The sequence below is a fragment of the Magnolia sinica genome, chromosome 9 (genome assembly GCF_029962835.1).
Source record: "Magnolia sinica isolate HGM2019 chromosome 9, MsV1, whole genome shotgun sequence".
NCBI classification, from domain to species: domain Eukaryota; kingdom Viridiplantae; phylum Streptophyta; class Magnoliopsida; order Magnoliales; family Magnoliaceae; genus Magnolia; species Magnolia sinica.
The window spans coordinates 67,969,332-68,038,356 of NC_080581.1; the positions used below are offsets into that span (position 1 = coordinate 67,969,332).

The window sequence follows — 69,025 nt, forward strand, 5'->3', positions numbered from 1 at the left end:
ATCCTGCGACTAAACTAGCTGATTTGGGCAGATGCGAATGGGCGACAGTAGTTAGACTACATGGGTCGCTTGTACTCGATGTCGTCCGTCACGTATTTGCCTGCATTCGCACAGTATAGTTCACTCACTAACCAACTATGTATGTTAACCTTGTCTGCTCATGCCTGTATGGAACCTGGAACACCCTTCAACCACTGAAGCCCATTGATAACGACCTGAAACCGATCCACTGACTCGAGAGCCGGGCATGGTGGAATGGGACAGTGTCCGAGTTGTCGGCCTACGTTGGGGTGACGAGCCTCCCCATAGTGACCGCGAGCGATCCCTCCTCTCAGCACTCCCCATGTGCTTGAATTGGGGATGGGAAATCGGATAAGATTAAGGATCGCGGAGTCCTGGCCTTGCGCATTGAGGGGCTTTGGCCTCGCAACCAGTTGAGAGCAATGATAAGAGGGGTGTACCAATTTTTCCAATCTGCTGGATAAACAGAATTAACTAAATACCCGGCTAACATTATTCACGCATCACATTAGCTAAGATTTGGTACTCGGTAGTTGAGGTCGCAATGAGAGAGTGTTCGTCATGCGCGATCGTTAGACGAACTCACTCGAGGGAGTGTTGTTGTGAGGTCATGCATCATATCATAATACATGCACATGCATTAACAAGACTAGTTTGAGATCTGTGAATGTATGCCTTTCATTAATTCATTATATAATTACTGCTTGTTATAACTTAAGGCTAATAATAACTACTGATTTAGCTACTTACTCCCACTCTAGGACGGTGTTTTAAAACACCAACCAGACCCTTTACTAGATGCCGGTGAGGCGGAGCTCGACGAGCCGAACGAGGTGAGCATGGATGAGGTTGAGGAGCTTCCTTGCTTCAAGACTTTCCGTGGATCCTTTTAGTTTGAGTTCCGGCTACGGCAGGGTATGAGTCAAGGCTCTAGTCGCTTTGGGTCATGTATGAGTGGGACTAGTTCCCTATTTAGATGACTTGATATTTATGGTTTAGATACTTTTATATTTAGTGGCACTCGATACTGCTTTATCATTTACTTACGTTGCATGCCTTGTTAAACTTTCCATTGTTTATGAGATTATCCAAATGTAATTAAATTTTGAAGCCCATTAGGGCACCCATTGTAAGACCCGTATCCTAGCTGTACCGTTCCTTAAGCCTCCGCGGTCCTCCCGGTCGAATTTTGGCGACCTGCAATCTGTTATTGGTGTTTGCGCTCGATCCTAAGTCATATCCTGTAGATCTAAGTTAGTTTAATTCGAGACTTATACTATTGCGACCGCACCGTCGCCGCGTCCTACGCACCAATCTGATACCCTGGCCAGGAGATGTGGGCCCATGTTTATTTCGAAGAAACACCGCTCGTTTGTAATTTCAAGAGAATCTCTACAACATGTCCTATCAATTAATCACTCAATCAATCAATCAATTAATTACCTCATGTCAAGTACAAGAGCAACCCCAAAGTCAACTCTTTCTCACTCTCTCTCTTACACACCCATACATGTCAAGTACAACTATTACCTCACATCCATCACTCATATCCATCACCTCTCTTACAACCACCCATTCTCTCTCTCTCTTTCTCAACACATTTTCCAAGCAAAAGAAGTGGTGGACATCCATGGTTTTCCAAGAGAGAAAGTGAGATGAGTGTGGCCCACTTCCTACCCCAAATCCTTTATCCTAGCTCTTCATCTCTCATCATCTTCCATCAAAGTGAGGCACAAGGAGATCGGTATTCCATCGGACCAAGAAGATCGAACGGTGGGTGCTTCTATAGGCTAGTTTTCATATTTTTATAATGGGTCAAGTGAGGCCTACCGATTGATAGTATGGATCTTACTTTGGACCCTAGATGTGGCCGATGGCCCACCTTAATGCTCATGATCATTCCATGATGGGGCCATTCTCCATGGCCCCATTATGATGTTTATTTTCCTTGCATGGATAGGGTCATCTAGACCTTCCATTTCGGTGGAGAAGGGATCTCCCCATTGATTTTGATCGGTGGGCCCATACAAAATGGGACGCACTTGATGTATGTTGAGAATCATGCAAGGGAGGGCCTATAGTGCCGAGGTCCCTCCATCATCACGTCTCTGTCTCTGTCTCTGTCTGTCTCTCTCTCTCTCCTTCCTTTATTTATTTTGTGGCCCACATGATGAGTGTATCTAGTGTCCAATCCGTCCATCAAGTGGACCCCATAGCCGTCCAAACCATGTGGGCCCTACCCTCTAGATGATGGGAAAACACAAATATCTGATTGATACAAATCAGGTGGGCCACGTCCATGTGGGACCCACCTGGATGAATCATACTCACACCGTCCAACGTCCCTGGACGTTGGACGTGTGAATAGACAGTGGGTGTATATATATATATATATATATATACACACACGAAAACGCTCACCTGCGAACCAGTTCGTACCGGTTACATACGAACTTTTTTGAGAACCCATCATACGTGATGTGGATCCAAAATCTAAACCGTTCATGTGAAGAAGAACCTCGTGAAACCTCCCAGGACCAAGTTTTACTTTGATCTAGAACTTTGATAGGCATGAAAAATTAAAACAGTTTCCTCCCTTGATTTGCATTTCTCTTTGCTATGGCCCACCAGAATTTTAAATTAGGGTGAAAATTTCACGTGTGAGGTTTCATGGGATTCCGCATCACATGGACCGTCCAGATTAGACACCCATGACACGTGTGCAAAGGTGCGCATGTGCGTAGGTGCGCAGGGGAGCATGACTCTATATATATATATACATATATATATATATATATATATTTATATATATATATATATATATATATATATATATATATATATTTGGTTTAAGGTTTTTAGGTGGGCCATTCATACAGGCCCCACCTTAATATATGTATTTAATCTAAGCCGTCCATTCTATTCCTTAGATCATTTTAGGCGTTGAGCCAAAAAATGAAGCCAATTCAACTTTCTGGCAGGCCATAACATAGAAAATAATATTTTTCTACCATTAAAATGCACTCTCATGTTTCTGTACCCAAAAATATATCAAATATTGGGCTTGTTTGGCTTGTCTTGAGCCATAGGAGCCATTGGGGGAGGTGGATCCTCATGATGTGGGCCCCACCTAGGAAAAACCCCCGGAAAAATGATAAACAAAAAAAAAACCAAGCAGCTGACGCTACTGCTGCTGACATTGCAGCAACGTCCTGTTGCGTGATGGGTGAGAGAGGCCAGGGCCATGGGCCCCACTACAGGCCCCACCATGATGTGTGTTGAACATCCACACCGTGCATTTGAAGGCCCTTTAGGGCAGTGGGCCCCCTCCCAAAAATCAGCCGTTCACGGCACTAAGGTGGCCCACACTATCTTAAATCATGCAAAGACATGCTTAACATACAAACGTACTTGTTGTGAGGGCCATTGTGATGTTTGGGTCTTATCCACATTGTCCAGATGGCTGGATGGTGGGACCCACCATTGATGTATTTATTCTATATCCACACTGTTTATCAGGTGGACCACTGCAGAAATCAGTGGAGATTGAACGTCCACCATTGAAACCATTTTTCTTGGGCCATAGAAGTTTTGGATCTTTATGAAATTTGTTTTTCCTCTCATTACAGGACATTATGGTCAGGTTGGGTGGAAAATAACGTTATGGTGGGCCCCACGTGGGACACATCTTTGTGGAAACGAATGGCTAGTGTACCTTGCACTAGCTATATAGCTGCTGTGCTCAACAGTTCTGTGGGCGTCATCATGAGGTCTGTGTTTCATCTAGACCATTCGTCCATTTTTTTAGATGAGGTGGGGTCCACCTTGATTTATTTATCCACACCACGTGGACCCACCGTGATGTTTATGTCATCCACACCGTCCAGATCTCTGGACGGTGGGCCCCTTGTAATGTGTCTTACCGTCTAGACTGTCCATATGAACACGGGACTATATCTAATATCATATATTACATACAATATATATAATGTAATATATATATATATATATATATATATATATATATATATATATATATATATATATATAAAATGTAATATAACATATATTAATTAAATATTATAGCTGGTGGGCCCCATGTGGGACCCACCTTGATGTATGGAATTATCCACTCCGTACATTCACCTAGCCGGGACGGGCAGGAGCTTTGAGTAACCACCCTAATGTAAGTGTTTTTAATCCACACCGTTCGTACTTGGATGGTGGAGTAGCCCACCATGATATGTGTATCTTATCCTTGCTGGACGTGTGGGGACGTGTGGCACACGTGTGGATGGGACCCACCTTGATGATGTGTTGTATATCCGCTCCATCCATGGCAGGTGAGACCCACCTTGATGGACATGCTCTATATTCGCCCGTCCATCTGGACGAGTGGCACAAGGCCACCATGATGTATTGTTATATACAACCGTCCTTCCGCTTGAGGACGTGGACCCCACTTGAATGTATGTGGTTCTCCAACAGTCCATCTGTTCAGGGTGGTGTGGGAACCCACCATGAAGTATGTATTCACCATGCCACCCATCGGCATGTGGGGCACACCATGATGAATATGTTTCAACCACGTTGTCCATCTGGTTTGCTAAACCATGGACTGTCCCATTTGGCCCACTTAATATATATGAGGCCCACCTGTTGTATGAGGCCCATTGTGTAGTATTTCAGGCCCAGAAATCAGACCAATGTGATATATTTATGACCCTTGAATGAGGCTCAATGAGATGTATTTGCAGCCCATTTGATGAGGCCCATGTGATATATTTAAGGCCCATGCAATGGAGCCCACCTGTTTTGTATTTGAGGCCCATGGGTTATGGCCCATTGTGACACATTCGAGGCCTAGGTGGTGCGGCCCATTATGATGTATTCGAGGCCCATGGAACATGGCACATTGTGATATATTTAAGGCCCATAGGATGTGGCCCCTCATGATGTATATTAGGCCCGTGTTAGAGGCCCATTGTGATGTATTTGTGGCCTAAGGGCAGGCCCATTGTGATATGTATTAGGCCCATGATGTGTGGCCCACTTGATGTATTCGAGGGCCAGGTACGTGGCCCATTTGATGTATATGAGACCCATTAATGCAGTCCACTTGATGTATATTGAGGCCCATGGGTCGTAGCCCATTATGATGTATTTGAGGACCATAGGTCGTGGCCCATGGTGATATATATTAAGTTCGAGTATTCGGCCCATTGTGATGTATATTAGACCCTTGTATGAGGCCGTGGGCCCATTGTATGTTCAGCCCTACGTTGGCCACTCCTTGGGAGCAATGTTGGCTGAATGTCAACATTGATGGGCAATGATGGTTGAAAGTCCTCATGTGACCTTCCCTTAAGCCTTTGGTTAGACCGATTATCGATCGAGGTCGATTATCGATTGATCCCGATTGTCGTGGTCGATTGCCGATTAGCGATCGAGGTCGATTATCGTGACCGATTGCCAATTTCGATTGTCAAGGCTAGATATTGAGGCCGATTGTTGAGGCCCAATGTGATGTATATGTGGCCCGTATTAAGGCCCATTGTGATATGTATTCAGCCCGTTTTTAAGGCCCAATGTGATGTATATGAGGCCTACGTGATGAGGCTCATTGTGATGCATTAAGGGCGAGGCGATGAAGCCTATTGTAATGTATGTTAGGCCCATGTGAAAAGCTCATCGTGATGTATATTAAGTTCTTGAGAGAGGCCCATGGTGTTGTATATTTAGCCCTTATGTGGGGCTATGGATCCACTGTATGTTAGGCTCTATGAAGGCCATGCCATGTGACCAATGTTGGTTAAATGTCCACATTGTCGAGGTCGATTGTCGATGCCGGTCATTGATACCGATTATGAGTATGTGACAGCATAACATCATGATACCTACACCTTGAAGCCACCTTGTGTATATATTGGGCCCATAGGAAAGTCTAGTTTATTGCGTGATAGAGAGGGTAAGGAAGCCCACTTATTGCACTTAGACTTGGATCTGCCCTCGATGGGGATATTGTGACGCTCCATCACTGTGATCACATGTGGGCGGGTGCACGTGGGTGGACACTGATGTGGGCGGGGCCTGAGGAGCCTAGGCAAGCTACCAGTGATTGGCAAGCTACTGTGCTGGCACGCTATTATGCACACAGTGAAGGCAGAACTTTGTCTCATATCGGTTGCATCGTCCAATGTTGCGGTGGCTATAAGTTAGATTCTTTCTTTGACTATCGTGACGCATTTTAAATCAATAAGTTTATCTTGATATTTAGACTAGATCTGCCGTTCTTCTGTGGGCCCCTATCATTCTTATGCATGTTATGATGGATGATTGATTAAAGCAGATGCCATTGGGCTGAGATGTTTATGAGACTTCTTGTGAGACGGAGTTACCCCCTCATGATCACGTGATACGCGCAGGTTTGATGTATGGCCTAGATGAGGTTGATGGTATTCGTGACTCGTTAGGATTTGCATATTGCATTGCATCCTTAGCATCTGTTATTGTCTTATTATGTTTTGCATTGCATAGCCTTGATATGGCCGTTAGCATTCATGCCTTGCATCGCATAGCCTTGGTACGGCTGATAGCACTCATGGACTTACCAGTATATTTTCGCTTACTCTGATATTGCTTACTTGGTACTTACCTTATGCACACACTTTCACCACCCGCTAAGCTTTCTATAAGGTTATGCACGATAGATGCATGCAGGTTGCGTTAGGTTGCAGCAGCGTGTAGCTTGGAGCGTGTAGCTGACTTCTGGAGCTTTAATTTTATTCATCATATGTATTTTCTTTTCAGCACTGTATTCAAATGTTTATATTAGTGGATATGTGATGATGATGTTGCTTTTGTAATTTGGGTAAACTTGTGGTTATGCTTATTGCGAGATAAATATATCCTGAAAAATTCTCCTTGTAGGATCCCAGGATCGAAATCTGGCACATGTGCGCTGGGAGCTAAGAATGGGGTACTACGAAGGCTGTCAACACCAGATTCGGCGATCGAAAATTTTGTGAACCCGGTTTCCGAGTTTAGGGCGTAACACCCATAGCACCTGGGAATTTGGGAACCGAGTTCCTACACGGCCCCTGAAAATTTGGGGTGTTACAAGGAAACTTGGGTTGGGCTAGGGTTGAGCACCAACCCTACCCATCACAGAAAAATTTCAACATAAAATCGTTGAGCGCTTTCCTTCTTATGCGTTAACAAACACGACTAAACATGGAATATTTTCCAAATTCTACGTTAAGTACAAAAATTTAAGGTTAACAAACAGGCCCTTAGTATTTTTTTTTTAATTCCAAAATTGTCCTGCACTTTCTCCTTTTGCATAAAACATAATCTAACTTTGAATGTGTTAGATCCACACCACCCATTAACTTTTCCATATCATTCTAGATCATAATCCCAAAAAATGAGGCACATCCAAACCTCAAGTAGACCACACCATAAAAAGCAGTGGGAATGGAATGATCACAGTTCAAACCTTCTTAGGTCCCATTGTGAAGTTTATTTGCCATCTAACCTTTTTATAAGGTCACACAAACCTAGATGAAGGGAAAACACAAAAACCAGCTTGATCATAGGCTTATGTTGCCCCAAATAATAATAATAAACCTCAAATAAATGTTAAAATTTTGATTTTTCCCACTCAAAAAAGTATAAACAATGAGAATTTAATCTTTCAATTTGTCAGATTTATTTTAGTATGCTAGTAATTTTTTTCTTTTTTTAAAAAAATAATAATAATAATGATTACAATTTTATTATCCTATACCTGAAAAAAAATTCTAGTGAGTTTGATATTTAATTTTTTTCTCTTTTTTTAAAGTAATTTTTTAAAGTAATTTTTTATACCAAATATGGACTTATGATCTTATAAGAAGGAATTTTTAAATTTTAGTAGAGATTATGTGTTTTTTTTTATATACTTAATATATATATTTTTCTTTAAATAAAGTACTTCAAATAAAAATATTTATTTAACCAAAGGTAATTATCAAAATGAAAAATTTTGTTAATTTAAATCTATAGAAAGTCAGTATAGGCAAATTGATTTCGGTTTGATGACCGTTGTTTCTATCACATTTTATTATATTGTAAAATATTTTCTGGAGATCGTATTATAAGTTTACTATGTCTTTGTAAAATTTTAGTTAAAAATTTGAACTACAATTTTTTTTTTTTAAAATTCCTACAGTCAGTCCCGTATAGAATTTGATGATTTATGACCAGCCTGTACTAATTCACTGGATCAGTATAGTGACTATGAGATTCGATTTTATTATTATTTTTATCTTAATTTAGACTTCTCTATCTTCGAACAGGCTTTCGAATCGCCTCAATCGGAGTATTACTTTTATAGTCATAAATTTTATAAGTTGGGTAATTCTTGCTGCCCATTACTGTCCAACATAATTTTGTGGATTAAATATATTTAAAATTCATTTTCGTTATATTAATCCATCTTAATCTAAATTATATTCAAATAAGATTATGAGGAATTTAAATTCTTATTTATACGTTCAACAAAAATTAATAGGAATTTAGTTTTGGGTCTCTAAGTTCATCAATCCATACATCAATCAAGAGGGATATCCTAATCAAATGTTTCTAATTTCAAGGATATAAAATTTATGAAATTTAGTGAGGAACATAACCTACAAGTCACTCTAGGTTTTAGAAAAGACCTCGCTCTTATACCATTATGTCACGCCCCAAAATCCGGATACAGATTGTGCACCCTCAGACCCGAGTTTCAGTTCATAACTCGTACACAAAGCATACAAAGCGTACTAATTTAATTCCTTAATCAGTTTAATCAGAGATGATAATTATATTCAGTCTAAGTTCCACCATAATTTCAATCACACATACATAACATTTAGCACCAATCAACCAGACATATATAAATCTTGACAACCCTTAAAATAAAATAAACGTTAAAAATCATTAATTTATTATATCATCATATTACAATTATGTTTATTCCATACTAACATTGTTTCAATGAAATAAATCTAATAATTTCTTAAAATCTCAAAATCGATACCAATATCCATTTTACGTTAATCAAACTATTCTAGCAAGTAATCAGAAATAGTCTAATGCAGCCACTTCATTTTCAGATAAGTACGGCCATGTTTCACATGGTTCGTGTTCAGGTACGGTACATCATTCTGATTCTTGCGCCACATCATCTGCTAATGGCTCCTCTGTATGGTTTTTCCATTAATAAAAAGGTAAGCTAGCCAGGCTTAGTGAAATAACCCAGCATGGTTCATAATCATAGCAATTAAAATAACATAAAATGGATGTACAATGATATGGATGTAAATGATGTATGAATGCATCAGATGGGGTGATCGTCCATCTGCTTGGGTTGGAGGTTGTCAACTTGAATCCACCCATTGGATAAGCTTCCACCTTTCAGTAGGCTTAGGCATAACCCGCATTTAGTAACGCTCTACTAGGATCGACATTTCTTCCAGGGAGGGACCCTAGGATCGACCATACATTATGTAAATGTAATGAATGATGGATGACATGTAAATGCATATTTTTCATATTTGGCAAAGTTGTCCTGATCAGAATATTCACATATGAATTTAGCATACGATTATCATATCAGAATACTCAAATCAGTATATTAATCAATCAAACGATCACAAACGATTTATTTTAATTTTTACGAATTATGAGACAAGTTAATATTATCAATACTAATCTTATAATAAATAATCTACTAACGACCACATAAAGAAAATATTATTAATAATAGTGTGAATATCTAGCACTAACAACCGAGTAGTGGGATTAGTAACGTCCATTGATAATTCCTGATAATAATGATAATTTAACTCTGACAATTCAATTGTACAAAGATGAGAGATGGACATACCTGAGTTGAATGGATAAGGAGGCTCGGTCCCAACCGAGTTAACTTGGCTCAATGACAACCACCCATCAATTCTCTCTTCTTCGCAAACCGACCGGCTACCTAGTTGGCGACCTAAACCCATCTTAGACTCAATGTGTTGAGTCTACGTGACCCTACAACAACCCATGGCCTAAGCTCCCTCTCTTTTCCTCATCTTTTCTCCTCTCTCAACTATTAGGACTCACTAATAGTGACGTCCAGCCACCCTGGATGCCATTGGACTCGACCTAGACTTGACCAAACTCGATTTGAGTTCGAACTGAGTCGACTCAGTCCCTACTCCCACTAGTCTCTCTTCTTTTCTCTCTGTCTTTCTTCTTCTTCCTTTTTCTTTCTTTTCCTATCTTATTTTCTTTCTTTTATTTATTTATTTTTTGTGAGACTCCGGCCCTGCCTGGACCGGCCCAACTTTACCCGACCTAGTCAGACTCGGTTTTAACCGAGTTGACTCAGCCATCAACCCGACCAACCTCTCCTTCTCCTTCCTCTTTTCTTTCCCATTTCCTTCTTCCTGGCTCTTCCCTAACTCCGTGAACCGGCAACAAAATGACCAGCAATTTGCTGGAGTTTGGTCAGTCCTGCGAGCTGGTGCAACCCAAAACTCGGCTTGGTTTTGAGATGGTGCAATATGCATCACCTTTCTCTCTCTCTCTCTCCCACTGTTTCTCTCTTCTTCCTTTCCTTTCCTTTCTCCTCTTCTACTCTCCCTTTCTTCCCACATGCTGGAGGGCCAGAAACGCTAACTCGGACAGGGCCCATCCAACGTGCCCACGTTCCGACCCAGCCCAAGATTCGGTCCAAGCTGGGCTCTATTCGGGCTGCTGTGCAGCCGCTGACGCTCTCCCTATCTCTGATTCTTTCTTCTTTCTTTCTTTCTTTCTCCTTTTCTCTTTCTCTTCTTCTTCATTCTCACCGGACCAGCCCAACAGCATATCGAGTCGAGCCTGCCTCAGTGCAGCAACATGCCGGGGAAGAAGACCCGACTCCAATGGCAGACTCCCAGTCACGGCTTCTCCCTCAAACCCGACAACATGGGACGATTCATACGGACCCTAGGAAGTCTATGGATAAGCTTCTTTGAAGCTTTATGAGAGTTTGGATGGTGGGTTCGCATGGAGAAGCTCTCGGCCGATTTCTCGCGTGCAGCCGCATAAACAGAGAGGAGCCCTAATGAAATCCAGTTCCAAGCTCTCATATAGCGTTTTTCCAGTGAATCCTAGACCGTAGGATTGACAACAAACGGTCCGGATTGCCCTTGTTGAAACCGTCTCCAAATATGGTGGGCGAATACGAAACTGTTTGTGCCTTTCTTTGCAAAGGGAGCCATAAACCGCTCAGCTAGAACGGACGGCTGAGATGCTCCACATCCAACGGTCGAGGCTGCAAGTGTACAGCTTGCCAGCGAGGCAAACAGGAGGAGGAATGGAAACTTTCCATTTCGAGGAGATGCTGCACGCACGCCGGATTTGGCTGGGGGTTCGTGCACACGTGTGTTCTTTCCATCATGTGAAATCAGCTAGGTTATGGTCAGATCCGTTTCCTTGATCAGATGGACGGCTTGGATTTCCCATATCAACAGTGTAGGTGGGCCTTTGATCACAAACACGGACGTACGTCCGTCCCCTGTTTGCAAAACAGAAAGAGAGAGGGAATGTCTCTGTTTAAAGGATTTTCGGTCAGTCCCGTCTGACCTATTCCTCCTGATCCGGCGTTTCGCTAGAGCTCCCGCACCGTGTACATGTGTGCTCATGCGTGGGGTCCACAGCGGTGCCCTGTGCAATCCATACCATTCATTCACCTTGGAGGTCCCAAGAAAGGCCTCTACCAAAAATTTAGGTGGATTCAAAGCTTAGGTGGGCCATGCCAATGCACTATAGTCTATAAACGCTGGTTTCTATCGCTCTGACAGTCAGATCACCATACCATCAAAAACCAACAGTACAAAGGGTCTATAGGACTACTTAAGTGTAATTTGGTGACTGGATAATGGATCAAATGGCCTAATACATTAACAACCATATCACCATACTTCTAATGATAATATTTATTACATATGTGCACGTTTTCTTTGATCATGTTGTGGGTCCCGCTATGTAGGATCTCTTGGTTTTATGTCATTAAATATTTAATTATTATTATTATTATTATTCCTATTATTTTCATTATTATTGTTATCTTTATTATTTTTTCTAAGTTGTTTATCATGGTATGCACCTTGACCAACGCCATTTATTTAATATAAGGTTCGATAAGAAAGATTAGATCAATTTAGGTTTGTAAGTGAGTCACACTTTCTAGATGCATAGGTTATCTTATAATTTATGAAGATCCGACGGTCAGATCATTACAAAATATGATCAATGGTAATCCCTACGGTTCTCGGCCTAGTTTAGGTAAAAATCATCGGAGAGTTTAGTACTCAAGCGGCCTAATCGAAATAATGAAGTGGTGCACATCTGTGGGAATTCCTAAAGTTAAGTGAATGATGGATCTGTCGATCCAGACCTTAGGGCATAGGATAGATGGCTTGATGTATGGATTGAGACTGTTTCCAACGGTTGGATTTAGACTAGAATGAATGTGAACGCTTGTCTAACCTAGGTTTGTATTTATACCAAGTTAGGTTATACGGTAATACTCGAGTACTCCAAGGCACGGGGCATTACAGAACCGTTTTGCTCAGGTCGGCTTCTTCGAGTGGGATGGTCACTAGTCTTTCTTGGAGGAATTTTCTGTAGGAGCTCTGGAGTCAAGGACATTGACAGTAAGGGTCTACTTTACTGACCCCTTTCTCACCGCCACAGCATAGCATTTTCGGGCTTCGCGCTGATCTCTTCGGAGATATTCGGCTCCTCCCTCGGCGGGGAACTTCATCATGAGGTGATAAGTGGACACGACCGCCCTCATTGCGTTAAGGGAAGGTCGGCCCAATATAATATTGTGTACCGATGGCACGTGCACAACGAGGAAGTCAACCAGAAGTGTGACTTGATGCTGCCCTTCCCCTGCTGTCACGGGGAGGGAGATGGCTCCTTCGAAGATCACCTTATCTCCAATAAAGCCATGTAGGGGGGTCTTTACAGGTCGAAGGCGTGACCTGTCAATCCCCATTCTCTTAAATGCCTTGGAGTAGATGATGTTGGTGGAGCTTCTAGTATCAACCAGGATGCGATAAACCTTGTGGTTAACTATAGTCATAGCCACTACCAGGGCATCGTCATGTGGATGCTGGATTCCGAGCACATCATCTTCTGTGAAGGTCAAACTGCAGGGATTCACTCGAAGTTCTTTCCTCGGCTTTTCGGTCAGGTGGACATAATGCTCGGGGTCCGAGCTCCAAGAGTAGGCTTTGTGAGCCCTATTCGAATCACCCCCACTTGATGAACCGCCATAGATGGTGTGGATCTCAGCAGGCTCTTCCATAGTCTTGATCGGCTGCTCTTCTCTCCGAACCGACGTGTCTTCCTTAGTGTATCGTCGCAGATGACCCCTACAGATGAGGGTCTCGATCTCGTCCTTGAGATCCACGCGGTCACTCGTATTATGACAGTTGTCATGATGGAAACAGCAGTACTTGCGCTTGTCTCACTGTTCTACGTTGGTCTTCATACAGACTGGCTACTGCAGGAGTTTCTGATACTTGATTTCCAACAGCATCTATTCCGGAGATGTGTTGAGGGGGGTGTAGGAGCGGAACTTGCTCTCAGGCCTCCTGCTCGGTTGGCGATCGCAAGAGGCTCGATCGTCTAGCTTCTTGCTTGTTGACTGAGGCTCTTTGTTCCTCGGTCTTTTCTCCTTAGACGACTGCTCGGCAACTTGGACATTCTTGTGGGAGTTAGAGAACTCCTTGGCATTGGTGTATTTCTGAGGTTGGCTGATGAGCTCAGCTAAAGTAGTCGGCGTAATCTTCCCAATTGAGAAGATGGACTTTCCCTCCCTGAGTCAATTGAACATGGAAGAAAGTGTCATCTTGTTATCGTAGTCGTCCACCAACAACGTCTCTTCATTGAAGCGGGCAAGGAAGTCTACTTGAGGGTGAACAGATGAGTAGTCAGCTTCTGACTCTTCTTATCAGAGATGAACTGGGTAAGGAATAATCTGCTAAGCTTCACAAAAGAGTCGATCGTCTTTGGCTTAAGCTGCCGATACCAACTCCAAGTAGACCCGGAGAGGGTTATCGAGAATGCCCTGCACATCATTTTGTCTGTGACCGACTGGATCTACATCCACGAACGGTAGGACTTCACATGTTCTGACGGGTCTCCAGATCCGTAGTATTGAATGACTGGAGGCATCTTGAACCTCTATGGCATCACCTCGTCCATGATTTCTGAGGTGAAGGGAGGCTCGATCTCTTTCATCATTACCCAGACTGTAGTCGAGACGGATGTAAACTGTTGATTCTTCTACAATGTCTTGATCTAGTTGTGGAGTTCCTTAAGCTAAGCTTCCCAAGGATTTTGATTTTCAGTTACTGTCTCTTGGGAGGCCTCTGCCACCTCAGGCGTTCTGCCCTGTCTTCTCTTCTCCAACCGATGGTGGAGGTTAGTAGGGGCCAGAGCTGAAGTTGTGAAGACATATGATGGCTCCGCATCCCGAGCAAGTTCCGGGACTCGGGCGGACCGATTCTGGGACACTGCATTGTGCGTAGGGTTGGGAGATCGTGTGGGCTGTGCCTGGGACCCCCTGACCCGAGAACTGACTTGCTGCGGTCGTTCCTAGGGTGCCGGGGTGGCTTCCATCGTGTTAAGAGGTGCCTGCTGGTTTTCTTGCGCCTTCATTCGGCTGATTTCGTCCTTCAGTATCTGGATTTCATTTTGTAACGCTTTGTACTTTCCTTCTCGGTTCCAAGTCCGTTGGGATGACCCTATTGGAGTTGATTAAGTATGTAGCAGCAAAGACAACTGATGTTGTCCGCCAGGTTCGGGTTCCACCACTGTCACCTATTTCTTTCTCTCTCCATTTCTGATAAAACTTTCTAGATTAGGTGAGCAAAGGAGACCCTGGCTTAAACAGGGGACCCTCTGATGCCTAAGTTGAGCTAGGAAATCTGGGTCTAAATCGCGTAATGTAAAGAGAGGGTGTAAGATATTACGTACCTGTTGCAATGGGGTCCCTTGGTATTTATACCTGTGGGACGAGCGAATCGTATTCGTCAATCTCGGCATGATCTACTCTATCAAGCGGATATTGCAATCGTGGAGATACTCCACATTCTTTGGATCGTGTAGCGCATCGTGTCTTAATGGAGCGTATCTCCAGGTGTGACCTTTGGCCACGTCCACATTGAGACTGGTTTCCCGGCTCAGACCTCGTCCCATCTGAGTTCGAGACTAAGTGCTTGTGGCCGAAATTCATAGTCGAGTCGTCGGTGTCGGAGTTTGTTAGGTGTGCCTATTCAGGGCTTAGCCCTCGGCCTCTAAGTCGAGGATGAGGATGAGGACGAGGACGAGCCCCCGGCTCGGCTATCCTTCTTCGGATGAAGATGAGGATAAGTCCTCGGCTCAGCCAACCTTCTTCGGATGAAGACGAGGATGAGGACGAGCCTCCGGCTCGGCCAACCTTTTTCGGATGAAGATGAGGATGAGGACGAGGACGAGCCCAAGCTCGACCATCCTTCTTCGGATGAAGATGAGGATGAGGACGAGGACAAGGATGAAAGCTCGTCTTACTCGGCCTAGGGTCATTGTCTAGAAATCTGTTCCCGCTTGACATGATGTTCTCCTTCCGATGCCCTACTAATTGGGTTGGATGGCGTGGGACCGACCATGTTTGACCCTATCCAGATTTCCCCATAACAGATTGAAATTTGAAAGAGAAGGTCATTTGCCTATGTTTGTGAGAGTAGTTGATTTCTTATAAATTTATTTTGGTTTCATTGTTTGGGGAATGCTTGTTATTATGCGTGGCCATGGTGTGTTTGATGATTGGATTTAGGAATGCTTGTTATTATGCATGCCCATGATGTGTTTGATGATTGATTTTTGAGCTCTATTTATGTTTCTCACATACAGATTGTATGATGGTATTTCTTGTATATAATTGGAGTAAATTTGAATGTATTCTGCTAAAGAAAAAAAGAAAAAGAAAAAAAGAAAGAAGAAAAGTGGCAACTCAATAGGGCCTTAGTTTTCTCGTCAGAATAGAGCACATGAAAACAGAGTTGGTAATCCATAAGCAATCTTTATCACCTGTCTAATTTTCATAACATAACAAATCAATTATCGCCAATACCTTCAATTAAAAAAAAAAGCTCAAAACAATTGAAATGTTAGAAATGTAAATTGCAAATTAGGTAAACCCTCTATCCTCTATAACCAGTTTTAAATACCATCCTCTTGAAAAGATTGGCCAATAATATATATATATATATATATATATATATATATATAAAACTGGTAACCCAATAAGGCCTTGGTTTTGGTTTCATTTTAGTGGAATGCTTGTTATTATGCATGATCATGATGTGTTTGATGATTGGTTTTTCAGCTCTGTTAATGTTTCTCATATAGTGGTTCTATGATAGGATTCCTTGATTATAATTGGAGTAAATTTGAATGTATTATTCTCAAAAAAAAAAAAAAAAAAAAGTGGCAACCCAATGAGGCCTTAGTTTTTTCATCAGAATAGAGTACATGAAAACAGAGTTGGTAATCCAGAAGCATTCTCTTTCACATGTCTAATTTTCATAACACAACAAATCAATAATCGCCAATACCTTCAAGATCGAAAAACTCAAGACAATTTAAATGTTAGAAACATGAATAGTATATTCGGAACACTCTGTCCTCTATAACCATTTTTGAATCCTCTCATCCTGAAAAAAAAAAAACGAAAGGAAAAAAATCTCATTGATCGAAATCATACAAGAACAATACTTCTGCGCGAGTAGAGGCTTTGTCAAAAGCTTGAACTTTTCTCCCCAACTTTGAGAGTGATCTTGACAAGTTTACCTTATCCTCATCACAAGAATCTGATTTATGAGTGATGTGGATAGTCATTTTCTCTAGGACCACAGCATGCTTTAACAAGACTTTCACAAGTTGTATTTTGCCTTTGATATTCTTGAGAACAAACATCCCCTTAGTGAGGCCAGATATCTTGATAGTCTTGAGGCGATGTAGAAGACAAGAGAATCGTGATTCCAAATATCCTTTTTTAACAGACTCATGTCTGTACATTAATGTCTGATCCAACTGAGAACACAGGTGCATTACCTATTAATACTTTACAAAGTAGAGTAACTTGACTATCGAAAGGTAGCATTATTTTATAGTAATAAATGAAAAAAGAAAACAAAATATAGTGTGGTGGAAGTAGAACTCACATATAGGTATCCATGAATTTCCTTAATTACAAGGCTCTGAAGATCAGGTGAACTCTTCAACAAAGAAGCTATACCAGGAAGTTCCCACATTTTCAATGCTGACTCTATCACCAAACACTTATGCATAGAGATAGGAGGTGATACCTGCTTCAATTCCCACATAGAAAACACCTTCAAAGAACCAAAAAAGTTAGGACATAATAATAATAATAAAAATAATAAACCTTAAATAAATATTAAAAATTTGATTTTCCCACTCCAGAAAAAAGTATAAACGATGAGATTTTAATCTTTCAATTCGTCAAATTTATTTTGGTATGCTAGTTTTTTATTATTATTATTATTATTATTATTATTATTATTATTATTATTTAATGATAACTACAATTTTATTAACCGAAAGCTCCCAAAATTTAAAGCAGAAGCCAGAAAAAACAGGCAAATCAAAAAAAGAGAAAAATAATTTAGACCATCGAGTTGCAAGAGCTCATTTTAATTTATTTATTATTATTATTTTTTAAACAACCACCCACACCACATGGGCACTTGATCCCTGGTCTGTGTTGAAACAAAGTCTGTTTAACACTGATCCATGGAGTTGGACCCTGCAAGAAGCCAATTGAGAATCATTTGGAAAATTATTTTGGTTCCAAAGAATTCTGTTGGTCAAGTTGGGATGAAACTAAGATCTCAATAGATTTTTCTTTCTTATTTTTCTTTTAAAAAATTAGGTAAGATCTCAACTTTTATAGACAAGCATCTTTGTAACATATCTCGTTAAGCAAGATGGGAGTTCAAAATGCAAAACTAGAGCTATATGACCTAATTCAAAAGTTAGTAGCCTATTGAACTAGTGTTTTTCCTGGTCATGAGAAACTGAACTTTGGTTTTGTTAAATCTCCTCTATTTGAAGATGCCTTTTGTTCATGGGAGCTTCCCATGAGGCCGAGCTCTGTGGGCCCTTTGATTATCTATATGTTGGACATCCACACCAACAATCATTAAGTGGGCCACACCACAGCTAACAGTTGAGAGTGGATCCCCACCCATTGAAATCTTTTTTATTGTTTATAGGGCCCATGAGATGTACGTAGTTACCTTCTTGACTGTTTATAGGGCCCACTGAGATGCAGTTCAGATATCTGGCTCATCCATTATTTGTGTGGAGGTGACACCAAATTTCATGCCATACCAAAACTTGGGTGGGCCCTATTGAGTGCCTTTATATGTTTTAGACATGATTTGCAAAGGTTTTAGATGGTGTGGCCCACTTGAGTTCTGGATATGGCTGATTTTTGGGACATATTATAACATGTAAATGAACAACAAATGCATAGTGTGGATGTCTGGAACATATAACGGTGGAGCCCACATAGACCTTACATTACATATAAAAATCACTAAATTAATAAAGCATACCTGAATGCAACAACCATGTAGTTTAAGAACTCTAGCACGATGGACATCTTTCAGAATCTCCTGCATCATTCTATCCTCACTTCTTGTGATAAAGCAATTTTGTTTATGAAAAAATTGAAAATCAAGGGACACATCAGTTAGTGAAGATGCACTTTCCGGCGAATATTTAAAATTGTCGATTACCATAGAGATGTCCAATGATAAAAGGTTTGAGGCACAAATATCCAACTCATATTCTCCTTTCAAAGATAAGTGCTTAAGCTGCCCATTCAAAGAAGCAGGAATTCTGATATCATTACCATATTCTATGACTGTCAAAGATTCAAGTATTGGAGAGCAAGCCAAGAGCTCTTCCACATCGCCACCATTAAAATACACATTTGAGAGGGGCAACATCTTAAGGTTTCTGAAGCCTTTGAAAGTTGGAGTAGGGAGTTCGATTGTGCAACGGTGAAGCTTTAAAACCTCTAGTGACCCCATCTCAAGTAGAGAGAGGTTTAGAACGTAGAGGCCGGGTAACTTATCTAGTTTGAGCTCACTGGCTTTTCGCGCAATCGCAAAGTGGATCAACCCATCAATTTCTTTGTCATAGTAATCTTGGTATGTAGAATAGTCGAAGGAGAGCTGGATTCTGTGGATCTTTGGGCATTTGTGGAGAGCAAGCGAACAGCAGACGAAGCGGAAGAAATCCTCAACTGATCTATATCTATTAACAAATCCTATGTCGTGGTCATGCTTGAAGTTGAGAACTGGCGTTTGCGTCCAAACGTGCTTCCAACTAGCAGAAAGTACGCTGGTTTTTACTACGTCCTTCATCTCTAAATGAGAAAGGATTTCATGGATAAGAAAGTCTGGTAAATCACTAATCCGATCCTTCATCATCTTTACACTCTAAAGTAAAAGACCCAAGCTTGGAAAACTAAAACGGAAATGATCTACAGTTTAAAACACCAAAGCTTGGAAAAACGGAATGCTCTACAGGTTTTTTGTAAGTATAAGCTTGGAAAAACGGTGGAAAACGGGAATGCTCTACAGGTTTTGTATAAGTCTAAAGCTTGGAAAACGGGAATCCCCTACAGGTTATATGTAAGTTTACGTGATTGGTATGTTTACGTATCTATAGAATCCACTCCAATCAGGTTTTATACACTCGGATTGCGTAGCGGATAACAAATCACTTACTTAAACGTGGGAAAGCTATGTGGGCCATATGTTCTATCCATGCCATCCATTCATTTTGCCAGTTCATTTTAGGGCATGAGCCGAAAAATGAGGCAGATCCAAAAGTCAAGTGGACCATACCACATGAAGCAGCGATAAATGATTCCCACTACCACTGAAAGCTTCCTATGGCCCACCACGATGTTTATTTGCCATCTGGTAGTAGGTGTTCAATACACCCGGTAAGTTTTTAATGGTAAGTGTTCAATACCCACTGTTTCGTGGTGGTGTGGTCCATTTGAGATTTGGATCTGCCTATTTTTGGGCTAATGTAGGGTATGAAAAAAAAAAAAAAAAAAAAGATGGAAAGCGTGGATAAAACACATATATCAGACGGGTCCACATAGCTTTTACATTTATACATTTATACACGGTAGATAGGTATTCGCCGTATTGGAGCTTAGGTCTTCGCCGTATTGGAGGGAAAAGATTAGAAACGTACCACACCATTAAAACGTTACTAGGTCCCACTGTAATGTTTATTTTCCATCCAACCGGTTGATTAGGTCAAATAGATCTGGATAAAGGGGAAACAAAAAAATCAGCTTGATCCCAACTCTTTTGGCCCCAGGTAGTTGTTAATGGTGGCAATTCAATGGTGGCAATTCAATCACTAATGTGTGGTCCACCTGAGATTTGGATCTGCCTCATTTTTGGAATAATGTCCAAATACAAGATGAAAGAATATTGAACGGCCTGGATAAAATACATACATCATGCTCAGCCAAGAGCTTTTTCAGTACTGACCAGCCCGGATGTCTTGCTGTGCGAATACGGAGTCGGATGCCGAAGGAAGAATGTTTGCGTGGATGTTAATTACGTGTTACCGGTAACACCATAGTGAGTGTTTACCTTCCTGTGGGGTCCACCTTGATGCATGTGCTGTGTATCCATGCCGTCCATCAGTTTTAAAAAATCATTTCAGGGCATGGTATAAAAAATAAGCAAATCCAAAGCTCAAGTGGACCATAGAGCGAGGAATATCCACTGTTAAAAACTTATCGGGGGACACGAAAGTTTTAAATAAAGTTGATATTTGTGTTTTCACTTCATCCACGTCTGTGGCCTTATCAACATGTTAGATGGAAAATAAACATTTTATTGGGCCATGTAAGTTTTTAATGATTGCGTTCGATTACCTATTTCCTTTTTGTCGATTTGGATCTGCTTTATTTGTTGGGACAATGCACTAAAATAAAGTGCAAAAAACTTATAGACGGTGTGGATAGGAAATGTTCTAAAACCATGCTTGAAAACTCTTAAATTCTTGTATTGTTGCTAACATGAGTTTCTGCATCCATGATTATTGGTAAAACTATTCATCCTGGAGTGACATTTAAGATGACTGGATTGGATGACATATGCACACCACGGTGGACCCTACTTACAATTTCGACGGTTTTAATGATGGGACATTCCATTCGAACCGTTCGCATAGTGTAGCAAGTGAATTTTGGGTAATGGCTGATTTTGGACTGTGGACTAAACGCAGGGTGGCACACTGATGAACGGTGTGGATCTCATCAATCTGAAGTCCCCCGTCCTCATCATTGAATAGTCAGCCCCTTCTGACCACACGTAAGAGTTTTCCTTGACACGAGGGAACTCATCTGGTATAGCCGTGTAGCTAGGCCACCGAACCTCAGCTGTGGTAACGTGACGGGAACGCGGATGGCGTCCTACCCCCGCCCCGACGGTAATACGTCTGGGGAGGGTTCTGTGCGGCACACCGTGGTGTTTGTGTTTTATCTACGCGGTTCATCGCTCTTCTAAGATCATTTTAAGGGTTTATCAAAGCAATGAGGCAGGTACACAAGTCCAGTGGACCACCCCAAAACAAGCTGCAGTGATAATGACAGCCACCGTTGAAACTTTTATAAGGGCCACCGTGATGTTTTCTTACCATCCAAACTATTCACCTTATGTGGATGTGGATGAAGTGAAAACACAAATATCATCTTGATCTGAAACTTCTCAAGCTCTCAAGAAGTTTTTAATGGTGGACGTTCAATTCCCACTTTATGGTTTACTAAAGCCTTGGATCTGCCTAATTTTTGTATAATATTTTAAATTGATACGAGAAAAACGCCGAACAGCGTGGATAAAACACTTACATTACAGTGAGACTCACATAACCCTGTCCGACGGATTACAGTCCGGGGGAAGGCAGGACGCAATCCGCGTCCACGTGACCGACGGGAATTACTTTTTCTCCCGCAGCTGCGTTCCTGATACCGCATGTGGTTGGAAACGTAACTGTATTTTAAATCTATGCCGTTTATTTGCTTTTTTCATATCATTTTAGCACATGGCTCCAAAAAACGGCCATCAAAAACTTTTTCCGGGCTAGCTGATATTTGTGTTTTGGTTTGATTCAAGTGGACGTGACATTATCAACATTTAAACATTGATGTGAACTCAAGAAAGGTTCTAGCGGTGGGTGTTTATTATTTCATGTGTTGAGGAATTATATGGAAATAATATCTTCTGTAAACTATAAAAATCAAAAAAACTAAATAAATCTGAAAATAAGAACACGTCCAGTGATGGTACGCATTCATCAAACACGAAGCTGAACACAAAGACCTACTAATGAAAATCTGTTTACATAGTATCTTGCAAAAAAATAAACGAAAAATTCCAGAAAATGAGTAAGAAGAAGAAATGTATAAGACCACATGCAGCAGTTTCTGTATTATCTGCAATAGTCATATTTCTACACTGCCTCACATGCCATCGCGTTGGGCCGTGCCCAAGTTCAATTCTCCTCAGACTAGGTAAGTAAACATTACAATACTTCACTATTCTCATTTAAACCAAAAACTCTTCATTTAAACCAAAAAATCTTCATTTAAACTAAAAAATAATCTTCTCCTTTTTCAATATGAAACTATTCCTAAAACTCATACAAAAAGTATTCTGCAAACATATATATATATATATATATATATATATATATATATTAAAAATTAATACATATTAACATCATGTGGTGTGGTCCATCCGAGATTTTTATATGCTCCATCTTTGTGTCCACATCTTTGTGTCCACGCCCTTAATGATATGAGAAAATAGATGAAGAGCATGGATATATGCATTCATCGTGGTATGCCGACGGTCGGTATCCCACCTCCATCGCTGGATCCGGGTGGCAGATAAGTCGCGCCCTGTTCTGTTGGCAGAAATCTACGGCAACATCAGTGAAAAATCCACTCCATCCAACTCACTTTAGGCACACGTGCGAATCGGACGCGGATTTCGTGCTCAAGGCTTCCGCAGGAAGTTCCTGCTCGGAAACTTAGGTGGGGCCACCATGATGTTTGTTAGAAATCCATCCCGCCCATCCGTTTTTTTTAGATCAACTTAGATCTGAGACCAAACTTTCTCAGGATCCAAGACGCAAGTCGGCCGCACTAAAGGAAACGATATTTAGAAAAATTCTTACCGTTGAAACTTCCCTGAGTCAGCAGTGATGTTTACATGTCATCCATACCGTTCACAACGTCATTCCTGGATGTACCGAAAGCAAAAATATTATCCTGATTCAAAACTTACGTGGCCACACAAATATCTCAACTCAAACCTCACGTTTTTGGCCCATTTGAGCATTTGATCAGCTCATTTTTGGCCTCTCGTCCTAAACTGATCTAAAAATATCGGATGGACATGGTGGATTTCTCACAAACATTAAGGTGTGCCCCACCTTAGTTCCGGGCAGGAACTTCCTGCGAAGGCCTTTTACAGGAAATCCGCGTCCGTGCGAATCGTCTCAGCCACGAGCCGAATTTCTGTGGCGCCTCTTGTTATTGGAAGCGGATTGGCTGGGGTACCTCACCAGTTATACAGCGGCTGTATTAACGTGAGCAAGTTTTGTGAGTTTGATCATGAAGTGTGTTATATCCAAACCGTCTATCCATTTGACAAGCTAATCTTAAGGCTTGAGACAAAAAATAAGACAAATATAACTATCAACTCGACCACACTACACAAAGCAATGGGAGATTGAACATGTACCATCGAAACCCTTTTTGGTGTTACAGAAGTTTTGGATCAATATGAAATTTGTTTTTCCTCTTCATTCATGCCTTTGTGACCCCATGAACAAATTGAATGGAAAATTAATGTTATGGTGGGCTCTACAAATTATTTAATGGTGAAATCATTATCTCTGCCACTAACTGTTTAACGGTGAAAATCATTATCTCTACCATTATCTGTGATAGGGTCCGGAGGATAAATAGATGAACAATGTAGATATAATAAATACATCACTGTAGGGTATGTAACTTTGATCTCCTTTGAACCGTTCGTACAACTCCGAGCTTGAGGAGCGTCCGTGCTCGTCCTCGCACGATACGTACCCACACCCACAGTAGCTATATAGCTGGTGTGCAATGCACCAGCCAATCCGCCTCACCTATTATTAGTACACGTCACCGGTCATGGCGTCATATGAGGTCAGCTGAAAATTATATATATATGGAAAAGGTACTATGCGCTCGGCCTCACGGTAAGCTCCCGTGAGGTCGAGCTGTGTGGGCCCCACTGTGATGTGTGTCAACCATCAACACCGTGCATTTGATGGGTCCCTTTTAAATTATGGTATATCCTAAAAATCAGCCGTATAGGGAACTCAGGTGGGCAATACCATCTAAAATCATGTGAACACATGCCAAAAACATATAAAAGCACTTGGTGGGGCTCACTTGAGTTTTGAATGCTACTGAGACTTGGTTTGAACCCTCATCCAAGTGGGACACACATAATGGATGGGCTGGATTTGCAAATCACATCTCGGTGGGCCCAAAAAATGATTATGAATGTTTAAATGGTGCACGGCCCCTCTCCACTTCTGTACATGGTGTGGCCCACAAAAGTCACAGATTGACTTGATTTTTGAGATCTAGGCCCACGATGGAATGGTGCATCTGACTGATGGGGTAGATGTATGAAACGCATCACGGTGGGGTCCACACAGATCGACCTCATGGTACCTTTTCCCATATATATATATATATATATATATATATATACACACCACTTATTTAGACTGTAATAATGTTTGCATTATGGTAATCAGGTGCTCCACTTTTCTCTCATCGGACTAAGGGACGTGCTGAAGTGGGCGCGGATTAGATATTGACGAGGTCAATAGCCAAATCGCTATTGAAGTGACGTCACCAAGCTCTGTGGACCCTACCATGATGAATGTATTGTATCCATGCCATCCAACCATTTAGAGAGATAATTTTACAGCGTTACAAAAGGAATGAAATAGATCTAAAGTTCAATTGGACCCCACCATAAAAAACAGTGGGGGCAGTGACATCCACCGTTCAAAATTTCGTAGGGCCTGTTTGGCGGGGCAGACCGGATGGGATTAGATTGTATTGGAAGGGTTTGGAAGGAGCAATTCCGGGATTGGCCGGGCCTACCAAACAGGTACGTTGAACTTCTACCTCGATTAGAGCAATCCCAGTAATATACTGACATCACCATCATTACCTTGAAATCCACCCAATCCCTCCTCATGCCACCTATTTTGCCTAAGACATGTTTAGGTGGACGGATTGGAAGGGATTGGTCGGGCGTAATCCCGAGATTGGCCTGGCGGGCCAAACATACTCGTTGGTAGATTTCCTGGATATAGCAATCCCAGCAATTCACTGTCGCAGCCATCATTACCTTCCATCCACCCTAATACAATATAATCCCATGGGAGGGGGCCGTCCAAACACACCCTTAGGGGCCACGGTAGTTTCCAATCAAGCTGATATTTTTGTTTTCACTTCATCTATCTCTACGTTAACTTATGAATAGGTTGAATCTCAAAAATACATCACCGTCGGCCCTCTAAATGTTTCAACGGTGGGTGTGACTTCTCCCATGGTTTTCTGTGGTGGGTCCACTTGAACTTTGGATCTATCTCATTCTTTTTGTAATGCCGTAAAATAATCTCTAATGGTTAGACGGTATGGATACAACACATGCATCATGGTGAGGTTCACACAACTTGGTGACGTCACCATCTGGATACTGACCTTGTCAGTATCTAATCCCCGTCCCGTTGAAGTTGCAAGCTTCCGTGGGCCCCACCAAGATATATGTGTTATATCGATACGGGCTATCCATTTTGCTAGATCAAACATAGCAGATCCAAAGCTCCGGTGGACCACCTATGCCTACCGCTGAAACCTTTCTAAGCCGATCGACCATAATATTTAATTTCCATCCAACATGCTTATAAGGTCATGCAGACCAGGGTGAAAAGAAAACAGAAGTATCAATTTTATTGAAATTTTCTACGGACTTGACCATCGGATCTCCTTCAATTTTGGGATCATGCCTTAAAATGACTGGGCAAAACCCTTGTACCACGTGCCCACCGTGGGTCCCACTAAGTCCTTACACAACGGTGGTCCCACGTATTCATTTCACAAACTAAACACCGTAGAGGATGTTTGGCCAGTGACCTAGCACCAACCAGCTAGCTGATGTCAAGGCTGCATAGGACCCACCATGATGTTTTTGTTTTATCCACGCCGTTTGTCTATTTTTCCAGCTCAGTTTATTTTAATGAATGAGCCAAAAAATAATGCAGATCCAAAATCTTAAGTGGACCACACCACATGAAACAGTGGCGATTGAATTCTTAATGTTAAAATCTTCTTGGCGGCTACAAAAATTTTGGATCAAGCTTATATGTGTTTTCCCTTTCCCCATTGTTTTCGGCTGATGAATCTACTTGACATTTAGATCTCCAACATTTTTTATCTCATGCCCTTAAATAAACTATCAAAATAAATGAACGGCATGGATGAAATACAAACATCATGGTGGGACCCACAGAGCTTTGACATCGGCTAGCTAACTGAAGTGGGGTCACCAGCCAAACCGCGTCCAAAATGAATGGCAATATTAGGGGTGTACACGAACCGAGCTAGCTCGGTTACCTCGCTGGACTCAGACTCGAAAAAGCTCGATTTGACTCGGTCGATATTTTGAGCTCGAAAATGAATTCGAGCCAAGTTCAAGCGGGCCCCAGCTCAACTCGACTCGGATTGAATCCAGCTCGAATCAAACTCGGATCGAACCAGTTCGGTGACTCCGTTACTTTGCCATTGATGTTGTAGGAGTACAAGTTATTTTTTTGATTGGGGAGATCCACAGAGAAGGATTTGATTCAAGCAGAATTGAAGCTTCATCAAGTAGACCAACATGGAAAAAGATTGCCTGGTCAATTACTGCAACTCTTAATGTGATGAATGTGCAGTCCACTGTCGATCTCCAATCGATAATCTTGAGTTCAATTTGTGTTACATCCGCCAACACCTTTAAATGGAACTTGGATTCCCTGACAATGTCAAGGTCTTCTTTTTGCATTGCTATTTCAGTGGACAACTTCCCTGCAAGGTTCATTTGCAGGCTGTATCGGTTTGTTTAGAAGGTGTTTGTGGAAATGCCTCAATGGCGAACTCGGCTCAATCTTTGCTCGAACTCGGCCCGAGCTGGCCCGAGCTGTGGACCAAACGGAGCCGAGCTGGCCAGTCTGGCTCGAGAACTGAGCCGAGCTGAGTTCGAGCTGAGGTCAAACAGTGGCTGAGCTGAGTCAAGCTGAGACCAGCTGAACTCGGTTCGACTCGATGTACACCCCTAGGCAATATCAAATCTGTTTCAGTGAAAAGAATAGTGTTTTGGCGTGTGGAACTTCAATCGATCCCACTGTGTTACATCCATTTTTCTAGATCATTTTAGGGCATGATCCTAAAAATGAGCCTGATGCAAATCTCAGGTGGACCGGACCACAAAAACAAAGGCAACTGGATGCCTAGTGCCAAAAACTTCTTAGGGCCGAAGAAGGCTTGGATCAAGCTAATAATGTGTTTCTCTTTCATCAGGTTTGTGTGATCTTCTGGATAGGGTAGGTGGAAAATAAACTACAAGATGGGCCCTAAAAAGGTTTCAACGGTGGTTGTTCAATCTCCAATTCTTTCTTTGTTGGGGTATGCTTGAGTATCATATTTGCCTCATTTTGGGTGCTTGTGTTACGACCTGCAATTCAGATACTAATTGTACACCTTTATATTCGAGTAACAGACTATGACTTGTACACCAAGTGTACTAAAACCATATGTTAACATTGTTTTTCAGAGACTTCGTTTAAATGTACTCTACATTCACAAATTCAAACATTCAACAAGACATTTCATGTTTAATTATTCCAACTATTCACATACATCAACTACTAAGAAAATTTACAGGCATTAAGTCCACATATCTATAACATTCACAGAGGCTAAACATTATATTACAATCCATCCATTTGAAACTTTATTAAATTGTTGGCCAACCAATCATTGGAAATATTCATTAGTTTAAGTTTCTCAAGTATAGTTAACTTCCAAAGCATAATTAAAGAGGCCTGATCGGTTTCATTTTCAACAAGCTACTGATTCAATGCATCTAGTTTATCTTTTTCAAAATAAGGCCATTGCCTTTTTTGGATAATCCGCTAGTTCAGTCTCCTGTCTTGGGAATTGAGCTATTGTTTCATCTTCCACTAAATATGGTTTTTTCATCAATATAACGTCACTTAGCTATGCTACTCATTATGGTTCATGCACACCATAATAAAAATAGGAATGTATGAATGTTACGATGTACATCAATGCGTAAATGCATCAAATGGATTGATCAATCCACTTACTTGAGTTTGATTCCATCAACCGGCATCTCATCTTCTAACGTAGGTTTCCATCATCTTGGTAGGCTTCTACATATTGTGGGCATCTAGGGATAGTCCCCTGTATCACTAAGTACTGTAAATACCTACAGGTCTTCCAGGGAGAGCCCCTAGGGAATGCATGAGAATGATCAATGCATCATATTAAAAGTAATCACATATGTCATCACGGTTCAACAATATTATTTCAACTTGCTCAATTCTAGCAAAATAATCCATACAAAAGAATATAATAAACAGAGTGTCCATACAACTATTTTAACCACAAAGAAGAGGAAATATGCTGGGATCACTCACGTGAATTTTGTTGATGTGGATTCTGAGATGTTATCACAAGATTAATTAGTTTACAATGTTCAAATTATATAGCTAAATTAGCTCATTGTTTGCATATATCTAAACCTATACAGTTAGCTCACCTTTGGTTAATCATTTTTTAACTTGGGACCGCCCACATGGAGAATCCAACCATCAGATTTTGAATTCTCTTAAATCTCACCTACAACACATATAAATAGTTATCTTTCCATGTGGTGTCATCTTAATTAACCAAAGTTCTCTTACCATCTCAATGTTTCCAAATGTTCAAGGGTTACTACCAATTTATATAAATTAAAACATCAAAGTTCAAATCAAACCAAACATTCCAGTGGATTGTCGATCAATCGATGATCCCCTCAATTAAGATCGATCGACGATTGAAATCCACTTTGATCGATTAAGATTATTCGAATTTCAAATACAACTCTTTGGACCTTTTTTGTCCCCATTTGATCGATCAAACTACCATGTCGATCAATCAATCTAGTTTTGACTTATGGACTTTGGTTGCTAGAAACTTTTATGCTACTTTTGATTGATCGAATAGTCCTTTCGATTAATTGAATAAAATAAAAAAAAATTCACGTTTTAGTTTCTAAACTATTTTTGCTGCATTCGATCAATCCTATGTCGCTAGACATAGTTCAGACGATCCGAATCTCACAACTTTTTGGTTTTTCTTATTTCTCTTATTTTAAATGATCCATTGATCATATGGGATAAATTTGAGCCATCTATTGACATCGTAAAATTTCAAATTGGGAATGGGTCAATAGATCGCTTAGATCTAGACGATCTGTGCCTTCAAAATCAAATTTAAAGTATGATATGTACGATTCTACCCTTTCATCTTTCTGGCCCATCAAACGGTCAAATCCGCCCACACTTTCTAAATAATAAGTTAGATTTATCCCAAAATAAATATAAATACTTTGAATCGGATCCGATTCGTCTGATCACCATCTTTGAATCTAAAGTGTAAATCAATATATACAACTAAATTTGATTAACATGACCCATCTACTGATGAGATCGATCTGAAAATTATCGCTCTGATATATTTTTACCCTTAGAATCAAATGATTCATTCATATCCATCCTAATGTAGCCGGATGCAATAAATTTAATCCATTCCTCAAAATATTATTGTTCAAATTTGAATTTTCAATTATCTCTTTCTAAGATTTCTCTACATACTTATGAAATGACCAAGTGGTTGATCCATACCGTTCATTTCAAAGGTTAAGAGAAAAGAAGCTAAATGCATTAAAAAAAATTTATAAGGGTTGAGACTGAACTTTCTCTCTCTCTCTCTCTCTCTCTCTCTATAAGGTTTTCTCTCTCCTTTACTTTTTTGCAAAAAAAAAAATCCTCTTCTGTATCCTATTAAAGAAAGCTCTTTCCAGATAAGGTAGGATGAGCATAACCTTTCTTATCTAGAAATTGAAATCTTTTTTAGAATTTGACAAAAAGTTATAACTATTGTCACAAGAATCGATCCTCCAACCTCACCTTCAACCGAGAGTTACAACAGTAAGAGGGATCTCAATCTCTTTCAACCAAGAGTATCTTAACAAATCAGCTATTGACTTATTTTATTCTAAATTTAAAACTTAATTTTTAACTATTAACTGCAGTTCTAAGTGTACAAAAGTTCAGTGTTGTTATATTTTACCCCCCTTAAATAAAAATTTCATTCTTGAAAGTTACCTGAACTATTCTTCGAATGGGTATAAAGATAATTTTCTTGCAGCTCAACTTTCTACTCCCATGATGCTTCATTTGCTCCGTGATGATTCCATTATACTTTGACCAATGGTACAATCTTGGTTCGTAATACATGTTCATTCAATCCATGATACGCAATGGTTTCTCCAAGTAAGATATATAATCCTGAAGCTCCTGATCTTACTAATAAATGATATGCAAAGCGTCCCTTTCGTACTTCTGTAAAATGAAAATATGAAAGACGTTGTGAACACTTGTTAATTGTGGTGGCAACGCAAGTCTGTATGCATTGGCTCCCACTCGATCCAATAACTCAAAAGATCCGATAAATCGAGGAGCAAGCTTCCCTTTTGTACCAAAACACATTATGCCTTTCATTAGCAAAATATTCACAAATACATGATCTTCTACTAAAAATTTCACATCATGCCTTTGGTTATCAGCGTAGCTTTTCTGCCGACTTTGAGCTGCTTGAAGTCGCTTCCGGAAGAGTTATACATTCTCCGTCACATCTTGAACAACATTTGACTCAATCCATCATTTTTCTCTTATTTTAGTCTAATAATTTAGCACACAACATATACGACCATATAATGCTTCATACGGAGCCATTTTGACTAGCTTGGTAACTATTGTTATAAGCAAATTCTGCATAGTGTAAACTATCGTCCCAACATTCCTTGAAACCAAGAATGTTTGCCTGTAATAACGCTTTAAAAATCAGATTCACACACTCAGTCCAACCATTAGACTACGGATGATATGCTGTGCTAAAATTTAATGTCGTGCCCATGACTTCTTGCAAACTTGTCCATAATCACAAGGTTAAACGATGGTCGTGGTCTGATACAATAAAGCTAGGCACTCCATATAGTCTCACAACTTCTTTGATGTATAGCTTAGTTAGAACGTCTATCGAATAATTTATAAGGATGGGAATGAAATGTACTGATTTTGTTAATCGATTCACAATCACTCATATGAAGTCGTTCTTCTTCAGTGTCAGGGGAAGTCTAACTATAAAGTTCATAGAGATACAATCTCACTTCTATTCATGTATTTTTAGAGGCTGTAATAATCCTTATGAGTTCTGGTGATTGGCTTTTACTTGCAGACAAATGAAACAATGTGTAATATAGTCAACAATGTTAGTGCACTCTGGTTTGTCGATCATGTGAGCCGTTGTGTCCATAGTCGGTTGAGCCTTTGGAAAGTGAAGACTGAAGACACAAGTGAAACAGAAGCATCAAGGAGCATGTATAAGTAAAAGAAATGCCTTGATGACCCTAACCCTTAACTAAAACAACCCTATAACCTCTAGATGATCTTGTCCCAATTAAGAATATTAATTTGATCATCCCTTAGCCTTAGGAGACTAAGAAAAACATGATAAAGAAGGCTAGAAGAGGTATGAATCTGCTAATTAGAAGATAGCCCAAAACAGTAGATTTTAGGTCATGTTTGATGACATTAAAGACCTGGCCAATGGCATCGATTGAGAGTTAGGAATGTCCAACAATCAAACTGGATTTATGACTAAAATTCTTGATGGCATCGAGGTCCCTTCGATGGAATCGAAACTTAAATTTTGAGAAGATCGATGTGAGACCCGTATCCTAGCTCGTACCATTCTGTAGGCTTCTATGGACCTTCCGGTCGAATTCCAGTGACCCGCAATCTATAATTAATAGTTGCGCACGATCTTGATCTGTGTTCCGTATTCCAGAGTTAGCTCGACCCGAGAATTGTACCCTAACGACCGCGTCATTACCACTGATCCGACGCTGCGTATTACGCGCCGAGACGATACCCGGGACAAAAGATGTGGGGCCTATACTGTTCAGTTCGAGGAAAAACGCCATACTTTGCAAAACCCAAGAGAAATATCTCATTAATCACCTCACATGTCAGGTACAACACCCATCTCCAAAGTCAACCCTCTCTCTTACACATCCCTTACATGTCAAGTACACTCCCATCACTCACTTACAACACCTCTCTCTCTCTCTCTGTCACATCTCTCTCTCATTTTCAAACTCCATCTCCCAATCAACCATGAGAGAGGTGGACGTCCATAGGAGAAAAGTTAGGTGAGGCCCATCTTCCTACCCCCCATCTCCACCATCCAACCGTCCAATGTCCATCATCATCCGTCAAAGTCGAAGCTGAGGAGCTATAGGGATCTCATCGGACCAAGAAGAATGAAAATGGTGGGTGATTTTGTTTGAATTTAATGATTTGAGGGCCCACTTGTGATGGGACCCATCTTGATGTATGCTTTGTATTGAGGGGCCCATAGTGGTGGGGTCTCTCCTCCACCCGATTTCTCTCTCTCTCTCTCTCTCTCTCTCTCTCTCTCTCTCTCTTTGGTGATGGTGTGGCCCACCTAATCAGTAAATCCATGCCATCCAGCCGTCCATCTGGATGTGCTAGGTAGGATCGACCCGGATGTATGGGTTTTATCAACTCCATCCATCTATTGGACGTGGACCCCACCATGGTAGCGTGTGGGGCCCACCTTGTGTTGACGTGTTGCTCCCACACTGTCTAGCAGAGGACGGTGTTGGGGCACCTTGATGTAAGTGTTTTATCAACCTTGTTCATTAAGGACCACGTGTATGTGGGACCCATTGATGTATGGGTTTTATCCACACCGTCCATTACATGGACGTGGGCCACCTTGATGCATATGCCGTATATCCCTGCCATCCATCTGTCCACCGCATGGGACCCATGTTGATGTATGTATTCTGTTCCCACACTGTCCATCTAAACGGTGCTACCGTGGGATGCACCTTGATGTATTTATTTTCATCCACCTCGTCCACGCAGGGGACGTGGGGCCCACCTTGGTGACGTGCTGAGTGCAGCATGTGGACCCCACCAGCAGTATGTGTTGTATACACACCGTCGATTAGCTATATAGCTGTTGTATTACGTCTACAAGTTCCATGGGCCTGATCATCAGGTGACCATCCACCTGCTGGTGGTCCGACATCAGCCGATAGTATTAGGTGTATGTATATATATTTTGTTTTTTCCTTACTATTTATTATTATTTTTATTTAAAATTTAAAAATAGAAGTACCTTGTAGCTTACGCTACACTGCACTATTAACGCTACCGCTATTTAAAACGCTGTTAGAACATCCATGCAAACCTTTCTGGATTCTTATGCATTCACTCTCTTTGCGCGGTATGTTATAATAAATGTCTCTTAGAACATCCTTGCAAACATTTCTAGATTTTTGTGCATTCACTTTATCTGTGTTTTATGCATTAGTAAGGCATAAAATGCTCTTTCAACTCATACAGCCAATAGATGTATCAACATCTCTTGAACTCACAATAGATTCTCTTGTGTGAGGAAGGGCATTACTGTTCACTTGCCAACACAGTGGGCTATTCATCTGGTGGTGCCCACCATGAGCATGCATTGGTTGAAAATTCAGGCTGGTCTAACTACTAGTTAACTTATACATGCATGTTGTGTATGGGTGTTCGGTGATTTTCTTTTGACTACCCATTTTATCATATATGCATGACCAGTGTTTTAAGCAATATTTAGTGTGTAGCCTAGTATTCACCCCTCTGAAACATGAGGCTTAAACTATATAGCATGTAGCATAAGCTAAAAGCTGCTTCTAAAATTTTAATTAGGGTTGTGCTTGGTTGTCATGATATTTGGCACCAAATTAGTTTGATTAATAATGAAATTTAATGACATTTTGTGCAACCAAAGACAACCTAAAATAATAGGAAAATAAATAAAGATTAAGTTTAAAGGTAAAGAAAGAGCAACCTAATTGATTTAATATGGTTACTAATATTATTTTAGTATAATCATTGAAAGAATTGGCTACTTTTTTATTGCAAAAAAAATAAAATAATAATAAATCATTGAAAACATCAATTGATTTTAATGTTTTAGTGAAAAATAACTTGTAATGTAAGCTATGTAGCATATACCATAGGCTATGTAGCGTGTAGCGTATGAAAAATTAGTATTTTGCATGGGCTACATGACTTAAGCTATTTTTATGAGCTATATGATATCAAGGCTAAGCTACGCTACATAGTGTATGCTACATGCTATATAGCGAAGCTATTTAAAACAATGCGTCTACCTTCTTGACGAGTGGACTAGATTGATTTTGTGTTAGAGTGTGTTCATGTGGGTCCATTGGAGTAATGGGCCCCACCAAGGGTTGGCAATAGGTCGAGTAGGGGTCATCTCGAGCTTGACCTTTGCTAAATGGGCCCAACATCTAGGCTTGACCTGGACCCATGACCAAAAGTGAGATGACTAGTCTTGCTTGTGAGTAGATTCTTATGTGCAAGCATGGCTTGGTCCAACACATTTATAAAATGATATGAATTAGGGATGCTTGAACTTGTGACCTTTTATTTCTATTTAAACTATGTTGAGAAGAAAAAGGAAAAGTAGAAGAAAAGGGAAGGAAAAGAGAGCTTCTACCATCAGGGAGTTATGGGATACTTTGAAAGAGTAGGGTGCTAGATACATAGGCGCTCAAGTTAGACACGTGGCATACATCAACGTAAATTAAACCTGCCATGCTGTGGAATTAATTGTCGCCTAGTCACAGTCCCAAAATCAGGTTGATTGAGCAATCTTAGCCTTTGATTAGTGGGCACGTGGCTGTTGAAATGGGACCCTTTTATATTTTTCATTTTAAACCGTCCAATAAATGTCCACCAATCCAATAGTTAGATAATCAAATAAGTGTAATTGTTGGTTCATGATATAACTAAACTGGAACCCATGATTTCAACAATTTTAATTTCAATTACTTTTGGACCACACATGCAATTTCTAAGTACTTGCATATCATCCATCAAATTCAGCGAGGATGTCAAAGTTTTCTCTTTAACCTCTCTCTCTCTTAACATCTTTTTACAACACAACCATAAACAAAACTTAATAAAAAGATATTGCTCACCGTAGGAGTACTGAAGTCGATGTAACATTTTAAACACTCCCCTCAAGCCATAGGATAGATATCACACAAACATAGCTTGCTTCAGATATCTTTAATTCAGTAATTCCATGTCAATTGGAAGCCTTCACGAAGATTCCGGCCAATTGCTTGTTTGAACGAATGAATGGAGTAATTCGGACAAAGTGACATTCCACCTTTTTTTATATTGTAATTTCTTTAATTTTTACAGAAAGGTAGGAGCACACCACCTATTATTGTGTTAAATCACAAAAATAGCTTTATAAATTTTGGGTGGGTGCCACAAAAAAGAAACGGGCCTCACCTATCATATAAAACTACCTTATTAGACCTATACAACTAGGGGTGTCAATGGGCCGGGCTTGGGCCTTTCAAAATAAGAATTGTGAATAGGCCTGGCTGGACAGCCTGGCCCAAAATAGTTCAAAATCTAGGCCGAAACCAACCCCGAGCCTGGCCCGTTGACAACCCTATATCCAACAACAGGCCCAACCTCACCTAAACAAAAAAAAAAAAGGAGCCGAGAGAATCCAAGCTGCTTGCAACAAAAGGGCCTAGAGACCAATCTAGCAGAGGGAAAGATGTTTGAGGAGGACACGAGTCATGCCACCATAGCTTGCTCAACGCCTAGATCTGAATACTAAAATCATGCACAAAACAGGGCCACTCCAAAGCAGTCCACCTCACTGCTGTAACCTTGACAACCTTCAGCTAGTAACACGCAGAACATAAACCAAACTCAATAGTATACGAGCCAAAACACAAACAACCACACCGCTGCCCCAGACCACGTCAGACAGATGGGTACCTTCGCCTCAAACCTGTGTTAACCAAATCAGACGCGAGCACAACCAAGAGGGCCGAAGCCTGGTATGGATTAGACCCCCACATCAACAACCCTTGCCCTTCGGGTAATCATTGAAAAAAAACCCGTAGGAATGTTGAGAAACAATGCGCGCTTTAGATCCCCATAACTACCCCACATGCCCTTGATATAACAAATGCAAATTGCTAGAAGGTCGGGCCACTCAAAGGTTACGAGCAATAAGACCAATGTCATCTTAACCAGAGCAACAGATAATGTGGCTAACACCCCCATTCTCAGCCAGGCAACCTCGGAATCGAACCAAATTACCTCAGCGTTAATATTATTGAAGGCCTAATACCATTAGACTAAAAAGCGAATGAACAACAACTACTGTAACAGAGCTGGGGTACCTGCACAAAAATGGAAGGAGATTTCCACCTTTGAACATGATCAACACGCATTCAGCCCACGCAACAACTGGGAGATAACACAACCCATCCACCAAATCCCTAGCATAGGAATCTCATTAATTATTGATTAACCAGGACATGTAGGAGATAAAAACCTCATCCTAACATAGGGTTAAATTTGAATTCAATTGAAATCATTTGTCTTGTACGAGTTTTAACATATTAGGGCGGTTTAAAGGCTAGGGAATGGGGGAAATGGGTTTGGGGTTAGAACATTAAGGTTGAAGTTTTGGGAGGTTTTTGGTTGGGATTTTGGGTTAAGGGTTTTAGGACTTGCGGCTTTGGGATTTTGAAAATTTTGGGGTTGTTTTTTTGTTTTCTTTTAAAATAAAAAAAAAATACAAAATTGGGGGATTTTGGTGGAAATTAGAACTAGGGTTTTAGAGATTTAGGGTTAGGGCTTTTAAGGATTTAAGGTTTTGAGAACTAGGGTTTGGAAAACTAGGATTTTGAGAACTAGGTTTGGATGGATTAGGATTTGTGGAAAGAAGAAGAATGAATGTTTTAAAGAAGAAGAAAGAAGAAAAAGAAAGAAGGGTGGGTTGTAGAGATGGAGAAGAAGAAATACCTTGAAGAGAAGGAAAAAAAAAAGATGATATTGTTGAGAAGAGAGAAGTGAAAAAATAACTAGGGAATCACTCCCTATGGTTTCGCATGACCAATCCAATTATAGGATGATTTTAGTTTATTTTTTATTTTTATTTTTTTGCTCAATTTCAAAGTAAAAGGAGAGAAATCTCTTTCATTCATAACATGCATATTGACTAGGGTGGGGACGTCCAACCCTTTATAGTCTCAGAAAAGAAATATTGTTCATGCATATATAAAGTTTTCTATTTTTTTACTTTAGCTTCTTTTTTCACTGTTTTTTAAAGTCTAAACCGTATTAAACCTGAACTTTTCATTCTCTAAAATTTTGGTGTATCCGATTTCTTGACTGAATTTTTTACTGTATTTTTAACAATCAAGACCGGATTAAACGTGAACATTTCTCGTATCTGTTTTTTTTTTTTTTGGTTCTATGCCATTTTGCTAAAATATGGCTGATCCAAATCGTTGCCACCCCTAGCTCCCACTAACCTTGATACAAAATTACAGATCGATTTCTATTATGAGGGATTGAGAGAACAATTGCTGCCCCAATAACTGCTTCAATGTCTTTTTAATAGATATAACAAAGATAGAGCAAATGTCTAATTTTGATTGGCAAGAATCAAATAAATTAGAAAATGTTGTGAGATTTATATTGAACACATTCAATAGCCATGAACCCCACACCAAATTGTTGTGGCGCAATTGGCACATCTTTGGATTTTGCATGTCCTAATATCATGTCGATCCTGACATTTAAGATGTTCAGAGTTACAGATATCGCAATTCCTATTGATTCCTTGTAGCCTTAATTGCAAACTAATATATTGATTTTTAGGCAAAATTTTTGCTGTTGGCGGTGGTGCCCTTATCCAGGAAGCATAGGATTCTTTTTTTTTTTGTTTTTGTTTTTTCTTTTAAGTTTATACAGATTTCTGAGGGAACTCTCTTCATTATTTTTATAAAATACTATCCGGATGATTCAATCTTTTATTGAGGCATGTTATTTATGCAGTGCTTTGGATCTTTTTGCCATCATTTCCTGTTACAATTTTTGTTTGTAATTCACGAAGCTTTTGATTTTTGTAGGAAAAGATATCCAAGAAGTTTGATAAAGTTTTGTTGGATGCTCCTTGTTCTGGATTGGGTGTCCTCTCCAAGGTATTCCTTAAACAAGTTCATATTTCTCGAAAGATAATTAAATTGGGATTGTTTTGGAATTTGGAAAAAATTAAAATAGCCAATATTGGTTTGAATCATCAAACAGCTGCAATCATTGATAGTATTGACATATAATATTATTTCTTTTTGGGTCAGTAATTGTTCATGTGCTTGCTTCTAAGATGCTTTGATTGGTAATGGTAAGTGTTTTACGAACATGATTATTTTCTGCCTTTCCTAAGTCTTAATGACTAAATCTTCCTTTCCTATTCAATTTGTTGTTTAAGAGAGCGGACTTACAGTTACATTGGAACAGGAGATTAGAGGATTTGGAACAGTTGACAAATTTACAAGATGAGCTCCTTGATGCAGCTTCATTGTAAGAGTTCAAACCCTTTCTTCTCCTTAGTTTTCTCTTAGAGGCCTCGCGCTATGTAACGTGTTTGGTTCTTTTTGATAATAAAAATAAAAATTGTGATGCTAGGCAAATGTTCTTTATGCTCTTGCTTTTGTTTTTATTTTACATGGCCGTTTAGTTTTAATGCATTTCTATGTATCTGGATTACAAAAGGAAATACATTATGGTTTTCTCTAAAATGCTATGTTTACACAATAGCTGTTTTTGTTTTTTTGATGAACCACAAAGTACAATATTAGATCGCCAAAGATGTTGTAACAAGCTAATGTATATCCCCATAAGACTGCAGTGTTTTAAGATTTCTGCAAAAGAATGGTGCCTTCTAGATTTTTACCTTGACGTTATTGCATTTATAGATTAGTGAAGCCTGGAGGGACACCAGTTTATAGTACTTCACTACAAGAAAAATGGACTTTACCGGCGGTCAAAACCGCCGGCAAAGACCCAGAAAACTGCCGGCAAATACTTTGCCCGCGGTCAGCTAACAGCCGGTAAAGCCTCAGTCGGTAAAGGCTTTACCGGCAGTCAAGACCTTTGCTGACAGTTGTGCTGGCCGCCGCTACATAGTCAGAAGCTACGGTTAAAATCCGTAGAATAGAACGACCGTAGCCATTAGCGCCGAGCTCTTGAAAGCATTACTACAGTTTATATCCGTAGCTACAGAGGTCATGGCCACTGACAATCCGTAGCCACAGTGAAATTCTTTCTTATCAAAAAGTTATTAAAAAAAAAGGAAAGAAAAGAAAAGGTGACATACCTTGGTTAATGTCAATGATCTCCTTGTTGCCAATGATTGCCATTGTTTCCAAGGGATTGGTTTCTTCTGTCGATCTTTGGTGAGCTGTGTAGCAGTAAAAGGCATCAGCACCAGTTAGCAGTTAAAATTAGCTCACACTCCAAATCACCATTCATTGTGTTCTGAGTGGCTGTGACATGTAAAACACAGATCCGTCTTGAATTTACCTTGACATAATATAATAATGGCAGAGAAAAGGAAGTGTGCCAGTGTCACCTGTTTGAAGATAAAGAAGGGAATTTGTAAGACAATTAGAAACACTACATACACACACAAAAACAAAAAAGAAAAGATTCAAGGTCTAAGTCAGAAAATAGACAAAAGTTCCCATGGATTGGAAGATTCTAGTTGTAGAATGCAAATTGTTGCTGTTTAACCATCTGGAGAAACTGGTATCTCCAAGTCATGGACTTAGGACGCAAAAGCTGCATCTCCATGTCATGGGCCTAAAAGCCTAATCTAATCTGCAAACAAGACCAGGAAGCCTATGAAGGTTGATTATGCATATTAAGTTGTTTTGGGTGAGCGATCAGGATCATGGATTAGTGAAATCCACAGATTTCAAATCTCCTCAACTTGTTTTATAGTCAAGATTTACAGAACCTGTGGATTTACCAATTCCAACCCCCCATAAATCCATAGATTTGACAAAACAGGAAAAGAAACCACAAGGAGAAGACTCATACATCAAGTAACATCTTCATCCAATTACTTGAATAAATCAAAGTAACAAAAGAGGATCGATATAAATATGAAAACATGTATCTATCAAGTTCTGAATCCTGATAGTAGCATGATAGTCGTAAAAATAGCCTTACAGTGAGACAAATTGTACTCCAAAAAAGATTAAACAAGAAACAGTAAAAATTACTTTAGTTTGTTGTCTCAATGCCTCCAACTACCTAAAGGTTTTAAGACATACAGGAAACTCCTTTTTTTGAATGGTAATGAAATTAAATACAGGAAACTTTTGCATGGCAGGATTTTCATAAACAAACTACAAATGGAACAATCATATCATTTACGGAGGTCATACAAATAGAGACTCACATGAATGCAAAAGCAAATAGAAGGAGAAATATTGGAGAGGCGGATTTACACTGCAAAAGAAAGGAGCATATAGGATAAATAATCACTTTTATGTTGGGAATCTTGTTGTTTCATAAGTAATGTGTACAACATACATAGCAGAAAGGACAATTCTATTCAAAAGAAGGTCGGTCATCATAACAAAAATTACTACAAAGAAGAAAAAGACAACTGACCATAGTGGCAAATGTGACAGAGATGAAAACAAGGGAGACATTACTCAGGTTTATATCCAGCGCTGTTCCAATAGCCGTTGGTACAACTGTAAAAGAGAGAGCACATCTTTGCATCAGGCAACTGGCCTCAATACCTGACAGTTCCTCCAGAGTAGTGATACAGTATTTCTTTAAAGGCTAAAGCGTGTTTTCATCAATAAGAGAGATACATAGGAGCACAGATATGAGTTACCCATAAGTGCTCATGCATGCTAACAATGGTAAACCCAAAAAAGGTAATGTGAAGGTAGGAAAACAAAAACTCAAACTCAAAACCTGAGTACGAAAAAAGGCAAAGCCAAGCATCTGCTTATTGAAAACATTTTTCTTTTTGAAAGGTAACACTACTAGGGTTTGAACCCTGGATCACCCACACACACTGCACTGTCTCCGCCAGCTTCTTGAAAACATATATATAGATAGTTCTTAAGTAATTCATGATAATGAAAAAATATAGATCAGAAAACACAGGCAATGGGAAGCAGAGATAATGGAAAACCTTTGAGAAAGTAATCCCTCCATGACATTTTTACACTAGGTTACAACTTTTAAGACCAGAATCGCACGATGGCCTTGGATAAAATGGCTTGTATGCCAAAATGAATAGTATTCATCAAGAAGGGAGCTGGGAACTTCCCCAATTTATCGCCTAAGAGTGTTTTATTATACCTACTCACAGAAGAGAAGGGGAGACCTGTTTAGCACAAATCAACAAGCATAAAATTGACAAGGAAGAAGGTATGCATTATGCTCTACCCAGGAATAGTATAGATGGGTCCCACCTTTTGATCATCTGAACAGTTGTTCTAGTGGACCCATCATGGATTGGGACACGTCTCAGTGCCATCTCTTCTTTCAGATGATATTTGCCATCCAAAAAAAATTTTAGTTGCATGGAATGCCCTCATTTGATGGCAGCCACATCAGATGTTTAAGATCATCCAATGAAAGATCTTCTGAGTGGCGCCCATCCACCATTTGTTCCACGATATCAGCATCTGAATCACCAAAAGGTGGGCCCAACAACATTTTTGTTGGAAGGCGATAACATTGTATCATCACCATCATCTATCATCAACAACGCCTTATCGGGACTAGTTGGGGTCAGCTAAGGCAATAACATTTTATATTTCCTAAAAAGAAACAACAAATATCAGTTGGGTGTGAAAGATGAACCACTCAGTGTCAAACATGTGCTGAAAGTGTACCACACTAGTATGTAAAACAATGTCCGAAGCAATGCGGCTGTTGAAATGCTGTTCTAAGGAGCTTGCACTCTCTCTGCAAAAATAAAAAATTCAGTAGACATATGTAAATGTGAAATCTATAATGAACAACCAAAACAATCGTTTCAAACCTGTATGCTGATACAAACCAAAACCTGAAATGAGCATCCAAATAATGATTTAACATCCAAACCTATATGCTCGCAAGGCTTTTGTACTCCATCTGTACAGTGTGTCATTTCGCTACAATGGACCACACTTCAAAAACACACAAATCAAATATTCTAATCATCCAACAAATAGCCTATAAAATGAGATGGTTAGGTACTATTTAAGTCATGGCTGCACAAACAAAGGAAACCTGTCAAACTAATGAACAACCATCTCGTTAATACCATCCAATAATGGAAATTATACATCACTAATGCACCACATGTTCATAACAAAGCGGAAAATCTTATATCCCAAATTGTTTAGGCTTTGAATCGGAAGACTTCTTCAGTAATACGACCACATGCAATCCAGATTTTTGTCATAACTGGCAGGTGCAAGAACACTATGGCAGATAATTTGAAATGATAGTAGAAAATTATAAGCTACATAGCACCACCGAAAACCCAACTAATTGAAGACAGACATGCAGAAAAGTCTGAAGGCTGAAAAGACAGACATATGAGGTTGTTCCCTACGTCAGCAATTGCCATAATTTCAAATGCTTGAATCCTGAAACACAGCCACCAACAAAACAAGAAAAGAAAAATGAGTTAAAAATGAAAGCGCTTTCCAAAAGAAAATCTACTAAGATCATCAATGAAATGTATCTAATAGGGAATGAGAGCTTGTCACTACATATAGAAAGTACAAATTCCAAAGGTTTGATTTATTGGCTACACTAGAGTTCACATATTTAAAGGAGAAAGGAAGCTAAAAGTGAGAAAGCACGTGATGAACCGTACATATTGTTGGATGACAAGACTTAGATGATAAGTGAAAGGACTTTGGAGTTCCCATTAGATGATAGAAATCGCCTTTCTTCAAGTCATGCCACAACAATCTTCCATTCTATGGTCCTTCACAAAGAAAATATTTGGATGAAACTCAAAAGTGAAGCAAATACTAATTAGCTAGATAGGGGGACTTTGGATGCCAAATGCATCAATGTACATGTGTTGGTTTCTATACACTTAGCTAAATAGATTGTTTCACAAATTTGAACACTCTAAAGATAGTGATTAACTAGAAGAAACCGCCGACAAGTAGAGCATGTGAGCCATTGCTATACTTTTCTAAATCATGTCTGCTTAGAAGCATCAGATGGATTGTGGTGTTTTCTTTATAGTGGCACATTTACTGTAGGTCCCAGTTATGCACGTTTACTGTAGATCCCAAAGCCAACTTGCCTTTCACATATGAATTGTCTAATATCTCCATAAATGATCCTACACCCAAAGAAAAGAAAAAAAAAATCACTCTATAGCTTCATACTGTCAAACAAAAGCACTGACAGATGAAATTTAACAAATTACATATGAAGAAGAAGAAAAGCATCACCAAAAAGATATATCAGAAGACAACATGTATAGCAACTTTTTGTCACTGAGAAAATTTAATGTGTTGATGGTGAGTATCAAGTTGTGTTGTAGAAGAGACCACATATCATTTATGTCTCTTTTTTTTCTTTTTTTTTTTTTGCTGCTTGACCTGTGGAGGTCTTCTTGAAGTCCTTGGCTTTAAATCTAGAAATGCAATCCACATTCAACTATTCAGAACTGGGTTGCATTTGCACGTGATTATGTTGAAGACAAAGAATCACATGATTAAGCACATTAGAACAGAGATAATGCAAAAAGATAAGACAAATATAGTAATGAAATTGATGAAATGGAAAGGAAAAAGATCCCCTAACAAGATGAAATGTGAAAACAACCCAACCTGCAGAAATTGACAACTATATCCCTAATGTGCAAGCCTTATACGTGAATGACAAATTGTGAGACCTAATAACCAACACCAAAAATTTATAAGGATACGGAGATTTACTCACAAAAAGACTAACATTGTTTTATTGTGTAAAAGAGCACTAAAACTATAAAAAAGAAAAACAAGAACCAGCCAATAATCTTCAATGCATTATGAAATCCAACTCATAGATAAGAGCACTAAAACTGTGCAAGAGCACTAAAACAAGAACCAACAATAATCTTCAATGATGACAGTTGACGAGGATTGAAAATTCAGGATTTTTTGCACTCCTTTTCTCTTGAATTTTAAAAGAGGCCCTTTTGAGGATTTGAAATCCAGGATTTAAAAGAGTCCTCATGATTTGGATGGTTCAGGTTGCATGTAAGAATCTCCATATATACATTTATGCCATGTGGAGGTGGATGGGTCATGCCATGGAGGATGATGACGATTTCTGTATTTTGATTGCAGCAAACGATTTCTGTATGAACAACTACCCCTTATTTTCAAAAATGACAACAATGTTATGCATCTTACTATCAGCTTCACGACGAGCAAATAATTGGATTGTTAGGATGTGTGTGGTAACCTACAAATAACTGGTTTTGAACATCAAGAGATTCATGCGTGGTGGATAAAGGTCTACAACCTGATTGCTATCAACACCGCTAGGCATCTAGGCGGCATTATTTTTCTACAAAAAATTAGATCAATGAAAAACATATATACCCAAGAGCATGGCATCCACCATTAAAAACAGCATGAGAAATTAGACCCATTAGCCTACACTTCCTTCCACCACCATAAACCAAATTGATTTCTCTCAACCTGGAAAAACTGGCATATACATAAGAGAGATGAAGCCAGACAGTAAAAAATACCAATTTAAAATGCTACTAGCAAAGCAAAATGGAAAATGTACCAATCACTTTCATAGAGAATGATAACATCTGCAGTGGCAAGGTTGATACCCAGACTAATGTATCAGGTAAATGCAATTTTGTTTGAGATGATGCATAACAGAAAAGACCAACAAGTTTCCTTCTCACCCAAAAAAAGACCATTCGTTTCAAAAAAAAATAAAAAATCTGAAATGGGTCTTTTCTCTATTTTGCCTACTCTTGAGAGGATTTGTGAGAAAATGAATGAAAACCATTTCAGAATATATTTTTTTTATGATTTATTTAAAGGTGAATACACACCCTCGTAGTCTCTTTCCAACTGCATTTATAACTAGAATTTGGTGAGTCTTCTAATGCAAAAAAATAATTCATTGAGTAGGGGATGACAAACATAAGGGCAAAAAAAAGTGTCCTACAATCTGATTGTAGCTCAGATTGGGAAAACATGTTTTTAGAGATCCTTGTGTTAATAAAGTTCCCTGTCAAACAAGAAAAGACCTTCCATAAGAAAATGTATAAATTAAAGAGACGTGTCTTTCGTATGCTATCAAATGAAACTAATATAAAAAATAAATGAAATTTGCTTGAGGATTTTGAGATAGAAATTACATTTTTTTCCTGCTGCAGCAAGCAGGATACATAAGAGTGTTGGTAGAGTGTATTGGTGCATGTCCCATTAGACAAATGATAGGAAAATATATTTTGGAGCTTTGGGGACCTCAAACTTCCTTAGCTTCTCAATTGGCCATTCTTTTCTTTTAGCCTGAGATAGGAACATAAAGGAAAGTTTGGTGGGGATTAGTACTCAATTAAAGGAAAGTTTAGTGGAGAAGATGATTCAAAAAAATGTGTTAAACAATAATACTTATCAAAAAAATGAAAATAAGAAATTGCATATATAAGTAATAAAGAAGTCAAAGTAAAAGAAGTTGCAAATGTAAGAATATCACAGAACTTGAACTGTAAGCTTCAGATGACAAGTTAACCAAAATGAAATGTGCTAAACAATTAGAAAGAAAAAAAAAATCATCTTTATATGAGCCGCATACAGGATTGTTGGGTGCACAAAAATGGAAAGCATTGACGCAGTAAAATATAAAGAAGTGAAGTCCCCTATTACAAAGGAAAAACCAAAAATGGGCAGATCCAATCATAATAGCCATAGTTGAGCACAGGACTTCTCCTCAGCCAAGTTTTCAGGAAATAAAGATAAAGAGACCACACACATAAACTAAATCTCTACATTGATGGTGACACACACACACACACACACACACACACACACACACACACACACACACGAATTTCAAAGAGATTTTGGCCTGATAAGCCCAAATAAATCAGCAAAAAACTTGAGCTCATATCCAGTCCTAGGCCCCACTCCTTGAAATCTGACGATACCTGAAATAAAGGAAGCTTAACTTGAAGACTCAAGCATGCTTTATATATTCTTGGGTATGTGACCTGCTGTGGATGGACTACACTTCCCAACCCTCCCAGATTGAAAGCTGAATGTGGACCATTGCCGCATTTCACTTCTAAACTATCACTTTGCAGGCCAAATTATTGAACTTAGGATGGTCCTATCCAGGAGAATTTTTCGAGCAATGGTCCTTCCAAAGTGGGGCCCAGCTGACAAACGGTCTAGATAACAGAACATTACACAAACTGAAAATGAGTATGTTGTATATCTTGGGGCCAAGGATCAAACAGTTCATCTGCATTTTAGTTCTATCGTCAGCAGCCGCATGAAGCCCAACAATTCTTACCTTTGCCTGCAGTTCGTATTGGTCATCGGCAAAAAAAAGAGTCGGTAATGGCCCACTTTCTTGCAGTGTCACTAATCTATAGAGGTCTATGCCAATAAAAAAAAACTCAGAAGAGTTAATGTCTTCCTTAAATAAGGTTCCAAAATTCAAACTGTCACCCCCTCTAGGGTCCAAAAGGCACGATTTACTATGTTGTACACATCCTGTTTCCCTGATTCCTATAACTTCAATTTATACAAGTACATGATTTCTCTGGATTCATAGTTTCAATGCTCGCAACCAACCGTATCAGAAAGGTTAGCACTCTTCCAGTCCTCTATCTTTTGTTCTTTCATTTCAATATTTTGTTGAAAAATTGATAAATTTTGTGTTTCCTTTTCAAAATGGTCTTGTAGTAACACAAGTAAACATGGCTGTTGTTTTCTAAAATGTTCCTAAAAATTTTAGGATTCTATTAAAGAGATACATGTTACAATCTTTTCACTCTCCGTAATCATTTATTTCTCTTTCAATCTTTTCATGGTAAGGTAGGTAATTTTTTCCTCCCTAATCACTGTTGTGTTTTTATCAAAATTAGAATTAGAAAACTTATGAAAAGGGCATGCATAACACTCATTGCATGTAAATTTCATAAAGTGCTGGGCACTGAACGTGCCACTTACCAGTCTTGAATAAATGCTTGGAAAAGTTACACTAAAGAACAAGGATTAGCAGCCACACTCACAAGTTTGAGAGATCCATAGCATTCAATCAATGATCACATCAAGTTGCAAAAACGTCATGTTACACATCTGATTACTAGCCTATAGATATCAATCCAAGGAAAAAAAAAAAAAACTACTATCGGACGGCCTACGAAAAATTAGGGGCAAAATAAAATTCCATTGACTGCAGGAATTAAGAATCATCTGATTGGTGCAATATTCTGGCCAGGCCCTTCAATAAGATGATCCATTGATTGGATTGTCAGCATTTAATTCAATGGATATTGAGTACCAATAGCAACCAGATCTAGAAAACATAGTTCTGTTAAAAAAAAAAAAAAGCACAGAGGTTTTTAAGCACATCAGAGAAAAAATGAAAGAAAGAAAGAAAATACATAAAAGACAATGCCTTTTCTATTATTTTTGAAACAGCAACCACACATAAAGCTCTCCCAATTCAAGACTGGCTTCAATCAGTTTCAACTGCTGAAGTAGCTGCTGAACAGAAATAGATCTGATTGATGAAACCAAGCAGCTATATGATGGCTCCGTAGGGCAAAAAGGCCATTTGAAACCTTTTTGTTGTCTATCAATCTAATTGGCCCATCATCAAGTGTCTCTGCTACAGAATCCCACTTAGGACAGATACATTATGAAGCCAATGAGATGATCAATCCACATGAGTAAAAGCTGAATCCCGCCTTTACTGTTGGTTGACCAGAAAGAATGCAGTTTGGTCCCCAATCTAATTCAAATAAGCACAGTTGGTTGATCAGAAAAAACGCAGTTTGGTCCTCAATCTAATTCAAAAAAAAGGCACTGATCCATCCAAAAAGGGGAAGGAGAAATCAAGAAACCTAACGTAAGTGAAAAAAATATTACATAGTAAATGCATCGAACAACCAAATCACAAGGGGAAAAACACACGATAGGCATCAGTCACATGCAGTGATGAAAAAACCAAAAAGGAGGGAAAAACATTCAAGAAAAAATTTATTAGCTTAGACCACTACATGACTCCCTTCTTTTTTCAATTTCTCTGTTTTTCCTCCCAATCAAAGAACTACACCAAAAAACGATCTCCTCCCCAGAAATTTCAAATCCCTCAATTAAAAGAAAATTTTAAAAAATAAATTAATTAATATTCAAAAGATCTACATCATCAAAGCACAAATGAAAAACATCAGACAAAATTTTTTTAAAATAAAAATCCTATGAAACGATCTCAACATCAAAATGCAGCACCAGAAACCCCCAAAAATCGTTGCAAAACACAAATGTGACTCAAAAAACCCTAGAAAACATAATGCAGGTCGATGAAACCCTAACCTTACAATGCGGGAAGATGAGATCGAAAAGATTGCGTTTGCTCTTACCTTAAATCGATAAAACGGGAAGCGAGAAAGTAAAACAAACCCTAGATCCGATGCGAACGCGATAACCAAATGGGTCTGCCTTTGAAAACGTGAGCTCGTTGAGATCTGTGAATCCAAACGAGAGCTCTCTCCTCCAGCATTTAAAGTGAGAGAGAGAGAGAGATAGAGATGGAAAATCGGTAGTAGGGTTTTCTGAGAGAATCGAGGGAGCAGGTCGAAGAAAAATTCCAGAGCTTTCACCTTTATCGCTGCTGCTGGGTGTTGCGAGAAGGAAAAAAAGGAAAGAAGATAAACACGAGGGAGATAGGGAGATACTGCGCAAATGGATAGGCATTTATGTTTTTATTTTATTTTTTTCGTTTAATAGAAAAGGACTCTTTGCCCGCAGCCGTTAAAACGGGCTGCGGGCAAAGGGTAAGCCCATCAGTCGGCTAAGCCATAATTTGTTGTAGTGCTTGTTCTATTGATCCTGAAGAGAATGAGGAGAGAGTGGCTGCCTTTCTCCTCAAGCATCCGGTATGGACTCTTTTCTTTTTTGCATGGCTCACTGTTTTCCTCTTTTAAGAATTTGATGGTCGATATCTTGATAGTTCATAATACGTAACATTTTAGTAATGGTTTTCTTGGATTGGTTGGCTTGTTTTCTCCTTCTTGGGTTCTAGCCTCTTTTTTGGAATCATCATTATTCAAAGTCAGCTACTTTTCTTTTATTAAGAGTATGGACTCATCTACACATGCCAACCTTGCTTGTGTGAGTACATCTGAGACATGCACAAGCAGGTCCTTGCCATTGGGATGGTGAGGTTTGTCCATTAATCAAGACAGCTGTAACATATGTTGAATATTGGCTGCTTGAAATTTCTTCATTTCTTGAGCCACCCAATTATTATTATTTTTTAATTACATATGTGGTGGCTTGATTGCTTGAGTGGTGTGGTTTTGAGGCCAGGTTATGTAAACCATGGAGCCAACCTTATGCACGAATCAGATGTCCTTTCAAGTGCCCATTTGGCATGTGAGTTTCCGAGTAGAGGTGCTTGTTGGGTTAGAGAAGCTCCTGCTGTAATATAGCTATTCTGCGTATATTCCCCAACTTGTCCAAATTTCTATTCTCTCAATTTTTGAGATAGAGAAAGTTAAGTCTGTGTTACTTGGGGCCTTCTTTTTTTTTTCCCTGTTTTTGCTGTTACTTCTCCATGAAATTTTTTTTAAAAAATGAAAAAAAAAAGGGAAAAACTTGACATATTGGTATGTTGCAGTTATGTGCTTTTGTTATGATTGGGGTGGGTGCTTTCTACCCAAATCTAATCAGCTTCATTTCATGTCCTACCTGGAAGGAAATGGATGGTGATTTGGGGATCCAAAAAAAAAACCCTCCACATATATGCAATTCCAGTTAGGGCACACTTCAGTTAGCTTCTACCTAATGGGGCTTTTAACCAAGCACACTTTTAGCTTTTATAGCTCTTCATACTTTCACACATTAACGTTTTTACTATGAAATTGATTGCAGGAGTTCACTATAGATCTTGCTGAGGCTTTTAACCAAGCACACTTTTAGCTTTTATAGCTCTTCATACTTTCACACATTAACGTTTTTACTATGAAATTGATTGCAGGAGTTCACTATAGATCTTGCTGATAGGTACGTCCCACCTGATCTTGTTACGGACAAAGGGTTCTTCTTCTCCAGCCCAGTCAAACATCATCTTGATGGATCATTTGCGGCCCGCCTTGTCCAATCTGTAGACCACAAGATGAACCCTGGGTAAGCAAACCAAGAATAGTGTAATTTCTATTTTCTTGAAAATTGCTTCAATTCTTAATGAGGGTAAATTTTTTTAGAGCAATTAAAAATCAAAGCATGTTGAGCCACCACTCTAATCATATTCATCGAAATCACTTTTTTGGAGTGCAGATAGCAAGCAAAACGTGAACCTCTCCTCTTTAATCAAGACAAGGTAGGGCCATGATTGGATACAATTATCCAACAAGAAACTTTTCTCTTGCAACTCATGTTGTCAAAATCGTTATCATATTGCAAATCGTAATTGGGATTGAATCGTATCGAGTCACAAATTGTAAATCGTAAGTTTTTTTAAAAATAAAATTTTAAAAAATATATAAATAAATCAGAAAAAAATTAAAGACTTAAACACCATCTTGACATGGTATTACTTAAAAAAGTTAGATGATTCTTATCTTTCTTTCTTTTCTTTTGTTTTTTTTTTTTAATTTTTTTAATTTTTTATTTTATTTTAATGGTCTTTCAAGAAGTTATCCTCATAAAAAAAAATAAAAAAAAATACAAGGATCCGTAATAATTTATGTTCTTATTACCTTTCTTGAATGTAGAATTGGATTAGAAAAGCGGCATTTCATTCTGTAGACCAACGGAAAAAAGATATTTTGATTTCTAACCATTATTCCACAATACATATACGTCAAGATGATTATAACCATCCATACAAACATTCTAGGTAAGTCGAAAATCAATTTAATTTTTTGATCAGTTAAGAAGTAAGAAATCATACCAAAAAAAAACTACCATTTAACATTGAAGAAAAAAAAATATAATTTAATCTCTTATAAAGAACAAAATAACATAATTTACCTTTTCTAAATGATATATATATATATATATATATATTATATATATATATATATATATATATATATATATATATATATATATTAAAAGGTTTTTTTTTTTCCTAAACAATTCTTAACGCCCTCACCAATTTAAAAACATAAAATGAAAGCGAAAAGTTGAAAAAAAAAAAAAAAAAAAAAAAACAACTATAATTTGAATCATAATTCAGGATTCGAATTATAAATCATAGGGATTCAAATCATAAAATCTAAGATTCATATAAAAAAGGGATTCAAAGGTGGGATTCAAATAATTTTACTCAAGATTAAACTCAAATCCTAAATCATAGGATTTTGACAACATTGCTTATAACAATTTTCCTAGAGAATAATCATGTCATCATTACAAGTTAGGGAAGTGCACATGGCTTCCCTTTTCTTCATCAAATAAATGCACTCTGCATTTTCTAAAATTTGTGCATTTTGATTTGTGGGGTCCACTTAAATTTTATTTTATTTTTGATGATCCAAACTGTTGATGACATGGGACCCATAATGGATGTGCCATTGCCCAAAAGCCTCTCAAGTTGAATGTATACATAATGCCATCAGAAGCTAGGAGGTTTCTGGTGCGTCACCCATTCATGATAGGAGGCTAATATCAAAGAATAGGGATCACCCCACATTGGAACGTCTACATTTTCTGATGATTGGAATGCTACATAATTCATCGTTTGTAGTGGGGACAAGTCGCAACAGATTTCAGGCCGAAGTTGTACTATGATGCTAAAAAAGGTGGAGATGATCCTCTCACACCAGGCATCTCAAATAAAGGTGTTCCTAACAGAATTAAAACAAAACAGCAAGCTTATTTTCAACCAATGCAATTGATAGTGAATGAACGACACATGAAAATTCAATACTTTCTACAGTGTAGGAGATGCACTTGATCTGGACCATCGAATTACTTGGCCACATTCTATATGGATCATGAACAAAACCCAATTTGATTAACTAATGTTAATAGTTGGATTGATGGACCTATTGTGGACAATGTCAATAATCCAATTGGAAGCAACATCCAAGGGGTTAGCATATCAATTTAACAATCCAAAGTCACACACAAGATTCCTTTCTGTGGTCCTTTGGAAGGCACAAATCAGATATTAGGATTATTAGATGAGTCTAATTTGAGCAATGACCTATTTAAGATGGTGGTTATAATATTCTACACAAGACATGGTTACAAACACATGCTATATACAATAATCAAGCTTGATATGTGATCCAGCATGCCCACACAACCCAAATACATAATAAGTTTAAGCTTATTCCTCTTTGTTCATGGGGAGCGAAGCTTCCACTTAGTGGATGAGGTTAGGCATGGATTAAAAATTCTAGCCCATGTTTTGCTTAATACATTTCACTGATTGTGCTTGATGCAATCTTTTTCTTCCCAAAAGGAGGTAATAATTTGAAGAGCTAATGGGGATTTATGATAGAAGCTGTGAAAGTTTGATTTGGCTGCCAACTTGACACAAGCCTCCTTATCTAGCCTTAGGATTGGTAATATAAACACAAAACACACGATACAACAAGAAAAAAGAGCCCATAACGTGATAGATGGATGTTAGATACCTTTTAATGGTCCTTGCCTTAATAACTTTTGCATTATCATGACCAATTTTTTCCTCATAAGTGGACAAAATTATGACTCGGAGAGTCAATAGAAAAGCTAGGTCACATAATGTAATGGATAGATGTCAAGTAACTTTCCTTAGGTCCTACCTAAGTAGCATTCATACTACCATGACCTAGTTAAAGCAGACTTGGGCTCAATGATGGAAAAGACATCTTAGTGACTTGAAGACTCAATAGTGGAGGAGAAGATAATGGGGTTTATGCGGTGGTGGATGGATCAATATGTTAATAATTTAAAATTCTTCCATAACCATCAGGCCAAAATGGTGACTTGAAAAGTCCATATAAAAGTGGGGCCCATAATGTGGCTAATGAATGTAAGTACCTTTCCATGGCTAAAGAAAGTAGATGTCATGTTCTAAAGCCTTCAAGTCATGGGAGAAAGATACACCATTGTGATAGCATCCACTTGGAACATGCATGTTAGTAATCTTGGTGAGATTGAGCCGCTGATTAGGCAATCCTGACCGTGCAAATGTATTGCCTTAGAGAATCAGGCCCATCATCTAATAGTGAGATGGGCACACCTGCCTAAAAAGTGTGGAGACCAACAATCAATTCTTTCAGTTTTTCATTTTCATACCAATATCTGGTTAGACCGGATTGTTGCTTGTGAGGCAAGGCATCTACAAGATGGTGACTACTCTGTTGACGTGACTTGTAATATAAGGCATCTGGAAAAATGGTGACCACTTTGATGAGGGACTCTCGTAATTTAGACGACTTGTAAGGCAAAGCATCTGGAAAAATGGTGGCTAGTTTGATGAGTGGCTCATGTAATTTACACGTGTGACTTTTAAAGCTATGTGGGGCCATAATGTTATATATGTAACATCCACTTTGTCCATCAAGTTATGTGCTGGATTTGGGTCCCCCGGAGGAAAAACCAGCCAAATTTATAACTGAAGTGGACCACATCATAGGAAACAAGGGGAATTGGATACCAGCTATAGGTTTGAGTGTGGAGACACTTTGATGTGTATCTTTCATCAAAGCTGTTAGTCAATTGTAAATCACGCAGACCAATTACCTCCTTAGATTCTTCTCTTATGAAATGAGCCGGTGAAAACTAGGGTTCAAAACAACCTAATCCAAAACCTAGGCACAGGACATGGCTTGAACTCAAGAAGGTTTTCAAGCATTTTTACATTGTTTACATTGGTGAGGCTTATGGGAGTTCCCCATCCAATTTTGTACATACAGATCTGCTGGTAAGTCCAAGCGAGAGAAAATTATTCGAGCAGAAAGAGAAGGTGCTGCCAAGAAGGCCAAAAGGTAGGAACAGTTGCGCGAGAATATAGAAGGCTGGAAGAATTTGAAAGACCCACTATGGCAATACGTCAACTGCCATAACTGTTGAATTGATAAGGAGAAACGTCTTGTTTTTGGGTTAAGAGTCTAAAATAATATGAGAAAATGGATGGAGGACGTGGATAAAATCCATACAAATGGTGGCCCCTCGATAGCTGCCTGGAGCTTTCACCTGTCCCAAGCTCGGAACAGCTGAGGGTAGTACTTAATCCGGCCCCAAAGTTATAGCATCCACTCCTGTCGATCAGCTTATTTCTTGGATTTGGGGCCTCAAGACAAAAAACCAACCAAATGTACAATTCAAAGTGGGTCACATTACTGGAAACAGTGGGGATGGGATGCAAACCATTGGTTTGTTTGTAGAAACACTATGATGTGTATCTTTTAAAGCTGTGAGTTGATCAATTGCCCACTCATCTTATTGATAAGGTAACCATGACACTTTGTCATCCCATTTTGTAGCTTGTACTATTTGCTAAATATAATTTATGAACTCAGTAATGGAGAAATGAGGGCAGTCAATAGTCAAAAAAGAAAAAGAAAGAAAAAGAAGAATAAGTGCACAGGACTCTTTCACATAAATAAATAAATAAATGGTGCCGCGTGCTTGACCTGCTGATAGTCATGGCTTGCTTGACCCGGTGAGATAGTTGTGTTAGGAATTCCAAGAGCAGTTGGCAAGCACCTGCTGATGGTCATCGCTTGCTTGACCCGGTGAGATTGTTGTGTTAGGAATTCCAAGAGCAGTTGGCAAGCACATGCTGATGGTCATGGCTTGCTTGACCCGGTGAGATTGTTGTGTTAGGAATTCCAAGAGCAGTTTTGGAAATTAAAGCATGTTGGCCCCACATCTAATGGTGACTGTCAAAGTCATGCATGTGTATTGCCGTGTTGCATGTGGAAGTGTTCCATTTAAAGAAAAATGGACTGATGGTATTTATAAGATAGAGATGGATAGTTGGATACTTAATGCCACCTCCCTTGAATGATCACGGCCAATGATACCCGTTCAGGTAGTTAGTTGATTACCAGTGTTTGGAAATAGGGCAAAGTTCATCCCATCCATCTAAAAGGCCTAAGCCCAACTTCCACATTACATCATGGATAAAAGGAGAAGTGGACCCCACTTGTGCACGGTACATGCCTCCACACATGATAATAACATGGAATTTACATACTGTAGGCTCACTGCATAGATGCCTTGCCTGGAAAAACTAAAAAAGATCCTGTCAGTCAACTTATAAGGTAGGACACGGTGCATGAATCAGATGTATGACAAAATCCTCATGATGATGATGCCTTGATTCAAAGAGCCGGGCCCACATATGTATACAGAATGTGGTGACTATAATTCACTTTGTCAATCATTCACATCTTGATACATGTCTGGCCCTGATTTGTGAGACTGGGGCAAAGATAGAGTAGTGACCACCTGATCAAAGCCAATCACCAGACAATCAGGATAGTGTATATGCCTTCCCTAAAAGGATCAGGTCCATCTGAATACTAGAATGTGGGATGCGGATTGCCAAGGAAAAAGTGGGCAGAGAAATGGCTATAGTTGAGACCTCCGTACGTCTACTGTGTTTATATGTCATCCATACATACTGATTCTGTTCATAAAGTCACTCTTATTAGGAGGAATTGAAAACACAAAAGTATTAGCCTGATCTAAAACTTCTATAGCCCCACAAATGTTCAACGGTTGATGTTCAATCCTCAATGCTTCTGTCATGCAGCCCATTTAAATCTATCAAATAAATTTTACAAAATAGTACCTTATTAACAAGGCATTTACATCCTGATACCTCTATAAATTAAATTTTCATTAAGGCACTTCATTAATGAAGTTATTGTCAAGGGTACTTCTGTTAGTTTTCTTCCACTTTCCTTATATTTTTTCTAAAATGAATAAAATATCCACCAATTAATAAAGTTGCTTAAAAAATTAAATAGATATCTAAAAATAAAATTATTAATTAATGTTTTTATAAAAAAAATCACAAAAAAGAAAAAAAAAATCAACAATTTTCTCTGGACGCCAATTGCATAGTTAGGATGAGGATTTCCGGATTCGGTGTGGCCCTGACCGTGGGGCCCATCTTGATGTATGTAATTTATATCTAGGCTATCCATCCATGATCCAGTTTCTTCTAGGCCATGAACCCTAAAATTAAGAGGATCCAAATCTCAGGTGGACCATACCATAAGAAACTATGCTAATTGAATGGCCACCATTACAAACTCTCTAATGCCCACCATAATGCTTATCACTGATGTTTATTTGTCATACAACTTGTTGATAAGGACACATAATTAAATGAAGGGAAATCCGCCTCCCATCTCTCTTTCCCTTTTGTAATGTATTGTATTGTTAGATTTCTTCATGGGGAAATCGAATACCGTATAAACCTTTTTACTGAAGATATGATGGAATTATCTTCCTGTCATGGTGCTGTATTCGGGACCCAACCCTGTTAAATACTAGCAGAGAGCAAAAGAGTTTGCAACGAATTAGAACTCCACGGAAGCAAATCCTAGTTAGCTGAAATAGCTGTGTGCGTATCACAGTTATAGCATTCCACCCCTTACACATATTTTATGGAAGTATCACAATGTAGTGGGGCCCACTAGTTTACCTGATCAGATTTTCCAACCTTCAGGACAATCCAGACTGTTAATCAATAAGGCCCACTTTATAGAAATCTTACATATATTGTATATCAAAATCTTCCAACAGTTTTTCCTGATCATTTTATAGCATGAGCTAAAAAATGAAGCAGATCCAAATCTAGGTGGACCATACCGGAGGAACAATAGTTGTTGAACATCCACTGCTAAAAACATTTTGTGGGCTACAAAAGTTTTGAATGAAGCTGATATTTGTTTTTCCCTTCATCCAGTCATTGTGTCCTTATCAATAGGTTTGATGGCAAATAAACTCAGGGTGGGTATTACAGTGGGCCATTGGAAATTTTTAATGGTGGGAATTCAATCAACATTGTAGTCCATTTGAGATTTGGACGTGCTTATTTATTATTATTATTATTATTATTTGTGTTAATGCTCTCAAAAGAAGCAGAAATATGGATGGACGGCCTGGATATACAATACATCCATCAACGTGGGCTCCACAGTGAGGACCACACCGCGTTGGGTGAGACCAGGGCGCACCTAATCCGGATAGGTTTTAACCTATCACAAAGTATGGGTGTCAGTGTGCCGGGTTCTGGCCTGAAAAAACAGAATTTTGAATAGCAGTCGGCCGGAAAGAGTTCAAAATCCGGGCAGAGACTAATCCCTGATCTGGCCCGTTGACATTTCTGCTACAAAGACACCCACTTATGGTGTTTTCTGGGCTCCATATATGATTTATCCACCCCATCCACTCATTTTTCCATATCATCTTATGGCATGAGTATAAGAATAAGGAATATCCAAATGTCAAGTGGGCTCTAGAAAGTTTTTAAATAGTAGGCACTCAATCACCGTTGTTTCCACCCAAAGTGTATAAAAAATATACATTACGCTGGGGCTCATAGAACATCGACCGGTAACCAGTACCAGCAATGCAATCCGCGGCCGGTTGATATATATATATAAAATAACACTTATTTACGCAACCTTATTAATTAGTGGGCATTTTAGTTATTTTAGAAAAAAAAGTGATATCATTTTAAAAAGGTGGCAGGATGTAAATAACATAATAATAAAGAAGTATGATCTCGTAAAATTCTTCCACGCAGAAGCGGAAAGGCTGCTGTACCACACACGACCAGCTTGACTGGTGCGGGAATGCTAGGTGGGGCCATCATGATGTATGTGAGAAATCCACACCATCCATCTGTTTTAAGAGCTCATTTTAGTTCATGCTACAAAAATTTAGGTGGATCCAAAATTAAATTGGGCCATACCAGAAGGGAAACCGTGGAAAGAGTTTACCATCGTTGAAACTTCTATGGCATCTACCTTGATGTTTATATGCCATCCAAACTGTTTATATGTTCATTCTCACTGGGATGAAGTGAAAACACCAAAAACTTTGCATGATATGAAGCTTTTTAACCATACGAATGTTTCAAAAGGTGGTCATTGAATTCTTACTGTTTCCTCCCACCGCAGCCCACTTCAATTTTGGATCCAACTCATTTTTAGCCTTATTTCCTAAAATGATCTCTCAAAACGGATGCATGGTGTTGATTTCTTATAAACATCACGTTGGGCCCCACTTAGCATCCCAGCACAGGAACTTCCTGCCAAAGGCTTTGGCAGGAAATCCGCGCCCCTATTAATGCTCCCCCACGCGCGTGATTTCCTTAATTCCTTAGCATAAGTCCTGGAAACCTAGGTGAGGACTACCATAATGTTTGTGCGAAACCCACTCCGTTCATCTGTTTTTTTGGATCATTTTAGGAAATGAAACAAAAAAAAGAGTAAGATCCAATACTAAAGTGGGCCAAAAACGTGAGGATTAAACATTCACATTGAAATATTCGTGCGGCCACATAAGTTTTAAATCAGCCTAATATTTGCGTTTTCAGTTCATCTCAGTAGGAATGATGCTACGAGAGGTTTCAACGTTTAAAAATCTCCCTTCGCACCTTTTCCTTTAATGTAGACCACTTGAGTACAGGATACTTCTCATTTTTCGTTTAAAGTCCCTGAATGATCTCACAAGACTGATGTAGATTCCTTACAAACATCACGGTAGCCTCTGTCACGCCCCAAACTCGGAAACCGGGCTCACAAAATTCCCGATCGCCGAATCCAGCGCCGACAGCCTCCGTAGAACCCCATTCTCGGCTCCCAGCGCCCATTCGCCAGGTTCCGATCCTGGGATGCTACAAGGAGGATTTTCAACATCAGTTTGATTCGTAATAAGCATAACCAAAGGCATAACCCACAAACAACAACCAAAAACTCCATCACATTTCCACTATAATAAAAAACTTTACAAGTACAATGAGCATAAGGGAAATACAATGATGATAGACCAAAAGCCCCAAAAAGATCAGCCACGCGCCCAAGCCTCAGCGCTGCTGCGATCCAACGTCACCTGCACGCAACGGTCGTGCATAAGCTTATAGAAAGCTTAGAGGGTGGTGAAAGTATATGCTAAAGGTGGTAATGCAGCCAAGCAGTATCAGAGTAATGCGGAACATACTGATGAATGCCAAGAATACCATTAGTCGTACCAAGGCCATGCGGTGCAAAGAATGATGTCGGCCATACCAAGGCCATGCAATGCGAAATGCAACTCAAGCATACAAATCCTCATCTAAGTCCACATATCAATATAGCTAAAAAATCTGGAATATCACCGGGGTCTAGTATACTCCAAGCCAGATTGCCGCCCCATCGCGCGCAATAAGGTCAGTGGAAAAGACCTCACTATCTGCCTGCCAATATCGGGCTCGGCTCGTCAATAGCGGACCCATTCCTCGAGCTGGTCAGACTCAGCCTAGCATTGCCCCCTACTCTCGGGCAGGTAAGGCCGCACCCCCTTTCAACCGACCACGACACAGTGGAAAGCACAACCGTCTGGTAATCGGCACTCAGCGCTCATGCATCCACTCGGTCTAGACGTTGGAGCAACCTCCTGGTACCATAAGGGTTTAGGGACTTTCACCCAGGGATATCTATCGCACCCCATGTGGAACAGTATTTCCGGTATCCAATCATGCCAACCACGATGCGTCTGTGGAGGCTACGGCCCTGATGTCGCTAGGGCGTACAGTAACCATATCACACAATGCGAGTACATGAATCACACTATCCAGTCATACAGCAATCATGCGCGTATCGTGCGCTCATGTAGGGCAACACCCTCTGCACGGGAGCCCCTAAACAATCTGCCCAAAGGCATATGCTATGATCAGTCATTTCTCATATCAAGCATATGTATGATGCATATGATCATGAATCATGGAATTAAATATGTTATATAGGATGGATGATGTGCATAACGAAGATGGGCCTAGACGGCCTACACATAACACGTACGAGCCTAACAATGGGCCCCAGGAAAAGTCATAATGCGGACATTTAACCACACTAGACTTGCAATGTGGACGTCAAACCGCCATTGCTCCCAAGGCATAGCCCGACGTAAACATCATTACATAACCCATATTGGGATCGTACATTGCAATGGACCTTTGGTACATCCCATTGGGCCTTAAATACGTCAAATGGGCCATATCATATGGGCCTTATATTCATCAAGTGGGCCACATCATTGGGCCGCACCAATGGGCCATAACCCGTGGGCCTTAGAATGCATTAAATGGGCCTAATCTTATGGGCCTTATATGTATCAAATGGGCCTACTCACATGGGCCTTATATGTATCAAATGGGCCTTGCCAATTGGGCCTCATACGTGCATCAAATGGGCCTCAACCCATAGGTCCCAATGCACCTTAATGGGCCTTAACCCATGGGCCCCTAATATATCAAATGGGCCTCGACCCATGGGCCTTACATATAAGTCGAAGTGGGCCTCAACAATGGGTTAGAAGTAGGCTGAGATGGGCCTCCCATCATCATTAGATTATTTATAATATAATATATAATATATATATATATAATACATATAATATTATATATATATATATATATATATATATATATATATATATATATACACACACACACACACACACACAACACACACACGCACGCACACCACTCGCCCACCGTCCCTGGACGGTGGGGAAAACACAAACATCATAGCTGGCCCCACCGCCCGCCTGGAGGGTGGCCAAAAACACATGCATCACTGTGGGCTCCATGTGGGGCCCACCATAATATTTATATGTCATCCAACCCCTTGACAAGGCCACGTGGGCCTAGATGAAGGGTAGAAACAAATTTCATTTTAATCCTAAACTTCTATGGGCCCAAAAGAGGTTTCAATGGTAGAGGTTCAATCCCACTGTTTCATACGGTGTGGGCCACCTGAACCTTAGATCAGAATCATTTTTGGAGTGGGCCCACTTCAGTGGGTGGCCCACCCGATGAATGGGTCAGATGGCAGATAAACTTCACGGTGGGGCCCATGGCTACAGCCGTGGGTGGCTGTACGCCAGCCCGTCCGCTGGACGCTGGGCGCAGGCAGCGCCTGCTGCCGTCCCTGACACAGCAGCGTTGCTGCTGTGTTGGTTTTTTTTTTTTTTTGATTTTCTGTTTTCTTGAGGATTTTACTGGTGGGGTCCACATCCAAGCAATCCACTCCATCCAATGGCCCTCCATGGCTCTAAACAAACAAAACAAGCCCAATATTGGGCCTGTTTCGGCGTATAAAAGCAATAGGGGAGGTTTTAATGGTGAAGACCACCATTTGCTACGGTATGGCCCGCCCGAAGGTCTGATTGGTCCCATATTTCGGCTCAACGCCTGAAAGATGGTTGGGAAGGGAATGGATGGTATGGATTGAAAACATGCATCAAGGTGGGGCCTACATGAGTGGTCACCCCAAGGCTTATGATGAAGTTGATATTTGCATTTTCCTTTTTGTCCAGCGTCCAGAGACGCTGGACGGTTCGGGGCTAGCACAAATAGTGAGGTGGGCCCTGTTCAGGTGGGCCACCACATGCTTGAGTGGTGTGGGTACCATTCATAAAAGGTGGCCTCCACTTGAACATGGTTGGGATGGGACACATACCTTGTGATGGGGTCCATTCAAGTGGGCCACACAACTTCATTATCATCACAAAAAAAATAAAAATAAAAATAAAAATAAAATAAAAGGGAGAGAGATAGAGAGTGAGACCGTGTGATGGAGGGACCCCGGCACTATGGGCCCTCCCTTGCACTAAATCATACATCAAGTGGGTCCCATTACATGTGGGTCCATTAAAATTAAATCCAACGGTGGAGATCCCTTCTCCACTAAATTAAACGGTCTAGATGACCCTAAATATGCAAGAAAATAAACATCATGATGGGGTCCATGGAGAATGGCCTCATCATGGAATGATCATGATAATCCAAGTGGGCCATCGGCCACATCTTAAGGTCCAAAGTGAGATCCAAACCATTGATCGGTTGGCCTCACTTGGCCCATCTTAAAAACATCAAAATCTACCCTATAAAAACACCCACCGCTCGATCTTCTTGCTTCCTTGGCTTCCTTAGCTCCTAGTGCTCCTCTTTGATGGAGGAAGATGAAAAATGGATGGTTGAGATGAGAGATGAAGGGGTAGGAAAGGTGGGCCTCACAAATGCAATTTTCTCACCATGGGGGGCTCATACGTATGGGACTTGCTTATGGGAGAGTATGGAATGAGAGAGAGACTTGTAAGGGGGAGAGAGAGGGAGTGATGGGTGATGGAGTGATGGATGGGAGAGAGGGATGGGTGTAAGAGACTTTTTTGACTTTTTTGGCAAAAGTTGTAAGAAAGGGTATGGGGGTTGTAAGAACTTTTTGACTTTTGGGGTTTGCTTGGGAAAGGGTGAAAAGTGATGTGTACTTGACATGATGGGATTGATTGATTGATGTGACACCTCGTAGAGATTCTCTCGAAATTCGCACGCGCGGCGTTTCCTCGCACCGAACGCTGGCCCACATCTCCCAATCAGAGCATCGCATCAGCGCGCGAGTCGCGGCATCGGAACCGCGGCAACGACGCGGTCGCTATGGTACAAGCCCTGGGTTGAATCGACTCGGGTTGACGGCACGAGAATCCAGGTCGCGCGCAATTACCGGTTAAGGGTCGAAGGTTGCCAAAATTTGACTGGAAAGACCGCGGAAGCCTAAGGAACGGTACTGTCTAGGATACGGGGCTTACAGCCTCCACCTAGGTTAACCTCCACCTAGGTTTTTTTTTTGCTGGAAATCTGCGTCCACGCTTGCGAGCTCGGAGTTGTATTAACGGTTCAAATAAGATCGAAGTTACATGTGCCGCACAATGATGTATTTATTATATCTACATCGTTCACCTATTTGGCTAGATTATTTTAGTGAATGACCCTAAAAATAAGTCATATCCAAAGCTCAAGTGGATCACACCACAAATAACAATGGAAAAATAATTCTCACATATACATTGGTGAGGCTTATGGGAGTTTTCCATCCAGTTTTGTACGTATAGTTATGCATGTGTGTATATATATATATGTGTGTGTGTGTGTGCGCGCGCGCGCTAACTATAATTTACCAACTTAGTAAGAAATGTAGAAATGAGGATAGTCAATAACTAAAACTAGAAAAAAAAAAAGAAAAAAAAAAAAAAAAAAAGAAAGTGCGTGGACACTTTTGCATGAATAAATGGTGTCCGTGCTTGACCTGCTTACGGTCATGGCTTGCTTGACTTGGCGAGATTGTTGGGTTAGGAATTCCAAGAGCATTTGGAAATTAAAGCACATTGGGCCCCATGTCTAATGGGCAATGTCAAATTCATACATGTATATGTGTTGCGTGTGGAAGTGTTCCATTTGAAGAAAAATGGACTGATGGCATTTATAAGATAAAGATGGTAAATGCTTGACGTTGCCTTCCTTGAATGATACCGATACCAGTTCATGTTAGGAGATGAGCCGGAAAATGAGGCGGATCCAAAATTTAAGGGCTCACCGAAAAGCGGCCCAAATTCCCATCAAGCTGCTGGGGGGCCGGATGGAGAAACACCCCGTCCTATTTTAACAAACCTGTTATGAGTTAACCAAAATATGAATAGTAAAATCAAGTGGCCAAAAGTGGAAAAAGCGAGTAGGAAAATGCCTACAGTTAAAACCGTATTTATCATGTTTTTTTTTTTGTTCTGTCACTTTTACCGGGAGGAATAAAATAAAAAGTATTGCCCGATTAAAATTCTAACCCCAAGATATTTAACCTTATGTTCAATCCTCAAGTTTTCAGCCCAATTATCAAAAGAATTTTACAAAATGGTACCTTATTGAGGTGGACTTTTTAATACCTTTTAAATTAAATTTTTGTTGGTCCCTAATAATTATTGTAAGGTAATGGGAGTCGAGTCGATAGAGGAAGCTTGGCTTGACTCTCAAGGTGCTCCTCTTCGAGCTCGATCTGGCCTCGAGCTTACCAGGAGCTTGGTTATTGTTAAACCTTTGATTGAGCCGATTGGCATGATTAAGTCGAGGCAGCTTCATCAAGTCAGTGAGTGTCGCTAATTACTCCAACCTAGAAATGGAACTGACTCAACTAGACCAAATGAAATCGACACTTCAAATATTTAATTAATAATATATATACAATATTAAATAGCTATAGAGGTACCTTATTGTTGGTGCTAAGAGAGAGCTTGGAGTGGTGGATGTGGGGTTTCTTGAGGAAGAGGGAAGAGAGAGAGAGAGGAGAGGAGAAAAAGAAGATATGGGGACGTGGACTCAGCAAAAAAAAGAGTGGAGTGTGCGGCAGTTAAGTAAGGAGGGAAATTAGAAAGAAGGGGCAAATAAATAGGTTTAAGTTTAATTTTTTATTTTTAAATAATAAATATTATATATATAATATATATTAGCGGCTCGAAGCTCAAGCTATGAGTTTGCCGGCTAATGTTAGGCAGGAGTCCAGATACAATGTAAAACAAATACGTGAGTATCTTGATATATATTCATCCATTAATTATCAAGTGTTTTAGTTTTTATATTAGATGATGATTTGACATATCCCAGACCCGTTTTATCCCCACATTTCCTTATAATTTTTCTAAATAATTAAAATAAAATTAATAAAATTGCTTTAAAAGAATTAAATAGACATCTAATAGACATGTAGGAATTAAATTATTATAAAATATTAAAAACTAAAAAAATTACAATTTCTTTGGATGGGATTGCATATATAGTTAGGATGAGGTTTCCGATGGTCAGGCCATGACCGTTGGGCCCACCTTGAGTATGTATTGTATACCAATGACATCCATATCATTTTAGTCATGAACCCAAAAATTAAGAGGACCAAATCCAAGGTGGACCATACCAAAGAAATCAATTGAATGGCCAACCATAATGCTCATCATATGTTCATTTGTCACCACTTTATAAAACAGTCCTATAAGGATAAAAACTAAACCATTATAAAATTTTATAACCCTAAGAAGTTTTTAATGGTGGCCCTTTAATCACCACTGTCTATTCAAATAATTATACTTATATAAGAAATATTTAGGTAGCCTAAAATTATCTTAGTAAAATGGATGGACAGTGGGATTAAGTAAGAAATGATAGCCCAATAGACAATCACATAAAACAAGGTTTGTTACCTAATTATAAAAAATATATTATATTAAAAATAAATAAAGTTATCTCATGAATCCAATCTAGCTTGATCAAATATGCCATCCAAACCGTTATAAGGTCATTAACTGGTGATGAAGTGAAACACCAAAAGTTTGTGAGTGAAACTTCGGCCATACTAATGTTTCAAACCGTGGTCACTGTATTAGTTTCTCCCGTGGCCATTATTTTTATCCACCTATTTTTGTTTAAAGATATATAATAATCTCTCAAAAGGATGAGTTGATTTCTCATTAGAAACATCACGGTGGGCCCATTGAGCCCTTGCGGAACTTCATGGGAAAGACTTTGGCTGGAAATCCCCGTACCGCTGACGCTTGCCGAGCTCGTCAAATGAGATCAAAGTTGCATGGACATCACAATGTTGTATTTATTATATCCACACCGTTCATCTATTTGAAGAGATCATTTTAGTCTTCGGAGTAGGTGTGGTCCCATGAAGTTTTTAACGGTCGGTGTTAAATTCCCTTTTCCATGTGGTGTGGTCCACTTGAGTTTTGGATCTTCCTCAATTGTTTTCTAATGAACTAAATTCAGCTGACATAATGAATGGACGGTGTGGATAAGCCACATACTTCATGGTGGGCCCACATATATTACCCATTTACAGGAAATTTGGAAAATCAAACGGGCACCACGAGCGGCTCTCGTATTTCACACGTATGAGCCTTAACAGTAGTAACCTCTTCACTCTTTGTCTATAAATAAAGCTGACGCTTCCTATTCCTACACATCCCAAACTCCCAACACCCATCTATTATTGACCAATGGCTCTCTTCTTTTCTTCTAAAAACAACCCAGCATTTCTCATTCTCTTCTTTTTATCATCTCTCCTCTTTCTCACTACCCAACAATGCAACCATCATCACTTCTCTGCTTTACTCCACCTCAAGCATCGTTTTAACTTCATTGATGATTACACCCTCTCTACTCTCCCCTCTTGGAATTCAAACAATACCGATTGCTGCTCTTGGGAACGCATCACGTGCGATGGACCCACTGGTCACGTGATCAGCCTCGACCTCAGTGTCCTTTGGATCAGGGGTCGGATTGATTTCGAAAGCCTCTTTCGCCTTCGAAGCCTGCAGAAGCTCAACCTCGCTTACAATGATTTTGATGGCTCTCCAATCCCATCTGGGTTTGACCAGCTCACCAGTTTGACCCATCTCAACCTCTCTTGGTTATCCTTTTATGGCCAAATCCCACTGGAAATCTCCCGCTTGACCTCTTTGGTTTCTCTCGATCTTTCTCGCAGTCAATATTGGAATGGTTCTGGATTTCAATACCTGAAACTCGAAAACCCAAGCATTGGAGCAGTCGTCCAAAACCTGTCCAATCTGAGTGAACTCTATCTGGACTGGGTACACATCTTACTGCAGGGCCAGACCTTAGATTTGCCACTCCCTCCTCTCCGCAAGTTGAGCTTACGATTTTGTCTTCCTTCAGGCTCCAACTATTCTTCCCTTTCACACCTAATCTCTCCTCTGCAGTGCCCAGCTTCCCAGGGAGTCTCCGCAGGTTGATCTTACAAGAATGTGATATTTCAAGCTCCATCTTTTCTTCCCTTTCACAGCTCCATTTCTTATCTAAACTCGATCTCAGTCGAAACAATCTCTCCTCTGCAGTGCCCAGCTTCCCAGTGAGTCTCCACAAGTTGATCTTACGAGGTTGTGACCTTTCAGGCTCCATCCATTCTTCCCTTTCACAGCTCCATTTCTTATCTGAACTCGACCTGACCATACCAATCTCTCCTCTGCAGTGCCCAGTTTCCCAGGGAGTCTCCGCAAGTTGATATTACAAGAATGTGGTCTTTCAAGCCCCATCTATTCTTCCCTTTCACAGCTCCATTTCTTATCTGAACTTGACCTCAGTGGAAACAATCTCTCCTCTGCAGTGCCCAGCTTCCCAGGGAGTCTCCGCAAGTTGAGCTTAATAGATTGTCTTCTTTCAGGCTCCATCTTTTCTTCCCTTTCACAGCTCCATTTCTTATCTGAACTCGACCTCACCTATACCAATCTCTCATCTGCAGTGCCCAATTTCATAGGGAACTTATCCACATTGACGTCCCTGCTCCTTAAAGATTGTGGATTGCATGGAAAATTCCCTGAGAGTGTTTTCCAGCTGCCAAATCTACAAATCATTGACATATCAGGCAATCCACTTGTAGCTATCAATTTGCCGGAGTTCCCTCAAAACAATACTCTACAGCAATTGATCCTTTCATACACTGGATTATCAGGAAAGTTACCAGATTCTCTCAGTAATCTCAAATTCTTGACTCATTTAGGCCTCAGCAATTGCAACTTGTCAGGATCATTACCATCCTCACTTTGGAACCTTACCAAACTGCAATATCTGTCTCTTTCATCGAATAAATTGAGCGGCCCAATTCCTTCTTCATATGGAAACGAGCTTCTGAATCTCAAAGTGATCAACTTATGGAATAATTTGCTTAATGGGACCATTCCATCATCATTGCTTTCACTTCCATCATTACAAAGGTTGGATCTGGGAGGTAACCAACTTAGCGGTCAACTTGGCGAGTTCCACTCTTCTTCACAGCTGGAGAATCTCTATTTGGATAGCAATAAATTTCAGGGGATGATACCCAGATTTATCTTTCAACTTACCAACCTTCGAGAACTTTACCTTTCTTCCAATGATTTCAGTGGTGTTGTGGAGCTAGGCTTATTTCAAAACCTCAAAAACCTTTACTCTCTGGATCTTTCAGATAACAACTTGTCAGTCCAATATGGCAGTGGTAATTCCACATTTGTTTCCATCCCCCAGTTTGGATCTTGGCTGTTACGTTCTTGCAACATCTGCACATTTCCAAATTTCTTGAGAAATCAAGAGCAGTTGAGGCAATTAAACCTTTCCAACAATAAAATTAGTGGTGAAATACCCAAATGGATATGGGAGGTTGGCAATGGGTCTTTAAACTCTTTAAATCTTTCTCACAATG

General features: G+C 39.7%; 2 protein-coding genes and 3 long non-coding RNA genes across 6 annotated transcripts in view; 3 read left to right on the top strand and 2 right to left on the bottom strand.

Annotated features, from left to right (window-relative positions):
* Window positions 1-16,821: 16,821 nt before the first annotated feature.
* LOC131255067 (F-box/FBD/LRR-repeat protein At5g53840-like) lies at window positions 16,822-19,601 on the bottom strand. The gene is made up of 3 exons (XM_058255765.1): window positions 18,720-19,601; window positions 17,301-17,444; window positions 16,822-17,169 (listed from the first exon to the last, which is right to left on the bottom strand). The coding sequence occupies exons 1-3, from the start codon at window positions 19,599-19,601 to the stop codon at window positions 16,822-16,824; spliced, it is 1,374 nt and encodes a 457-aa protein (XP_058111748.1).
* A 17,736-nt stretch (window positions 19,602-37,337) lies between these two features.
* Window positions 37,338-39,553, top strand: LOC131255590 (uncharacterized). 2 transcript variants are annotated; one of them, XR_009176184.1, is made up of 4 exons: window positions 37,338-38,741; window positions 38,898-38,941; window positions 39,058-39,120; window positions 39,516-39,553. It is a non-coding gene; the product is annotated as an uncharacterized LOC131255590 (long non-coding RNA). The 2 variants fall into 2 exon arrangements; XR_009176185.1 differs by lacking the exon at window positions 38,898-38,941 and having other exon boundaries at window positions 39,521-39,553.
* A 1,453-nt stretch (window positions 39,554-41,006) lies between these two features.
* On the bottom strand, window positions 41,007-41,871 carry LOC131255589 (uncharacterized). The gene is made up of 3 exons (XR_009176183.1): window positions 41,759-41,871; window positions 41,221-41,306; window positions 41,007-41,055 (listed from the first exon to the last, which is right to left on the bottom strand). It is a non-coding gene; the product is annotated as an uncharacterized LOC131255589 (long non-coding RNA).
* A 7,777-nt stretch (window positions 41,872-49,648) lies between these two features.
* Window positions 49,649-51,268, top strand: LOC131255588 (uncharacterized). Its single transcript, XR_009176182.1, has 3 exons — window positions 49,649-49,714; window positions 50,818-50,966; window positions 51,117-51,268. It is a non-coding gene; the product is annotated as an uncharacterized LOC131255588 (long non-coding RNA).
* Window positions 51,269-66,827: 15,559 nt separating this feature from the next.
* LOC131255069 (receptor-like protein 7) overlaps window positions 66,828-69,025 on the top strand; it is a 3,520-nt gene continuing 1,322 nt past the window's right edge. The window contains exons 1-4 of the mRNA XM_058255766.1: window positions 66,828-67,421; window positions 67,634-67,699; window positions 67,903-67,999; window positions 68,090-69,025. The exon at window positions 68,090-69,025 is cut by the window's right edge and continues 1,322 nt beyond it. Coding sequence (XP_058111749.1) covers window positions 66,828-67,421; window positions 67,634-67,699; window positions 67,903-67,999; window positions 68,090-69,025 — 1,693 coding nt within the window. The remainder of the gene's footprint in view (window positions 67,422-67,633; window positions 67,700-67,902; window positions 68,000-68,089) is intronic.

What these genes read in the sequence shown, in the direction of transcription:
- LOC131255067 (XM_058255765.1), bottom strand. Translation starts at nt 19,601, where the DNA reads ATGATGAAGGATCGGATTAGTGATTTACCAGACTTTCTTATCCATGAA. An exon ending in TACATGGTTGTTGCATTCAG is followed by an intron (nt 17,445 to 18,719) that starts GTATGCTTTATT and finishes GAATTGAAGCAG; the next exon opens with GTATCACCTCCTATCTCTAT. An exon ending in AAATTCATGGATACCTATAT is followed by an intron (nt 17,170 to 17,300) that starts GTGAGTTCTACT and finishes CTGTGTTCTCAG; the next exon opens with TTGGATCAGACATTAATGTA.